The sequence below is a fragment of the Ptychodera flava genome, chromosome 14 (genome assembly GCF_041260155.1).
Source record: "Ptychodera flava strain L36383 chromosome 14, AS_Pfla_20210202, whole genome shotgun sequence".
NCBI classification, from domain to species: Eukaryota; Metazoa; Hemichordata; class Enteropneusta; family Ptychoderidae; genus Ptychodera; species Ptychodera flava.
In genome coordinates, this window is record NC_091941.1 from 24,295,728 (window position 1) to 24,367,816 (window position 72,089).

Here is a 72,089-nt window from a genome sequence, read left to right on the forward strand (position 1 = left end):
CGGTTTTCAGGTGTCTGCATTTCATACGCTATCGTACTGTCAAATGACCTCCTCCAGAAGCGATATTCACAAAATCTATTCCTATACATAAACTGTTACGGAAATTACCAAAATTGTTCAAGATAAGGCCGTGAGACGGAAATGTTAACATCAGAAAGCAGGACATAATAATGACAACTTTCTCCTAACGATGCAATCCACTATCGTCAGCAATGTCAATTTTTGGGGGCACATTTACATTATTTAGAGGAGGATTACTGCATGAACGGTCAATTTTGATCGGAGACCAGTATTCTTAAAATAAGATTACTTAAAATACTCGATCTCAAACTTACTTGGCGAAATTAAACGAAAATTTGGAGAGCTCCACCTACCTGAACCGTCACCCAGTCAGTCTGATGTTGCTCTGAAGCGCACGCCACGACCCCTTGGCAACGATGGAATTTGGCATAAGCATGCTTAGCAACAACGGAAAAATCGCATATCTGCGTCCGCACTGCATAGTCGGAACGCACCAAATCGAACTTCTCTACGTGGGGGGTATGGAACGAAAAAATTCAAATTTATATCGCCGCATTCTGCAATTGAAACCATGGATATTTTTCGCTTAGGGTCTGTCTACCTGTGTTCCGTGTGCCGTAAAAACTGAATACTATGAAAGATGTCTACGTAACCTTTAGGGCGGTACAGACTTTCGACACAAAATTGTCCATTTTGTGAAAAAATATGGTGAAAAACAAAGTCGTCGCGTGCGTTCCTACCCTCAAAATTACTCACACCGCCCTAAATTTTAGCGTTTTACTCCGTCATCTTGTCGTCCCCAAGTTAGATTTGGCCAGTGACCGATAGCGCAGATACTAAGCTTTGAGACTACGTATTCGGTTTTTTGTATTAAAGCCGTGAGACGGAAATGTTAACTTAAAATGTGCCCAAAACATCATCGACCATGACCTAGCGAGTAAATAAAGCCGCCCTCTACCGATGACCTTTGCCATCTCTGTCGTTTTTTTAGAATTTCATTTTTCATCATCATTGCCTTTTAGTTCAGAAATGATGCTTTGTTTCCATTTTGTAACTTGTTATAAATGATTTTTTCCTTTCTTTAACAAAGTAAGCCTACGTCTGATCATTGTAAAACAACCTAAATACTTTTTTAGGAAAAAGGTGTTTTGTTTTAAGGCACATTAGCTGTATTTTAGGATTATTTTTACATATGATTTACAATCAAAAGTAACTAAAGCCAAAGTTCTTCCCAAAATGTGATAAAAAAGTTTTAAATTTGGTGAAGAATGTACAATTTAGATTTGTAACAATACAATAATTTTTGGCTTCCAAATATGACAGGGAATACAAAAGCTATCTTTGAAAATCAGATAATATATTTTGGATTTGGTGAGCCATGCAAAGTGCATGTGTAGAAAAGATACAGCTAATGGGGCTTTACTGTATATTTCAGGTATTATTTGCTCTTATGTCTAAGCGCACATCCAGACATATATTGCCTTCAAAAATGATTGCAGGACTGCTGAGACGTTGGTTTAGTCATCTTGGTATTCATTTCAGATAGAATAAAATATTTCTGTGTCATGCATTTTGTAATTTATCTCAGGGTACTACACCCACACATTTTTTGAAACACATACATCACTTATTCCAAGCTTCCATATTGCCACAACTAAATAAAATTGCAGGACAGTCAGGAATATTGTTAATGTTAACATTTTATTGCAAAATTAAATTAAAAAAGCAAAACATTCTTTTGCACTTGCTGTGTCAGTTCTTTCACTGTATAGATGTGCCCCGATCTGCAAGTAGAAACAAATGTTATGACAATACTTTTAATGGGAAGTATAAATAACATTTTTAGGTATGTATCCAATTAAAAAAAATACACCTTGGGTCTTCTTAATGTAAATGCATATTAACGTGGTAAATTACATTAGTATCAACTGAATCAATTATTTTCTTGCTATACATGTAATATGATTATGTAAATGAGCATACCTTCCCCTAAATACCCTATTCACTTCATAGGTACTTGTTAGTTCTCCCTGCTATTTAGTGATTTCCTAATATATGATATTGTTCGTTATCTACTACTCTACTTTCTCTTTCTATTGTGTATCAATAATATACAACATCCCTGCATCTGTTTAAGTCACTTCTCATCCTACCTAGCAGTATTCCTGTATTCAAGGCCAAGATTTCTATATACACTATACTGTTAGACAGTCAGGTCATCTGCCTACTTAGTGGTTATCCTGCCGGGTGAATTAGACTTTTCTCAGCTAATATCTCTAAGCACAACACAGTCAGGTCTACTAAGGGACTGGTCAGTTTCTTCAGCCTGGGGGGGGGGCCGGTGGATTCATGGGGGGGTCACCCTGTTTTTGACTTTGGTGATAGGGGGGGTCACCATGTTTTTGAAATGCCCAATAGGGGGGGTCAGTGTGTTTTTGAATTTTGACACAGGCTCATCATTGCCTAAAATGCTAGTGTCAGCCACAAATTTCATCATTCAGTTGTATTTTCGGCGCTCCCTTCGGGCGCGTGTAACTTTAATAATCAGTCGTATGTTTCAGCCAGGGCTCGACATAAGCGCTAGCCCACTAGCCCGAGGCTAGTAAATTTTCAAGAGGACTAGTAAAAATGTCTTCGGAGGTAGTCCTGCGGACTAGTGCAATTTTCAAGTTCCGTAGCTGTCCAGGAAAGTTTATCGCTACAAAACTAATGGGACGCCGGGCCATGCCACTCATTCGATAAGAATGAACCACGCCTCGATCATTTCATATAAAAATAAACTAACTTTTACCCAAACAAATTGGACAGTGAAACAGTGAAGCAAACTTTATTGATCACCAACTTCAAATGAAACAGTGTACCTGCTACGGAGAATCAAATTGTACTGTACATGCCAGTAACATGGCCCCGGGAAACATGGCTCAATGTAACGCTGAGCATCAAACGGAATTGTCTGCACGTCGTGTATTTTGGTTTGCTTGAAGATCATCACTTCGCCTAAAAACATGAGCAACCCCACAAGTTCGTTCAAACACTGTATCCTTGCCTTTCAAAGAAGATTTTTCTCAAGATTCTTCAGGGGCATTCCCAAACAACACCTCCGATAGTTCGTAGCCAGCTTGACCCTGCTTTAGAATGCCTCCACATGCTGACCTCCATATATAGTCAAGACCCCCTAGCTTGATTGAAGCTGATCTTATAAAGAGCCATCTAGCTTGCCAAAACAGTGCTATGGCAAGTTGCTACTGCTTGTACAGGTGAGGGAATTCCTCACAGATAATAACTTGGTGCTAGCAACTTATTGTTTTGCCATTTTAGTGGAAAAGTGTAAATTATTGGGGCAATAACAGTGAAGTGAACCTTAAAACAGTAGTGAAAAAACAACGTATGAAATGGGTGTATCAGACTGTCGTATCCAATCACTTCTGGGAGTCATTGGTTATTTTTGTGCTAATCACATTGTGTTACCAGTAACTGGCAAAAGCTCATAAAAGACACAAGCAAATGAAATGGTAAAATGCAACATTTTTACTATTAAAAACAAAATTTTTCACAAACCATTATTACAAATGAGAGGTCCTCCCCACAAGCTGGTCAATTTTAAAATGTGATATATGTCAAAAATATGAAGGCACTCCACTGGAACATTTGTGAATGGCTGTATGAATTTCAGTTCTGGAGAAACAAATCTGTCCCCACCATGAACAAACATGTTCTTTGCAAATTAATGGCGCACTACCTGAGCTATGAAGGATTTTCCAACAAATTCATCCCTACCTCTGATTTTATTCTTGATGGCAATAGGCTATTTTCATGACCTCTCCTCCTACACAGGACATTTCATTCAGGTTATTTTTGTGGTTTATATATGATTCAAAGTTAAACATTTTGCAGTAAGCAAATGTGCTAGTCTTGCATGAAAGTTAGTTATTGGGTTTAAAAACCTTTGCGACAAAAAATATGAGAATAGTCATATACACCTCTTTACAACATGAGAGCAACATTTGGCTTTGCTTGAGCAGGACTAGTAGATTTCATTTAGGACTACTAAAAATGAGCTGCTACTAGTCCTTCGGGCTAGTGGATGATTTGACCTTGCGTCGAGCCCTGTCAGCACGCCCAACTTTAACATATCAAGCATACATATATCAGAGATATCTGTATTCAATATTTTTTCAGCGTTCCCTTCAAGCTCATTACTTTAATATATCAGACATTTTTCAGCACGCCCTTCAGGTGCATGACTTTAATATACAAGGCATATACATCAGAGATATCAGGATGTTTCATATTTTTCGGCGCGCCCTTCGGGCGCCAAACTTTAATAAATCAAAGATATATGTCAGAGATATCTTGATGTTTGCTATGTGAAAGTGTACCATTATGAAATCTGCAGTTCATATGTAAAGGATGACAAATTCCTGATACTTTTATGTTCTCTCAATGAGAATTCAGTATGAGAAAGCAACATGCACTAATATTTCACAATATATATTTGATACAGTGACTTATTTTAGAGATAGAAAAATGACAGATATCTTTCCTTCTCATTGATGCAATTATTTTCCTTTGTTTCTCGGGTTTTCTGTAGAAAGATGCTTTTTTAATAACAAAATAACAGTTAAAAAAGGCAGTTTTTGTCATTATTAGCTGTGCTTTTATGGTTTCAATGTTACAAGAAAAGGTCTTCTCAAACACTGTAAACATCAGATTTGGCTAAAAAAGCTCTCTATGGCTCAAACTTTAAGATTGACACTTTGAAATTCCTGTCTTAAAACTGATATGTCAACAATTTCATTAAAACATAGAATGACTATTTAAAATATATGTAAAATGTAAAATATAGTATATATATATATATATATATATATATAATATATATATATATATATATTATATATATATATATATATATATATATAATATATATATATATATATTTTACCTATGTCGCGCTCGGGGGGGGGGGTCACCCGTTTTCGAAATTTGGAATAGGGGGGGTCACCCTGTTTTCAAAATTTTGAATAGGGGGGGTCAGCCACTTTTTGACGTCGGCAAAAAATAATCCACCGGCCCCCCCAGGCCGAAGAAACTGACCAGTCCCTAACCTACCGATATTTAGTCATTAGATACATGTGTAACTGTCACTGCATAGATCACATAGAGCTCTCACATCATCAGCTGTTCCAACACCTTATCATTTACTCTGGTAGCTTGAGACTTAGGCTGCGTTCACAAATAACGATTTGGGGGGGGGGGGCTGGAGGAATCACGATAATAATCTTATTTTTTTCAGATCCCCCTCAACACCCTAAATAATTTTCAAATGTTCCCCTCTATATGATCACAATTTTTCAAATCCCCCAACTATCACAATCCCACATATTTGTAAAGGATGTGTATGCAGAAAAAATCACGTATTGCGGCGTTCCGCTCACAGGTGTTCAACACTACCTGCTATTAGCACTTTATAAAGTCATATTCCTGAGACAAGTTCTTAAATTGATTCATCTTAAAGGCATCAGTGAACTTTTTGGATTTGTCATCCAACTCTGGCAAGGTCAATTGTTGCTGCCGAAGAGCACACAAAATGACGATCATGAGAGAGTAGGCAAATTATGAATTCTGGCTCATTGCCATATTGTCAAAAACTGAGCACAGTCACCTACCAGAAATTTGTTTCAAAAGTACAAGACATATATGAATTAAGTGCTACTCAAAATTGACAATACTGTTGGCTAAAAAATTCCATCAAATAAATGTTTTAATCTCTGAAATTTTGGGTGTAATGATGGCAAATTTGGCTAAAAATAAATAATTCCATTTAGTCACATATTTTTTCATTAAGTCCTCACTGTTCAAAGTTTTACTTTTGTATTATTTTATGACAAGAATGTGAAAATATAGAAAATCAAGCATGGTGACCCCATCTTTTTTCTTTAATGTTTGATTATTCTCATATGCCACAATTCAAAAATTCGCGATAACTTTTCAAGTCTCCTGGTCTTCCATATGTTGCTCTCTGGCCTTTATGTTTCACTGTCATGATCGTCATTTGACCGAAACTCTTCTTCAACTACCGTGTACATCAGAGTCAGAGCTATCTCTGTACCAGTGACATTACAGTAGCAGAGCAGAATCTGATAGTGATACTTTGATAATTTTGACAATATTTTTGTTCTTTATACAACTGAGTTCCTGTTCTACACCCTATGGCATCTTGAACTGTCCAGTATTCAGCTTGCTATCACAGCCTGTGTATGTGTACCATGCATTTGTATCACTGACTGTCAGTCTGAACTCTAATTAAATTGTCACCAAATACATATTTATATATACAGGCTTTGTCGACAAACTGAATATTGTGTGTTTGAGCATGCTGTAGGGAGACAGCAAGAAACTGTAGTTGATATATTGCATAGAAATATCGCAAAAATCATCAACATTTGCAGCTTCTGCCCTGTATCACTAGGCTCATTTGGCTTTTTACGACAAATCACACATGTTTAGATATTTTCGAGATAAAAGTCATGAAATTTAACAAAAATGGGTCTAGCTTTTGTTAAATTATTACCAACATTACAACAATTCGATGACATAAAAATGGTATTCATTTTAATTGAATTACCTACAAAAACTTGAATTGGAAAATGTAAAACATAAAAGGGAACCAAAAAAATTTCAAGTCCCCCCTACAGGTAGAGCAAAAGTTTCAAGTCCCCCCTCTACTACCCCAAAATTTTCGAATCCCCCGAATTCCTCCAGCCCCCCTAACCGTTTTTTGTGAACGCAGCCTTACGAGTTTTATACATGTACATATTATTGACACAAGTATTTTTATCCTACACATAAACAGATGCTTTTATATTTTAGAATGCAGCTTTTAGCATATCAAACAGGGCCATCAGATCTGTGTAAAAATATTTTTTGATGAAAGGGAAGAAATGTTATTTCTCTACGCAGAATGTTGCAATGGAAACTAATGAAACTGTGAGATACGAAGGAAGATTTTCCGCTTATCCCAAAGAGATGTTCTGCAAAATAACAGTTCCGTTAAACCCTGCAATATTATTTTAGTTGCAATCGATTACCAGACATGTTGTACGGCCTCCTTGGTTGCTTTGTTTTCACTTCCGGTTCGTACATAGCTGAAAATAAATCGCTCTCAGAATGCCATCTGATCTTCCCCAAGTCCGATTTTGCTTCAGCACATTAAATGATGAGTAAGGATAATAAATTTACTAAAACTTCAGAAATTAAACCCATGAGACGGAAATGTTAACTTCTCAAACGACGGTATTAATTTCGCAAGTTTCTGCCAGATATGTCATAACCCATCCACATTGACATTGAACGTTTTTGCCGTATTTCCGAAAAAAATGTCAAATTTCTGGGGAAAAGCCATCAAACAACTGTCGGACCATCAATCTACTAGAACCAACGCACTTAAAACATATTTATCTAATTTAACGGTCAAAATTTAATGAAATTTGGAGACCTCAGCTTACCTGATGTGTCGCCCTGTCAGTCAGCTTCTACTCGGTGGCGCCCGTCGTCTCGCCTTAACGACGACAGAATCTGGAATAGACACGCCTAGCAACAACGGAAAAATCGCCTATGTGCGTCCGCACTGGTATGGCGTACGTAACGAAGGACGCATGTGGAGGTTGCCAGGAAATACAATTTTTACTGATGGCGCGCTGGCCGCTGATTGGCTAATGAGAGGGGGAAAATATTATGGTATAGCGTCTAGCGACGTCTCCAATTTTGGAGCTGACCCGGACTGATTTGATTGGGGACGGGGAGGGAGTTCATAGGAGCACTCTGGGGGCGATTTTTTTCGCATCTCAAAAGCATCTCAGAAAAATCTGAATGAAACTTGACATCCCTTGTAGAGATAACACACCTGAATGGAGTGACATTTCACAAACAATGTATCAAATTACAGTCACCTGTGTTCTAAAATTCCACTCTACGCCAACACACATGTGCGTACGTATGCCTGAGACGATGATCAAATCCTCATCGCATCATGTCAGAAAAACAGAAACGAGAAAACTTGCAACGAAGCAGCCATCGGGAAAACAGACGGCGCAGCTGTGATATTATCCTGGGATATCTTTACAATTTAATAAAGAAAATGAGAAAGTCGAGATTGCGATTATTACTACTATATAGTAAAAAGAATTCAGGTTGACCTATTTACGCCCGGATCTTTTTTTCACCCCGTTCTCCAAGCACAGATCGTAAAGAGAACCTGTTTTGTGGCCACACATTCTCTTCTCATTCAGGAACACGGTGGTACAGAAATATGTTGATGAAAATTCATTATTTTGATAAAAAATGCGATTTTTCAAAATCTCTCGCAAAATCCCGTGTACTCTCGCTTACCCTAACAATTGACGGTGCCCCCGCGCGAGAAATTATCATAAAGGCAAATATAAACAAACACAATCGCATTTAATGAGGTACATTTGGTATGTTTCTTGCGGATTATTCTGACATTCACCTGGTTTAATTTGTTTGCTTAAATTATCTCCGTGTTTGCGATTAATAATTATAAAATCCCGTCTCCGGTGGGGGGCTCGTGACCGACTTTTTGTTTGTAAGTGCGCCCGACCGCTATACGTGACCCCCGTCGCTTACCCCTATGTTCTAACGGAACAAATTCAGCACAAACGAAAACCGCTAATTTCAAGTATCTTTACGCGTATAATGTCTCCAAACATGTTAATTTACTCCAGCCATACCTTTGTTTACTCGTCCCGTCTTTAAAATTGTGAATGGGTTTGATTTAATGTGAATTAGCGGCATCAAACGAACACACCGGACAAGCCGCGGAATCGCACCCCCCGACGATGTTTCGCCTGTGCAGACAAACATGAACCTGTGACCGAAACGGTATACACTCGCGCTCGTAAAAGAGGCGTAGATTTAGATCAATAGATAGAAATATGATAGGAGCCATGAACTTTTAAAAATTATAACCTTTAACCAACATGAACTATTGAAAACTTCCAATTTTTAAACGATATTTCGATTTCGCGCGCGTCGCCCAGTCGCGGTCGCCCAGACGTACAATGAGGTCAACGAACTCCTACGTATTTTGCAAGCCGATGAAAGGCACGCCGTATTTCCTGGCCTGGGAAAACGTATATTTATGTGCATATCGCGCAAAGTGAGGAGTTCGTGAAAGGATGTTTGGATAATAATGTCAGAAAGATAAAGTTTTACAATGAGTAGGATGTAGTGTATTTCTTTTCAAGTATTGCTGTCAAATTGCCGTGATTAAACACATCCAGTCCGGCCGGGGCTGACACCGGGATGGAGTGGCGAAGGTCGATCATCACACGAAAGGACGTGAAAATGGTTCTTATGCGACGTAGTCCGTCCCTTGGTTTATTCTCAGTGCATGGAGCATAAGCTTATTATTTACGCGATTGGAAATGTGTGATTTACAAAATATCCCCAAAAAAGTAATGCGAGATAGTAGTAAGAAAACTTTACATCATGTACATGGTATGATCTATCAACGCCAACGCCGGTCTCTGGGGTAAATATTGTCGAGGGCGCGGGTGATCGTACTCAAACATCCCCCGGCTCTCGCTTTGTTCAAATATGACATTAAACTGGTCCAATAATCATTTTCATTCAAGGTAATACATTACCAGGTCCATGGGACATTTGAGATTTACAAATTTAAGTAGGGCCATCCTGAACCACTGTCAAAGTTGTGACTTGGCATCAATGAATGACTTTCCTTCAGGATGTCTATAAAATAAATCCAAACTATCATTGGATGATATTTTAAAAATAAAGCCCTCCCATATCCCTCGGGTTGATTGTCTTCTCTAAAACTTGCGCCATGATTGGCCCTTTCCGAATTTTGTCTCAATTTTATACCACGTGGGGGGGGGGGGGGGGGGAAGTTCATCAACAACAAGGTCTGTGAGTGGTTCACAAATTGCAAATTTCGTCTCACAAGATTGTCAATCAAACAGTGTGGCGTCCCATAACGTTTTGTCGCCGCACTCGTACTCCAGGGTGAAAAAGAATCACTTTGCGAGCAGACAACGAACATCTAACGCCGCACATCGAGTCAGAAAATCCTATCGAAAGTACTGAATCGTTTTTTTTTTACTCACCAATCCGAATTTATTCTACCTTCTTTTCTACACTGAACTAATTTTAATCAACTAACCACATTAGCCTACGGCGAAGTTATATTTTGGTTTTATCATACATTTTACACTTTACCAATTATCTGTGATGACAAAATGCAGAAAAAAATGAATATTCGATGCCTAAAGGTTTTATTACATTTTTCAATCTGCAGCATCAATGACTGATTGCCAGCTGAATCTGAGACTCAAACTCCAACAAAAATAGTTCTGGGTCAAAATTGGTAAATACTCATTAACATAAAGGAATGGCATAATGTTTTTGGTATTGCACTGCAGTGCAAATACCGGTAGTACGAGCGGGCTTCGATGCAAGTAAACTGTGGTACATATTGTAAAGTATTTTTTCGCTCAGACAAGTTTATAGACTGCGTCTGAGGTCATGACCTTTATCCAACCCAAGAGACGTACGAGGCACACTCAGCATGCATGCTCAGCAATAACTGGCAACAATTTCAAAAAAGTGATTTGGAGACGAATATGTGCTTGAAGACGTAGGTATTTAGTGAATATCACTTGGAATTTTGTGTCCTAATTGACCACATGCAAACTTAGAAGTAATGATATTAAGCTGAAATTTATAACCTAGTAGACAGAGCAGGACTCATTGAACAATCTTCAAAAATTAGCACAATCAAATGGAATACAAAAGAAATTCAAAGAAAAATTGAGTATAATGATACTAAACACTAGGACGTAATCTAAATTCGGTATTGAATTACTAACTATTCCAAGGCAAAGCACTTCAGCAATTTTGGATCTGACGCTTCGCTTCTCAATCGTTTTGGTAGCGCAGAAGCTCTTACGCAACATAATCGGGAACTATTTCACTCAGCAGGGTTTTGCGAAGCATCTTGTTCTATGTTCAAAAGCCTTTTACATGTACTAGTAGATGGCGTACCCTTCGTGCTTTTCAATGCACCAACAAATGCTATCAAGAATGTCAGATGCTGTTTCTTCGTATGGATGTGCAATGGCAGCCTACAAAACAGCCTTTAACATGTGAATGAAACAAAATACGTCAGGGTGCTTGCTGATCCATTTTAGCTCATATTTGGTTTTATATATAAATACCAAAAAGAGCTTATATGATGAGTCTGAGTGGCGTCTGTATGTCTGTATATTTGTGGGTATGTATGTGCGGATGTATGTCCGTCACACACAAAGGCTCCCATACCGCCAAAGCTACCGTCTCAGTATTTGGTGTACAGGTAGATGTAGGGGTTGAGATGTGAATTTGTTCAAATGAACACATCAGTGTCAAAAATGTGCAAATGAGGTAAGAAAAAGGGAAATACTGCAAGTGTGCAGGAGTGGTGGCAGTGAACTGAATCAGCCTACACATCTGAATAAGAGGATTTTGACCTTTAACCTATTTGTATGCAGGGTACCTATTATGTTTGGGAGTGGTAGCAGTAACTGAAACAGCTAATTGGTCATTTCCTGTCTTTGTTTATGAACTGTGACGTATTAACAGATCTGCTGAAACCATATGGATGTCTATTTTGTACATCCATGGTAGAAAGATTCTCTGCTATGCATGTTGCTAAAGTTGACCTTCAGTACCTAAAGTTTCAGACCTTATTTACTTTTGTCATTCTTAATTTTCTGGTTTAAATATTTCTTGTTGTTTTTCTGGTTGTACTGTGCAGAAATTATCATAACATCAACGTATAATTTTCCTACACTGAACAGATAGAAATAACACTATTGTTGATCTTTGGTATGTACCAATTCTGATCAAATTTGAGCGTCACCGTATAATTGCGGTATTTTTTCCTATTACGTGATCTTGCTATCTTCCAGTCTGTTACACATCGAAAACTGCGACTGGATGTTATTAAAAGTGGCGCATCGTTGGTCATCCCAATAAGTATTCCCCTCCTACAGACGAAAAATTGTTTGCCCCTTATTTTCCGAACAGAACTTTGACCTGTTCAAGAGCTCGCACATGAAGGCATTTGATGATATCAAGAAAGATATTTGCACACGAAACGAAAACAATTCAGTCAAATCTGACAGCCTGTCTCACCACTACATCTATGCCTGCATGTCATCTGCCTCTTATACGAGATATTTTCGGTGACATGTCCCAAACGGAGATAGCCACATTGAGTAGCGCAGGGGGCCTACTGTGCCCCTTCACGACAATATTCAGCGGTACCATACTTTGTTTTTGTTTATACAAAGAGTGCAAAACTATTAATGGTATTACTTCGAAAGGACTGAGTCAGTTTCTTAGCAGAAGTTTGAAAGGATCGCGGTGTTTTAGCATCGCACGGTAAATAACGACAAGGGACGATTTGAAATCCTGTCACCCTGTATTAATCAATCTCATCGACCATTTTTAGCTCACGTGATCACACACGTGAGCTACTGTCGCAGCGATGTCTGTCTGTGTGTCTGTCTGTCTGTGTGTCTGTGTGTCTGTGTGTCTGTCTGTCTGTCTGTCTGTGTGCTCGATATCTCAAAAACGGCTCATCAGATCAGAATCTTTATTGAAGAAAATCTGGTACATAGATTCAGTTTGCAAATGGCAAGAACTACTTAGTTTTTGGTGGTTTGCTTACTTTTTGCTCATTTGCATAATTAATGATTTTAGAAAAAACGGATATACATTGAGAACAAATGCTCACAATTTTATGAGTTTTGCTACAAATGTTGATCACATCAAGATATATCAGCTGTGAAAGTTATTAAGGAGTGACATGAAAGATAATTGCTAATTTGCATTTTTAATGAAATTTCCTAATTAGGGATTATATCTGAATTTACTCGATCAAAATTGACGAAACTTGATATGTATATTGAAGATATTATGATTTAACATTATAGAAAGTCATTAAGCATTTTTACTTCAACCAATTCCTAATTTGCATAATTAATTAATTAATTTTCCTAATTAGCAAGGGATATTTATCTGTATTGACTAGACCAAAGTTGACGAAACTTGCTTTGTACATTAAAGATACTATGATATGACGTTATTGAAAGTCATTTAACATTTTTACTTCAGCCAATTCCTAATTTTTAATGAACTTCCTAATTAAGGATATATACTTGGATTTACTTGATCAAAGTTGGCAAAACTTGTTATGTATATCGATGATTATGTCACAGGTTATAACAATATTGAAAGTCATTTCGCATTTTCATGTCGGCTAATTTATATTTTGCATATCTAATGAGCTTTCACAGTTTGGCACATATAGCTTGAAGGACTTGACCAAAGGCAATTACACTTGCTATATAAAGTAGTGATACAATGACAGCAGTCAAAGAAATTAATTATTTTTATTTCAGCTAATTGCATATTTGAATACTTAATGACCGTTAGAGTTAATCTGTGGTGAATATTGTTCATTATGTTGATCGTTACACTTTCAATGAAGTTGCAAGCATGTGGCAAAGGTTCAAATTTATACATGACTGCAATATTTTAATGAAACACGTGAGCATTTTCAGTTTATATCTGGTCAAGGGAGCTTTCAAGGTGAAAATTAAACATGTATTGGGCAGTTCTGCTCACAGATGCTCGACAGTTAAATTGATTCATGTTTAAACGCAGTGGACTTTTTGGATTTATCAGTCCAAGTCGATTTGAGTCAATCCAACTCTGGCCAGGTCAATGGCACCTGTTGACGAGGACACAAAATGACGACCAGGAGAGAGTATGCAACTTGTGAATTCCTGTCTACATTTTGCCAAATTGTGAAAAACTGATCACAGTGACCTACCAAAAACATTTTTTCAAAAGAACAAGACATATATGACTTAAATGTTGCTCGAAATTGACAATAGGGCCTACTGGAAGATTAAATATTCCATCAAATAAACTTTATGATCTCTGAAATTTTGGGTGTAATAATGGCAAATTTGGTAAAAAAATTGTTCCATCTAGTCGCACATTTTTTCATGTAATTTAAAGTCTTTACTATTCAAAGTTTTACTTTCGTGTTATTTTACGAAAATTAAGCATGGTGACCTCATCTTTTTTCTTTAATAATTTATTATTCTCCTTGTCCTACTCCCCACGGCATGTTTAGGCCTAATTGTCCTGTATTCAGCTTGCCAACACAGCCAGTGTATATGTACCATGCATTTGTGTCATTGACAAATACATGACTTTGAGTCTGGACTGAATATTTACATACACAGGCTTTGTCGACAAACTGAATATTGTGTATTTCAGCATGCTGTAGGGAGACAGTAAGAAAATGTATTTGATATATTGCATAGAAATGTTGAAAAAATTATGAATACGTGCATCATCTTCCCCGTTATTAGGCCCACATGTTTGTTTTTTACAAAAAAAACCCTATTTTTAGATTTTTTCAAAACAAGAGTAATGAAATGTGACAAAATTGTTCAATATTTTGTTTAATTACTAACATTAGAACAATGGGATGACATTAAAATGTTATTCATTTGACACTGAATTACCTACCAAACCTTGGAATCGGAAAAAGCAAAAAGTAAAAGGGAACCAAAAAATTTTCAGGTCCTCCCTATAGGTAGAGCAAAAATTTCAAGTCCCCCCTCTACTACACCCAAAATTTTCGAATATCCCCTGAATTCCTACAGCCCCCTCACGGTTTTTGTGAAAGCAGCCTTTGCGCTCTTCGTTTCCGCATTGAGGGCGCGCATCCAAAGTGATGATGAAACATTGGAGGCCGAAGCGATGATTGACCGATAGTAGTCGTCTTTCCACATTGGTTTGTGGGCGTTACAGGTGAGCAAATCAATGTGTAAGAGATTGGCACGCGTTAGGGTGCTTTAAATCTATCACGTTATCATTAAATACGCTGCAATGAAGAGATAAAGTAACTCATTAGGGCACATATGCAGGCAGGTCCAAAGTTGTCAACTTTTCAGCCTCGTGTCCGACTGGGCGTCGGACAGCATCTGTACTCACGAGCTTGAGTAGCTTAGTGTCGGCAAAGCAATGGTCCACTGACCTTCGTTCCCAACATCTCGTGAGGTCACCATAGCCTGGTTTCTGACGGCACACAGAGACCGACTCGTAGTGACTACAAAGGCATATCTTTATCTTGTTCTGCGAACATGCAGGTCTGTCTCGGTTTTACCATGGACGTACAAAATAAATTATTAAAGTCCATGGTTTATACCTCAATGGGATAACAACACTGAGAACAGATCTCTGTCATGGAATAGCACATGTAGATTATATGGAGATAAAAAGAGGCCTCAGTGATATAATTAGCTTTAGGTCCATAGCTGTGGTGTTTTCGGACGGGATTTCTGCCTTTTACGGGCTGGTATTGACTTGAACGTTTTTGACCCCGCCAGGGTCAAAAACGTTCAAGTCAAAACCAGCGCGTATTAAAGAATCCCGTCCGAAAACACCACACAGCTATAGACCGACAGCTATGATATAATGTACACAGTGTACCACCTTTCTGCATGAGGGGGTGAGCAATCATGTAAAATATGACCCTTCACCTGATGCCCCCTCAAATGCTGTTATCCTCCCCTTTTCCAAATTGTAAACCACGACCTCTCCTAAGTTTTAAGCATGGTCCTAAGTATGTAAATGACCTTGATAAATCTACTGACTTTGCATGCATGTAAAGATAACCAGACTGATTACTAGACAGATGTTCATTTGCTTTTTGTCAACGAAACATTTTACCATACTTTGCACTTGTCAACAGGCTGATCTTTTCCTACACCGTCGCAGTAAGTTATATAGCATGTCAATCATCAGACAGTGATATAAAAAATGTTCTCTGCCTCAACCTCAATGTCAATATATTTCCGTACAGTATTGGAAATGAAGCAGTAATGTACCACTTCACAGGTGCAGCCAAAGGAAACTTTTGCAGTGAATGGAAATGCATGCAGCTTTTTCAGAATAAGTTCAGCAACGCTTTGCCTGCTAGCCTCAAACTGATCTCCATCTATAGATCGAGACCGGAACCCTCCTAGCCTATGCAATGTGCCATATTGAGTAACCTTTCATCAAAACAACTACTTGCCAACAAACAATGTTAACATGTTCACTCAGGGAACCTGTGAATTTTAAAGTTTACACTCCATGTTTGTAACAATGTTGTTTGATGTGAAAGGTGTAATACAGAACATATCATCATTGTAGCGTATGTAACATTTTTTTTTCAATTCATCAGAACCCATAGTTCCAGTGACAACAATTAAGTTGCACTCCTCCACAAGTGGGCTGAACCTCCCCTATCAATCTGACATTCTCAAAAATACAAAGATGGCAAGTGAGAAGATAGCGTACAAAATTGCTGACATCAACCTGGCTGGATCTGGTCGGACGGCAATCACGCTGACAGAAGGTGAAATGCCGGGCTTGATGAATCTCAGAAGGAAGTACGCGGCCAGCAAGCCGCTGCTGGGAGCAAGAATCGCTGGCTGTCTGCACGTCACCAAGGAAACAGCTGTACTGGTGGAAACTCTGTTGGAACTTGGAGCCAAGGTTTGTTTGTTTGTTTTTTTCAAAGACTCTGTCTGCAGATTGATTCAGTCCTGTAAAGAAAGTGTTGATTTTGTCTTTTGGACAAAATCACAGCTGGAAAATACCGATGGCAGATTTCAGGACACTCTACATGTATGCCTGCAACAGCTTGGGTCTGATCAGAACCTGGAACAGACCCTTAGAAACGATAACCTCTGTTGCAGGGTCTGAAAACTGTAATTGGACAGATTTCAGAGTTGTATCAACTGAACTGAATCAGGTATGAGTGTTGCTGGACTGTCTCTGTCTTAAAATTTTCATCCACAATAGGTCCAGTGGTGTGGCAGTAACAATTTCTCAACTCAGGACAACGTCGCGGCTGCTCTCGTTAAAACTGGCATCGCCGTCTATGCATGGAAGGGAGAGACGGACGAGGAGTTTGTGTGGTGCATGGAACAGACGCTTGTCTTCCCTGACGGTCAGCCACTGAATATGATAATGGACGATGGTGGGAATCTGTCAAAGCTGGTACACACTAAACACACACAGCACTTGTCAGGTATGTGTCTGAAGTATGTCCGAGGTGTAGCATTGACTGTGCTCATCTTTAACACTGACACCCCTATTTTTTGTGTAGTGGTCAAGCCCTTTCCATGGAGAACAATAGGATTGCAACATAAAAGAGTAAAAACGAGTTTGATATATAAGACTTAAATAACGCGGTCATGATGTCCAAAAGGACCACTATCTTGTTAGTTAAATTCTTTGGCCAATTGCAGTCAGTTAAAATTGTGTAATTTAAGGGTGGTGTTTCACCTAACCAACAATCTCTTCCAAAAGCAACATTTCTTATCAAAGATGAAATTCAAACCCCCTCATACTATGCATTTTCAAAACCTCATACTTCATGTTTTCAAAAAGCAGAGAATCTTAATTTTAGTATGGTAGCAATAGTTTACTCAATGAATGGGATGTGTATTTAAGGTAGAAAACCTCATTTTGGTATAACCGATAAAAATTAATTTTAAGTCAAAAACTTGATACTACTTTATGAAATTTTATACCTCATTTTAAACTATGTGTAGAAAATGTGTAGAAAAAACGACAATTTTGTTTTGCATTTTCTATTCTCATTCTTAATGCATTTTTAGAAAAGGCAAGACTGTACGATTGCTGTTGTGTATGAACCATGAGTGTGTGAAATGTGTGCTCTTTCATATTTTCACGATATAGACACAACTGCATACAGACACACCTAAGACACGTACACACATACACACACACACACACACACACACACACACACACACACACACATATATATATATATATATATATATATATATATATATATATATATATATATATATATATATATATATATATATACATATATATTATATTTATTATACATCTACCATCGAGAACAATAGGATTTAGCGTGCGCTAAAAAAGCCGTACGGAATGCCCGTTCCGTAACACATACGGTTTCAAGGTGCCCCATCCCCTGCGGCTGTATCTGCGCGTCCAGTGTTGAACGGTTTCAAGGGACCCTTTGGATAAATGCCAGAACATGTCTCGTGCACGCTCTGTACATACGTAAGTGTGTAGTGCACACACTCCAAAATTCGCAGAAGCGCGTCCGAGATTGCGTTCCACAATGGCGCGATAAAATCGGAAGAAAAACTGTTGACATTGCACGAAAATGGTCACGTCACTACTCTGACAATTTGATGCCCCAGCCGGTAATATAAGATGTATAATAATAAGGTTATCACGAAAATACCGCAAAGGATGCACGAGGACATTGGTGCGGCGTATCGCCCGACGCGAAGCTGAGGGTGATGCGTGGCGCCTATATATAATATATATATATATATATATATATATATATTTATATATATATATTTATATATATATATATATATATCCTCCATTTTAACTCTTCTATGAAATTTTTGAATTTTGTAGGTTTGATTGGAATTTCAGAGGAGACTGCAAGTGGTGAGTTGGTCATTAAGAACTTGATGACCAGTGGCAAATTAAGGACTCCCGTCATCAGTGTTAACTCATCAGTCATCAAGGGAAAATTTGAGAATCTGTACGGTTGCAGAGAGTCTGTGGTAGATGCTGTTAGGAGGGCCACGGATATCATGCTGGCTGGTAAAGTGAGTGTATTTGCCAGAGAACTACTCTCACAAGAACAGGAACTTTTCATACTTATACGTGTCACATCGTAGCAGTCAGTCCCTGCACCGAAGGAGAAATTATCATAGTCGGTTTTTGTTGTTTATTTTTTCCCATGGATTTGTAGCCCTAATGACAATGAAAGTGGTGAAGTTCCTGTGTTTGTTTCCACAACGTATGCTTTGTGATAAATTTCTTATGTCATTTCTTATTTCTTAATTCTTATGCAGCCCAGTTTTATGCTCTAGTTGAGAACTAAATACTATCATCAGATAGGGCACTTAATAGGTCACCTTGAAACAACTTCCATTTCAGAGTTGGTTGTCACTCAAGTGTATGTGACTAAATTTCATTGTGTTTAGAATTAAATATTCTTACTGGACGCCACAACTCATTCTTCCAATCTACGCCAAGCATAAAGTGTGATTGCATTGCAGTCATCGCACAGATCACGCGAGTCAATAACCCACAATTGTAGTTTGCTACAGGATATAAGACCATGTATGTAATATTGAGATTTCTATGTTCTTGACCTTCAAGGTGGTCGTTGTAGTTGGTTTTGGGGATGCGGGCAAGGGATGTGCTGCTGCCTTTGATCACTTTGGATCCCGTGTTATCATCTGTGAGGTCGACCCAATCAACGCCATGCAAGCATCCATGGAAGGTGAGGTGTCTATACTCACCTAGTTGTCAATTGTTGTTGTGTTGTCCATTGTTGTTGTCTGTTGTTTTCCATCCATCCTTGCTGTATTGTCCATCATTGTTGTGCTGTCCTTTAAGTTTTCCATCGTTTTCGTACTGTTCATGTCATGCCACTTTGGGAAACAGGAGAGCCCTGTTGTCAGGTTGTCCCTTGCCAGTGTATGGGCATACTGTATTTGTAATAATATTTTCAGTCACATGTGGCTTGAACCGTCATGCAATTTTGAAAACTGGGGTGACGGGGCTATAACTTTAATGAATACCAAACATTGATTATGCGCACCCTCATGTTAACTGTTTTTTCAGGTTATGAAGTTACAACCATGGCGGACGCTTGCCAACGGGGACGAATATTCGTCACGGCCACCGGCGGCAAGAACGTGATCACGTCGGAACACTTCCTGCAGATGAAGGAGGACGCCATAGTGTGTAATATGGGTCACTTTGATAATGAAATTGACTGGCGTTGGTTGGAGGCCAATGCAAAAGCCGATCCCATCAAGACAGGGGTGAGTTACTTGACCGACTACCGTCACACATTTCATGCAACAAGTCATGATGAATGCATGCACAAATATGTTCAAAGGCCTCATTTTCAATCTTCTGTGCTGTGTATACATGTTCATGCTTGAGAATACTTTTTTATTGTTCTCTGCTGTAACATGGTCACTCCACAGAGTGATGATTGCTGAAATCTTCGCTGACTGCATCGTTTGATAAACTTTCAATTAAAATTGGAGGGTAATATCTGAGTCTTGTTACAATGTACATTATGTATCCACTTTGACAGTGGTGTGAATCTTGGATTCAACATTTGAGTTTGGTTTATGTCCCACGACTACAGCTCTAATCTCAGGCAGACGCTTTTGCAAATTTCAAGGTTAGAAATACAGGCATTGGTACACAGGTTTGTGCACTGTATTCACTACTGCTGTTGCCTAATGTATGATAGGTTGCTGAAAGGGTGCAAGGGTTTGTGTTTGTAAGTTTATTGATAAAGTCAGCACAGAATGAGTTGTCTAAACTCATTGGTGCTCATGCATGTTTTCTGTTTAAGGTCGTATGTGCCTCGAAAGTGAAAATGAGACTTAAACTTTTGCTCAAATTTTCCTCAAGCAAACTTTCAACCATTCTCTTTCAAAATCAAGAATACAAATCAGGGGTCATCGTGCAAAGTTTGGTGCTAGAGAAACAAATTTCCTTACATTAACTGATGTATCCCTGTGTTAACTCTTTGAGAAAAAAATTGAATTTTCGATTTTCACAAAAATAAGATGTTGAGACTTTTATTTACTCAAATACCTTCAGAATGAGCCCCCGCAAGTTGTAGATCAGAAAATAACTGTATTATTTTAAGAGTCTGAATATCTCTGTCCCCGAGGTGCATTCTACCTCAATACTTAACATGGAAAGTTTGTGGGAAGATATACCTGTCTATTAAATCGGCAACTTTTTTGGAAACAAGACTTTTACCTTTGTGCATTCCTATAATTCCATTTTAAACATTGTGGTGAATATGCAAAAAAAAAATCATTGGTAATAATGACAGTATTACAATATTTCACTCTCTCAATCAGATGATACCATGATTTGATCCAAATGTCATTTAACAGAAATTTTATATCTCTGTTCGCAAAGGTAATGAGATATACCCTAGCCAGTGGACGCCATATATTGCTACTAGGGGCTGGGTCCCCTGTCAACTTGGTTTGTGCCAGTGGGTGTCCCAGCTTCGTCATGTCCAATGTGTTCTCAACTCAAGTGTTGGCTCAAATAGAGCTCTACACAAAGAAGGATCAGTACTCTGTCGGCCTGCACTCGCTTCCCAAAAAGGTAAGCACTTCAGCACACCACCAGCTGTGTTTTAGAAAACACTGTTGCAGCAAGAATTTTAAACCAAGGCACACTATGTCCCACTAACGTTTATTTTTGGGGACATTTTGCACTTTTGGGGACAACATGCGTCAGTTTTCAATATAAAGTAGTTTCAAGCTACTGGGACCGCGGCACTATGCTTTAATTTCAGGCTATTGTAACTAACAGTATACTGTATCTGCCTCCTATCAGAGCTCAGTCAGACCATGGACCTAATTTTTTTAGGTCCATGGTTGGACTACAAGCAAGGGCAGTGTTTTAGTTACTTTTAATCACAGCTTCGAAAGTACGTAAATATAAGCCTCAAAATAATCCTGCAATACAAAGGCCATGATCATCAGTAACAGATCTTACTTGCAGACTACACCCATTGAACAGAGTCGACTCATTAGTGCACCCGAGGTGACCCGCAGTGCGCGAGAATGCGGGACAATGGGTTCCGTTTTGGGGACATCGTCGCAAGGGCGCGTCCTGGCTGCAACACTGGGAAAATAGTATTACAAAATTGGCCGCTGGATAATGCCAACACTTTCATTTTCTCCCTGAAGTGTGATTTTTGATCTCTTACAAACCTCTGCAGCACATTGAAAACTCTTCTTAAAGCCACCCTCAGTAGAATATATGACTAAACAAATCCTCTAAGGAAATACCATCCATATCAGTGATATTTGAAACTCTCCTTTGACCTCAAATGTTGACCCCTCACCCACAGATGGAGAAGACCGTGAAAATGGTGCTGTATTGACTTACGTCTTCGGATAAACGTGCAGCAATCTCATGAGTAGACATCTCTAGCTGCTCTCACTAACTTGTAATCTCAGTCTGGAGGGGTGTGAGATTCCATACAACATGCATATCACACATTGTCAACAGTATTTGATTTTATGGTCTAATGACATAGAAAATGATTGCCTTATACATCCTTTAAAAAATTTGTCTATTTTTCTTTTGTATAATGGACAGCTCGACGAGGAAGTAGCCGCCAGCCATCTCGATAAGCTCGGTATCAAGTTAACGAAGTTGACTGAGGAGCAGTCCTCATACCTGGGTATACCACAAGATGGACCGTTTAAGCCTGACCACTACAGATACTAAAAGGTCACTTCAGTCAGTTATACGATACATGCATATCATGAACTGAGATATTCTCAATCATGGATGATGTGTACAACTATGATGAGTGTCGCCTGTGATTCTCATGGCTGTATGGTATTCCGCAATCAGTAATTTTTAGAAATTCTTACATCTTGCATACACCATAATTTATGGATCTGATAACAGAGCAGAAGGATTTTGAATTATCTAATGTTTTTCATGTATGCAGGATGTGTGAGTAATCCTTTAGGTATCAGATAATCCCAAGGATGAGCATCAAGATAATTAATGTAGCCGTACGGTTTGGCTGTCCTGAATGCGTTTTCATATACTAAAAGTATATTCTATATTGAATCTGCTTGACTGCAGACTGCATGAGCACATATCGATCCAGGTTAATTATCATTGGGGTCCCCAGACCTCAGACAACAGTGGCTTCATCACACTGATCAGCGCTGCATCTGTGCCCCAAGGGCTTTCATTCATTTGATTGCGTACACACTGTTGTTAGAGGTTTGATTGAAGTCCAGCCTCATGAGATAGTTTGTTAATTGAATACTTTTTAATGCAGGTGAATTAACCTTCTCACCCCAAATTTCATGTGCATGGGTCCACACTCATGAGTTAGGAGAATGGATTGTACAGGTGAAACCATTGTTGTGAAAGGTAGAACCCAGGAAATGGACAAGGTAGCAAACATAAACCTTGAATCACAGTCACTTGTGGCTCGATACACGGCGATGGCTGCTGTGGTATGCATTAGAAATATATATTTCTGATGCGTACCACAGTGGCCATCGCCATGTATCGAGCCACAAGTGACTGTGCCTTGAATGATCCATGCAAAGTCAATTTTACACATGCCATTTTTGCCTTCTAAAGCAAGCCAAGATGAGAATTAATGTCTATTCTGTTGCATTTTGGCAATACATCATGACAGGTATGTTGCAAACTAGAGACATAAAGATCTGTCATATGAGGAGGCTTAAATTGCCTGGGAGGCTTGCACTCTTTTTTTTTTGAAAAAGATAAATTTATTTCAACATAGTCACAAATAAAACAAATCTACATAACTGTGAATGCGTTAAAATTACAATGCGTCTTGTGTGAAAAAAACAAATAATTAGCTGTTTGATAAATTGATTACAAAGATCATCATATGAATGCATTCAGGATGCATTCTTCTTCTTCCAGTCTTACAAGGCTTGAAAACTTTGTGATAAAATCCTCAGTTTTGTTCATCATCTTATAAATGAAATACAATGTATTCATCCATGAGGAGAGATTAAATTTCAATTGCATGACATAGGATTGAAGGGAAACTTTAATCCCATCAAGAGTAACCGAATTACGAATATTCCAAACTGTATATTTTACAAAGGAAGTAATACAGTAAATAATGTCAGATGTTGCATTATTATCATTTTCGATTCCTGCAATTGCTAATCTTTTGATATTGATGTTATTATCAAAGTTGTGGTTTCTGACAAAGAAAGAAATACATTTCATATAGGCTTGCACTCTTGGCTTCATCTATATGTATAGCGCCCTCACACAACGGATCTTCTAGTCTCAACTGGTGTGTTTTATGTCACAATCAACAATAGTGCATAACTTATTACTCTCAGGAATGCTTTTACTTCATGCTACGGTCATGAAGTTTTCAGGTCTATGAAAAGAAAATCATTTTGTTATGGACATTACATTTAAAATGACTAACTATCAAAAGATAGGAAAAATAAGGTTATTACTTACATGTACTTTACAAACACAATTTCGTCAGCATCACATTTCCAAGTTTTCAAGTCAAAGTATCAAGTAGGATTTCAGGTCACATTATTAAAAAGGAAAGAGCACTTTATGACAAAGGCGGATGATTTCTACACTACTAAGTAGTGGAATTATATATGTTTGATCTTATCAAAATGCAATAAAGCGATATTGGTGACACAATTGTGACTCAGTATGTTAATTTCTCCTGTTGAATGAAATTTCACAATGACAGAAAAAGTCTGCCAAAAGAAAATTTCTGGTTAGCCATGTAATATTAGGATGAATTCCCACTGGTCACCGTTAGAGATTCTGCATCATCAATGCACAAGGAAAGACCAGGCACAGAAATGCAAAGGAAAGGAGACCAGATGCTTCTATTCAGAGTCACTGAAATGATCTCTGATGGCCAAGGTTGAAAAAGTGGACTCTGGTGGTACGTGTTATTGCAATGACTGGCCTGAGAATTGTGTTAAGGTGCAATGAATTTTGAGCCGAGACTTCTCTTTCTTGTTCAAGAAATTTCAGTGGTATAATGAGCTACATTTGAAAAGGGAACTTTATACGTCACCATGACTCGTAAGGTGCTAGCAATTTACAGTCTTCCAGCAGATCTGAACAAAAATGTGGCATACAGCAATAGGTGTATTCCAAACTAGATAGATCCAGTAATTGACCCTGATGCTAAATAAGTGACTGTTCACTGTTAGAAAAAAACATTTTTTGAAATTTTGCCAAAAACAAACAATTGCACAATCTGTCAGTTTCAAGTAGGGGAAATTTATGTGACTTGCACTTTGACTGTTGTGAGGTGGGGGCACAATAAAATTTTCTCTACACTTTAAAATGTGTTATGTGAAAAGCAGTAAATATCCGTATCTATCTATCAAGGCATAAAACACTGATTCTATTGAGCCAAATATGTTTGTTCAGTACATGCAATAGTATTGGATCGAGTGTGTTCATATATATATTACCACCAGTGCAGTCTATAGATACTCTCACAATTCCAAAAGATGCCATATATAAATTGTCACTTTGTGGAGCAGAAATAAAGCCCTGATTCATGGAAAACAAGAGTATATGTGCATGTGTTGTAGTCATTTTCATTTTTAGCTCATATTTGGTTTTGTATATAAATACCAAAAAGAGCTTATATGATGAGTCTGTGGCGTCTGTATGTCTGTATGTTTGTGGGTATGTATGTGCGGATGTATGTCCGTCACACACAAAGGCTCCCATACCGCCAAAGCTACAATCTCAGTATTTGGTGTACAGGTAGATGCAGGGGTTGGGATGTGAATTTGTTCAAATGAACATGTCAGTGTCAAAAATGTGCAAATGAGGTAAGAAAAAGGGAAATCCTGCAAATGTGCAGGAGTGATGGCATGCCAGTGACTGAAACAGGCTTGAGTCATTTCCTGTCATTGTTTATGAACTGTTACATATTAACAGACTGCAGCTGCTCAAACCATAGACAGTAGAGGGAGGGGGGAGACTGTGTATGCTCAAACTAAGAGGGGCTAGCTGTAGTGCTGTGCATGTTGCTAAAGTTGACATCCAGTACCTAAAGTTTCAGACCTTATTTACTTTTGTCATTCCTTTTTTCTGGTTGAAATATTTCTTGTTTTTTTTTCTGGTTGTACTGTGCAGAAATCATTGTCATAACATTAACGTAAAATTTTCCTGCACTCAACAGATAGAAACAATATTTATTGTTGATCTTTGGTAACCATACTTGATAATGAAATACATGGTCTACAAAGTGTTTCCTTGAGCACAAAAGTCTGAAGACTCAACACTTAATAGGTAGTTTCAGTATTTCTCCTTTCAGTGCACGCACACAAACACACACACACACCAAATCATAACATATAACTTGTGCTTTTTTGTGCAGCAGGATGACCAACACATTGGATGTCATTGCTCCTATGAATTTTCATGAATACAAGATTGACAACATCATCTGTACATCAAAACTCATCACGATAGATACTTCCTTAATTGTATATTTTATTGCTTGTAACAGACAACATGTTAACTTCTACAGGGTAAATGTATTACATCACTCATGAGTGAAGTTTTTCGAGTCAGTTTGTAAATTTCTTGTGAGGGTATATGGATAGATTACTTACGTCATAAATTCTTGAAAACAGTAAACACTATTTCTAATGTGGGATGCTAACAAGTAAATTCTAACATTTGAAAATGACACAAGCAGATTGCAGTGTACAACTAATAGGCTACGGTAGAATGCGCCTCAGGGAAAGACATTCAGACAGTCAATCTTTTAAAATATTGGTCTTCCACTTGTTGGGGATAATGTTAAAGATCATTGAGTAACTTAAGTTTTTACAGGCTCAATTTTTGAAGATTGAAAATTTTATTTTTCCCCATAGGGTTAACACAGAGATGGCGGCCATCTTGAATTTCAAGTGTTGGTAAATATCGGGTAATTTGTTTCTCTATAACCAAATTTTGCATGGTGATCTTGATTTTGAAAAGGAATGATTTAAAGTGTGCATGTATTTGGGAAAATTTAAGCAAAAGTTTAAGTCTTTCAAGTTCGAGGCATGAACTACCTACAGGCAAAAAAAAAAAGCCATATGACAAGTTAGTACATAATGGAACCTACATGTCTTTCATATATTAAAATACACAGCTGAAAATGTACAGTGCATTTAACATTCCAAAAAAAACAAAACAAAATAAAAGACTGATAACAGTTAAATAACAATGTTCCAGGGCATACTCTATATCTCTGGAACATCTAGAAGTGATCCTTAGCTACTGTACCCTGACTCTTTCAAGTACAAACATTCCTGTTGAAGAAAATTTGGTTTTGTGATTGATGGTCTGACGGAATCAGCTGACCGCAATGGGAATGTGCCCAACTTAATAGGTTACTATTTTTGTAAAACTACAGAAGCCACTCTGGTTTGATCTCTTCGAAATGGAGCAATGAACTCAAGAGATCTTTTGCACTTTGAAAGCCTCTTTTAAATAGATAAAGTTGAGTCTAAAACAATGGTCTTGTTCTTCATTTTAAAATATGTTCAGCTTAAAAAGTAGTGTTGTGGAATACAAGGACCCTGGTCAAAATAAACATTGCTTGGCTCTCTGTACTCCTGAGCAAAAAGACACAAGTTGTACTTAAACTGGAACTTTCCCTATAAAAGTCAGATTATCATAAATCTCTGTAAATGTAAAGAAGCTACCCTACTGATCGGACGTGTCATGTTTGGTCCCAGAATCCCATTCCAATAATCCCATTGTCGATGAATCTTGTGTTGATGTCTGTGAACATATAGCGACTAAACTTGAGTCAAACATAAACTGAAAAAATGATCCATGTTTTTGTTGAAGAATGCATTGTGTTTCAAAATGTGTTCCAGGTAAAACCATTTGACCCCTCTTTGCATATTTCATGAAAGTGCCCATCATGATTATCCAAATTTATCACACGGTCAAGCAATGCTATGAGAATTCAAACACTCCAGCCCAGTGTATGCAAATGGCCCCATTGTGTGCCCACGGTCCTGTAATTTCCTGCTTAAGTGACCAAAATAGTGCTCATTGCAAATTTATGATGAAGGATTATGCACCATGGGAGATTTCAGATTTAAATTCAAACTTTTGACAAGACCTGAATGCAAAATGATGCAATGTTCAGTTTAACTTATGACTAGAATGTATAGTGACCCGATATGAGGTTGCAGTCTAACCTATTGAACTGTGGACATGCCAAAAAAAGGTATGATATTACATCAAATACTGATCAGACACATATGCAAATGTAATATGTCAGAAAACCTGAGTAAGACCCAGATGAGGTTTGCAATTTTTCTCAGTATCTCTCACATGGATTATGCATACACTTATGAAGAGATGAATGAAACAAGTCGTTTATGGTCAACAGAGTTGTGGGTCAATTCTATTGTTACTTTTTTAGTTCAGGGAAAGATTGTTTTGTTTTCGCAGATTATGAAGAGTTTATGACAAGTTCTATTACCACCAAGTAGATCTTTCCTTCAATCTGTTCTTTACTTAGTTGTATAAATTGGTACACAGTGACTTTCCTCAGTGGTATCATGAACCTAGCCCACCCAGAGAAAGAATTTCAACATGTCAATCTGCCAAGGCTGATACTGTTATCAGAAATCGGTTATCCAACTGTTTGGATTGGCTGATGACACACAAAAAATAACAAATTAATGCTGACGTGTCATGATACAGACAGGTGTGTTTGTGTAAAGCTGTCACACCCTGGCAAGTGTGTCTGATTAAAGTAAAGTACACGCTTTGCACCCCTAACCCTGTCAAGCTTGACATGTGCCATTAAAGGAACCACATTGGAAACGGCACTCAGTACATGCTAACATGGTAATCACAGTGCAAACATTTGCTATCTGTGAGAAATCACTTAAAAACAGAATACTCTTTGCACCATTGCATAATATTGGCGTATCTTTCCCTGGCATGTCAAAAAAAACTGGGTTAGACAGAGAGAGATAACTGTGACCATGAACAGTGATATGACTGAGTGATATACACTTGTTATTTGATGGAAAAAGTTAAACTTGACAAACAAGCATTAAAAATAACCAAATTCAAATACTGTAACATTCTATCAGTATGTACTGTACTTTGAGGTTAATGTACATACAAAAATAATTGTACAATAAACAGAAGTGTCAGAGGTCACAGGTACTCTGTATGAATTACACCCATGCCAGTCAAATGTAAGTTGTCATTTCAAAACTGATTAAAGCATAAAAATTTGTAAATTACAAGAAACACATAACAAAAAATGTATCCACTGACAAAAAACACACTCACATGTGAATAACTCTCTTTACTATTGTACCACTGACAGCTCCCTGACATATGATATGATAGCCCCTGCCAGCCAGCTCACACCCAGTAGCTACAAAATCCTAATGAACTGAATTCTTTGAGGCTGGTAATAGGGAATTGATATGCTCATAACAACACATACAGAGTATTAAGCTATCATATATATGTGGCAGCGGCCTCACATGTCATGAAAATTGTGTCAGCTAAAAATAACATAATTGAACAAATAAGCTGGTTGCCAGCAAAACCAGGTTGAGCTACAGAAAATGATATCGCATTACTATCCAAAATGCCACTGAAAACCCTGACTGAATTCCCTGCACCAACTTTGTCGCCCCTCTATTTTCTACGAACTTACAAGTATTTCATTTGCTTGAGTTCTTACTTTAAAATTTACCCTGAAAATCTTACCTATCTATTTTTCAGCTACTCAAAAATATTATTAGACAATCTTGCCCTGCCATTTTTTGCTCTAGTTTTCAATGAAAACTGTAGATACATGTACCAACTCTAATTGGATAGTATTCCTAAAGCGTTTTACAGCAATAGAAGAATGATTGACTAAAATCAGTTGCTAAATGCAGTTTGTGACAGATACAAATCACATTATCACTCAAAGACAGATATTGCTGAGCACAAACAAGCATAGATTCAATCACATGGCTATAATATAAATACAAATACATTTTCATATAATAATATAAGAATTTGGTCAAATACTTTTCATGAACTTTATGACTTTGAACAGATATATTTTACATAGATATTAGTAATCTCTGTACTTTGGGCTTTACAGTTGTCCGGTTGCTAGCTTTCTACTTTCTATAAAATTTGCAGGCTATGAAGAGGCCCCTCCTTTGAAGGTTTCTGAAAGCTACAGGAATTTTCTTTAGACAATACCTGGTTGTAATGATTCTGACTGATGTAAATATCAAAAATATACAATACACAGGTTGATAAGAAAGCTTTGCTACAATGACAGGCAACAATAATACGTAATCAATATCCTATAATAATTATGTAATATTTATATACATATCATCAATATCTAGGAAAACAATTAGATACAGAATTCAGTTTGTCTCTTTGATCTAAATTTGTCCCGCACAAAATTTTTTTCAGAAAACTTTTTACCATTGTTGTGAAATTGAGTTGGTCCACTCGCTCCAACTGAACACTTAACAAGTATCAAATGTTGCTGCTATTCAAATGAATTTTAGAAAAATAACTGAATAAATTGAATGCAATGTATCTGACACTGATATCAAACATAATAACACAACTTCAACTTAAATATCATTACATCACAGGCACACACGCTCATATTTTGTACAATGAACATAACATAAGAGTCATGTAAGTCAATGTAACACTTTTCATTGGCTACTTTTCACGATAATAGTGAAATACACCTTCCACATCAATGAAAATATTCTTAACATGACCATGACAACGTATTTCTGTCTGCAAACAGACAGTGATGACAACTGTCTGAGAGCACAGGTTTCTAACATCAGTTCAATGATTTCAGAGTCATTTTTTAAAAATACATTTTTTTTTGAAATATATATCTATAGTTCATATATTATATGGCAGCTGGACCCTTGCAATGCCACAAACTGATGGACATGTCTTTTGGAGTTGCATTTTACAAGATCTGTTGTCAATATTCAAGTATGGCTTTTTGAAATGTACAACTGGATAAAAAGTTCTTAGAAGGGTTTCTTGGCACATGTGGAGATCTTGTCAGCCACACTGGATAGCAGTGCCAGTGGAAGTCAGATTACATCTTATGTTTGAAATACACTGAGTGTTTATTTCAGTCAATTGTGGTATTTCTTTTGTATTAAGCACCATGTTCTTTCTATTGACACTTGAAGGTCACAGCATTGGTGATCCAAAGAGTTACAAGCATATAAACATTAACACTTCTTCATTGTCATTATCATCATTGTTGTCATCCCAGATGGCAATCACCAGCCAAGGAGAAAATAGTCACAAGAAATGAACACTCCAAAGTCACTGTTGCTTTATTTTGATGCCTGTATTCTCTTGACAACTTGTTCCACAAGCTCCTCTAAAGTTTAATTGCAGTTTATACATTGTAAGGCAGTCCACACTGTCTATAGAAATTTTTCCTTGGATCACTACTGACGTTGGTTTTCCACGGTGAATGCCAATCAGATGGAAACAAGAGCAGGGAATACCAGAGAGAAGTTGAGCCCGCTGAATATTCCTATAATGAGGAAGAGTGCCATCATGGCTCCAGCTGTTGCAGAGTACTCCGGATCAACCAACCTGTTGACCACAGAGAAATTGTACTGTTACGGTTTTGTTACGGGTCACATACATGTAGTTCACATTTTGAAAACCAGCCTCTATGTATTGGAATGAGTACATTTCTTTTCATAATACGATCTTGAAAAATCTTGCAATTTACACAAAAGGGGGAAATATAAATTGGCAAAGTTTTCCTTAACAGTATTGCACACTTTCTGATATTAAAGATTTACATTGTACCAGTAGATACTTGACCCTTTATACTGGTTAGCAGAACGTAATTGTTTTATATCTATGGAAAATTTATTATGAGACTAAGCATTTATTAGCATCTCTCTATAGAGCTTTAATGTTGATACATCAACATTTTTAGGTGACACCTTTAGTCATTGCAGAACACTGTACATGTTCAATCTTTTCAAAGGAGATTTTGAGAAGCCTATAATACTTGGGTAGATTTTTATTCCCTTGATAGGAGTAAGCTTCCTTAACATTACTTAATATTCCTGGAATAGTACCTTAGTTTGCATGTTGTGCACACTGTGTATTGTTTGGGCAGAGGGCTAATGCTTAGTATTTCAACATACTTCATGGAGGAGAGAAAGAAAATGGGATTTGTGTACAAAAAGGATTAAAATATTATAAAAAAGTTACGGCTATTGTCCTTTAAGCATATTTCAAGGTTCTGTACCACTTGACTTCTACACTGATACAAAATAGACACAACAATGCCCGTGGACTGCGACCTTGTCCTTTTTATGATTATTTTTATGATCCTCAGGTCTGTGTCAGTAGACAAACATTACAGGTTGGAGTGGCACGTTTTGTTTCTTAAGCACAACTTACATTTCAAATGATCGGCAAAAGTTCATGATGTGTTTCATTCAATTTGGTAAAATCAACTTATTTATCCAAACCGAGGAAAAACTTACTTTGGTGCAGCCATCATGGGCAGACTTTTCAGGTAGCCAGAAGACAATGAAAAGGCCATGACCAGGATGACGTAGACGATGTCGTTATTTATAAGTACTGGTAAGGTCCTTGCATAGGGCCTGTAGTTGCTAAAGAGGAAGATTGGGAAGAAGATGAGGCGACTTGTAGTCGCTATCCAAAGATACCTTGACCTTGGCTGGAACGAAAAAGATAAAACAACATTACTAAAGAGGTTACTAACTCATCACAGAGGAGAAAGATCACATTGCTTAAAATGGTACTGGTTTTTTTTTCTTTCGATGGAATTTGTACACAGGTGATTGTGATGCACATGTAGTGGCAGTTAATAGGGTAATATCCGTGCAAAATATCAGTGTGTTAACATATGTTGGTTCCATCGATTTTTCTCTGGCAATCTCTTATAAGGTTCCATTCCCATAAAGTGACATGTTGAAGGTTTGGGACTTGAACGATAAATAACGGAGTGCTTGAAATCACATCAGGGTTAAACAAACTAAACTGAGGGTCATGAACATGACCCAGGTCAAATGTGACAACAATAGATCAGCACTGAACTTCTGCACAATGACTGAACAAATCTGAATGAGGTTGACTCTTTGAAAGCCCTCGCAGATGAAAAATGTGCCCTGTCCATTGACGACACATTACGCATACATGCGCAAGAGTTACCTTCCTAAAGTGCATCAAATTCAACAGACAGCAACACTGTTAACATCTGGTTATTTTCTTTTATTTGGTATGAATTTGCAAAGAGGACGAATGAAATAATTTGACTTACCCACTGAAACCACACAGGAAATATGCTACCAACAAAGTCACACATATTAAAGAGCAGGAAACAGGTCAGGGGAGTGAAATATTTAACTGAAAATGAAAAATACAAATGAAAATTAATGCAACATGAATTTGGTGAGACATTTCTTTTTTCATGTGTCTTGGCTGCTTGATATATTAAGGTAGAATTCACCTCGGGGACAGATGGTCACACTCTCAAATTTTTACGATGCTCTTCTGATCTGCCATTTGTTTGGGCTCATTGTGAACTCTTTGGTGTAAATAAAATTTATACCCTCTTATTTTTGAGAGAATCAAAACAATTCTTTCCCATACAGTGAACACAGCCTAAGGGATGGTGACAATTTTGAATTTCAAATATTGATAATTTTAAGGTAGTTTGTTTCTCTAGTACCTAAATTTGCACGGTCAACCCCAATATTTGTTTTTGATTTTGAATAAGAATGTTTAAAAGTTTCCTCAACAAAATTTTGAGCAAAAGTTCTAGTATTTCACTTCTGAGGCACATACTACCTAAATGCAGACTTGTGTCTGCCTGCAGTGGCAATTCCATATAACAACACTGATCATAAGTTTCAAGTATCCATTTTGTGTTTCAATGGTATAAAAAGAATGTTCGCACAATTCACTTCGGGACATGAGAAGCATGCAGGTGCAGAAATGGCACTGCCAGATAGGTTGAAAGCCTGTTCTGTCTGTGTCCGGGGTAAAATACATCACTGAAGTGTTACATCACAATGCTGTTTGAGGGTTTAACTCACAAGATGCCACTTACATTTGAATTCTGATACCTCCCCACTTGGCTCTACCTGGACCAATACAGCTGGGAAAATTGCCAACGTGACAAAGAAAACCATCCAGATATTGAACAGCTGCCACTTGATCTGGTGGAATCAAAATAAACCCAAACTGTGAAAAATGCTGCAAAATGGATCATCCTTTAATATATTACCATGCCCTGCCCGTTGCATTTTGATTGGTCGAGCTGAACCACGTGACTGACCACAAATACACAGTTATGGTTTGTTTACATGCCCATGAATATGAATAATAAGATTAACAACTCAAAGTATCCTAACTTTACAGCTGAAACGTAAATTATAATCAATCACACAATAAAATGGAACACTTGTAGGTCAAGTTGAGATACTTTTCTCAGAAACATCCCCGGATTTGCCATTTTTTACAGCGCGCGTGATAGTGCGTCGCGTATTGTTCAGTTTCTGGGGCCCAGTTGTCGTTCGCGCTCCTGAAATTTTCGGAAATTTTGACGGTTTTCTTGGGTTCGCTGATAATATAATGGAAATAACAGACTCTGCTCTGACCACTAACGTTTATTTGTGGGCGCAGGCTCGACGAAAGCCAAATTAACGGGCTCGGCAAGCCTCGCCTGTTAATTTTTGGCTTTCCTCTCGCCCTTGCCCACAAATAAACGTTAATGGTCAGCGCGTCACCCGTTATTCCTTTAATATTTAGTGTCTGGCAGAGTATATGATCTTGCTCTCTCCTTTGCATGCCACATTAACAAATAGTCTTCTGAAAGATATCCTGGAGCATAGTTGTTACAAAGGCACACTTCATAATAATTTCACAGAGACACATCCATCAGAGTGGAAATGCAAAGTCAAACTATATTATATGGCATAGTGCCAAACTCTACCTTCCAAAAGATCTTCAGGAAAGGGGGTGCTGCCGGGACCCGACGTTTGGGTGGTCCCTCTCCTTTCTTGTCATCTGGTTCGTCTTCATCTTCGTGTGACTGGTGCAAGTAAAACTTGACATACGGCTGGAAAATGCAAGTAATACACAACAATGAGTAACAGCCTTCCCTATTTCTTTAGGTTCATTCTCAGTAGCCATGGTTGAGCAAAGATGACAGAGGACTGAGGTCTGCTTAGACAAATGCTACTTGCTATTCAACTGGTATAAGGTTCAAGGGCAAGTCTATCAGCATGATAGAGCATGCAGACCCAGGACTGGGTAGACCAGACTGCAGGACTGCCAGACTTATGTTGATACTGCAGCTAGTGACTGTGAAATACTGAATGCATATACATAAGAAAACGGCAGAATTCATACCCAGTGTTACAGATACATGTACAAGCCAGAGTGTTTTTGAACAACTCTGCTATATGCCCCACTGACAGCAAAGTTATTTGCTGGCAAATGATGTGCAAAGTGTTTGCTGTAAGCACCAGTTACGCACAATGAGCTGTTCACATAATTATACTATCCAAGTATTGATTACATGATGGGGTGATTTCTATTTCTACGTACCTATTATCTGTTTCCTGTTTGTTTCTTTTCCTTCCTTGAGTGAAATAGTAGTACCAGTATTTTAAAAGTGAAATAGTATTGTTTATGCTCAATTTTTACCTCTGATGGCATTTGAAAAGTGATTTCTTAAGGAATTCCCAGACAAATAGAAAGGGGTTTGTTTGAAACTCACCAGTTTGTTCATTAAAACAAATGTTGCATAGCATATGATCAGGACAGCTAAGGCACAGGAAAAGTATCCAATGGCAGCCGCCTTGAGAGATGATGCAACTGAAAAATATAGAATAAGATTACTGCACATAAAGTCTAAATACTATGAGTGCTGCAGATAAACAGTGACATCACTTGAGATCGTGGACTTGTGAAAAGACTAAGTAGCACATCATGATGAGTTGTGAAAAGATAGAGGGTATGTGAGGATTATATTCAGGTAGGAGAAAAACAGTGTGTCTGCACTTACCTGTGATAGACAGGATTGACACCAGTGACACAAATGTTCCCCCAAGTCCCTGTAAAAACATCAAGGTAATGTAAGACTACATGTTGTAAATACACACTGAGATGTCATGGGATTTTTGTCACAAGTTTCTGAAATCAATCAATTATGTATATTTAACACATCAAATACTGAGGTGATTAGATCTCAAGTTTTGGCAGAGGATGTACATCCAGACATACAGATGATGGCACTGAAGCTGACTGATCCCCATAGCTCCCAATGCTATTATGACTAATGGGAGCTAAGAAAAGGTAGCGGTACACAAAAGTTTCCAGTATAATTCTTCTGGAAATAATTGAGTTGGGTATTGAGTATTACTTTGTCCAGGAGGCGCATCATTACCATGTACGTATCTATGAGAAATCTCTTTCAGAAATGAGACCCAGTGACAACAATGGTGAACATCATCTTTGTTGATACAGGACTTGGAAAATCATTGTGCCTGACAAAACAATGGCCAGCTGAAGTTGGTGCATTATAGCTTTAGAAAAGCAGAATGAATGTTGGATTCTTGATTAACAGATCCTGATGGCGAACAGAAGTCATATCATAGATGGAGAAAATGCTGATGTTATGCATCACACGAACAGTATCAACAAAGCCTTGTTCAGAAAGATAGGATCCTTCCAGAATGAAATGTAGCAGGCTGTTGGGGGCAAGTTTTTCACTTGTATCTAGGGTTTCACTGTTCACGAATCAGAAGATGGAATTCAAGCAGTCATCATAATTCTGCATGACACACTTTGACTACAACAGTCAGAAATCAAGTGTGATTGGTGTGATCACATCAGAAAGCAACAAATCTTATTGCAAATGCTCTTTTCTGCAAATAACCATCATGCCAGGCATATGGCAAACAGCGACGATTAAGTCACTGTGTGTAATGATCCAGTTAATTTATTACACACACATTAATCTCTGTCTTACTTCAGAACAAAACTACATTGTATGTCATTAAAAGATAATGTATCAGTTATATATGAGCTATTGTACCCTAAATCCATTGCTTGGGTGCTCTCTCAAAAACTGCACGAACAATGCATAACAGCTTTATAAATTGTACACTGGATGGCATTTTAACCTTCTATCAGAAAGCAGACACACGTATAGAGGTTGATAAATTGCATTATTACCTGGCCAGCAAGTACACCCTGTGTATATTTCACTGGCAGCCTTCCAGCAAAGCCAAACAAGCTTGACTGATAGACCGCTGAAGCACCTGTTATCAAATGTGAAAAGAAAAACAAATTCCATATTTCATAATGCATGTTTTACGATATTTACAAAAGAGAGCCCTCTATGCAAATTTAGGCTTGTGCCAGTGTCTGATATTTTGTGGGAAACTCCACATCAGGTTGGGTTGAGATAATTGGAAGGAAATTGGTCACCTCAGTGAGTGTTATTATGCTACAAGACACGTAATGTCCAGCGGAATTCAAGAGTTACAATGTCAATATTTTACACGTGATGAAACTGAAACTGATGCCTTTACTTCATCAGGAAACTGATGCAAGGAAATTACACTGCTTACAGTGTCCATTCATTCAAATTTTCTTACAATTTAAGGACTGCCCAGGATATTTTTGGCAATTTTCAGTATGTTAACCTCATATATGTTGCCTTGAAAAGATTCAGTTTAACTCAGTGACAATATTTAAAATACGTCCAATCTGCTGACATGGTATTTCAACTGTCACTATATGTGTGTGTGTGTGTATGCGGCTGCAGAGTCCATAACTTAACATAAGCTAGCTGCCACTGATGCTGCTTTTTGGTCAATGCTATTCGACCCCGGATTTGGACGTATGTTTATTTCTCGCGTCAGTTTTTTACTGAGCCCAACAGTAAAAGCTCCCGATGTAATTATGAATACACACACGTAACATCATTAGCATAATGGGGAAGAGTGCAGAGTACAAATTTGCATGAAAAACATACCATTAAATGCCACCACGGTTCCCATTGTTACTCCGTAAAAAATGCCCGGCCCTGTCATTGAGAGAAATAAATGAATTGAGTAAGTTAATACTAAAACCATATCATTACTCATCTCAAACTTGGTAGGCTGTGAGTTAACAATGATTTGAAGTGAGCTTTTTATGCAAAATCTGTTCATGCATAAGTTTCCCATTTGAGAAAGTGTTTCATAACAGTTTATTGAAATATAATAACAGGAAACAAATATAAGTTACTACATCATTAACTCGATCTGCACTGCTGGAAGAGTCCAACTGTATGCACCACTGAGAGGTGGGGGGGGGGGGGGGGGCTGTAGGGAGTGTTGCCAGTAGGAGAAAATAGGCCCCTGGTTATCGACTATCAACGATTGGAAATCGGTGTTTATTTGGTAATCTTCAGACACTGTTGTCTGGGTTACGTCATAGACACTCCAGAGTCTGTGGTTGTATAGATTGACCTTGAAATGATGCAACACATCAAGATGGGACCATCTCACTGATATCAAAAAGACTGTGCTTATTGAGTGTAATGAGTCACAGAACAATGAAATGGAAGGGACAACGTCAACTTTGTGGTTAAGGGTCTCAGTTGTCACCTATTTTTCTTATTTTCTGCTTGCACTTTCTTTAAAAAACATATAAGTTTCTGGTGAAACATGTCCATGTACTATTATATAATGAGATTAAATTTCTTCACAGCACTTCAAGAAACTGCAGCTGAATGCTCAATATAGGCTTGATGAGCAAGTCTACACTTCAGTAGAGATGACGGGCCTTTTTCCATAACTTTACTAGACTATCATTCTCGGTGAGTCATGTAACAATGTTGATGTCGATGGATCATCAGAAAGATGGAAGGGATCATTACTGAACAATCAAATCACAAGTCCCATTGAACAATCCATTTTTCTTTCTCAGAGACCTCAGTAAAATTACCTAATCATGGTACATTCTGCAAATCTGAGTCAATATATGTATGATGACAGCCGGGAGAGTGAAAATACATTATTTGTGTTTCGAGTGTTTGACGTAAATTATGGCCATACAATACTTACATGATGATGAGTCTATGATGGCAAGCCCGACAGTAAGGGCAAACAGTAAAATCATCAACAGAATACTGTAGCCTATTCTTGACTTGGTCATGGTCCTGTAATTTAAATAATCAATTGCATTTCAAAAATTTCAAAATTCCCATAAAATAAAATATCCACAGAGTAAATAGTTGCTGTGATGCAAATAGTTTGCTGACATTTGATCTTATTCACTTCACCTGAACAAATATTGTTGGATTTGTTGTTCAATTTGGTTAATGTGTAGACAAAAATACAGAAGGAAATATTTTTTTTCACTAAAATGAGACAAATGATTGTAAACATCATAAAAACCATTGGCCATCATGACTCAACTTTACTATGTATTCAGCCTTGCAATTTCTTTTGTTTTCACAACAAGGGCCACACAATCATCTAACACAATAGCATCTGACTGGAAAACTTTGCAGTAAAATTGTATACTGTATTCCACAGCTACAATTGTACATGACACTCAAGTGCTCCAATAAAGCAATAACAAGTCATCGTTGATGACCCAGTCCCCGCTTGCTAATGGGTACTTTGATTACAGGTTCTGTGATAAAAATACTTTGATACAGATGGCACTCAATGGCCAAGAATGAGTTCCATGGTGATGAAAAACATAAAACCAATGTAGGCCACTATCCTAAAGGTCATTAAATGAGTCAACTGGGAATTAGTTGACAGGATGTTGCAAAACATTTTTTCATTCTATCCTAACACTAATAGATAACCGGTACCATATTTCATAAAGTTTAATGTAATATTTACAACACTATTAGATCAACATCTGTATCAAGTTTCATCAAATTTGACGTTGTATTTGTGGATATATCACTCTAATTAGGAAAGTTCATTACATATGCAATTACAAATTAATTAAAATGACACTGATAAATGTCTTTTCACTGTTAAAGCAATGTGAGCTTAACATCTGTACAAAGTTTCATGAAATTTGATGCAGTATTTCTGACATATCAACCTAATTATGAAACTTCAATAATTGACATGATACTGCTACATGATGTGAAACAACTGACGAGCATGTACCGTGAAATAGGTCAATGTCCTTGTACCAACTTTGAACGATACTGGTGGAAATACCGGTATGTCTGAGTTATGGCTCAGTACATGAGAAAATCGTAACAAATTTGCCGCCACGCAGCGATATTTGATCTTACTGTTTAAAAAATCAACACGTATATGTATTACATAAGTCAATGTCCAGGTACAAACTAATAAAATCAGTTGAGACTTGCTAGAGTTATGGCTCTCGACATGAAAAAAACCATAACAAAATTGCTACCATGTGGCCATATCAGACCATATCGAGAAACAAATCAATGTACTTATGTATACTATAAGTCAATGTCCTTGTACCAACTTTGAATAAATTTGCTTGATACATGTCTGAGTTATTGTTCAGGACATGGAAAGTTGTAAAAAAATGGCCACAAGGCGGCCATATTGGATCGTATCACAAAACAATTCAATGTGCATAAGTATAACATAGGTCAATGTCCTTGTACCAACTTTGAATAAAATCAGTTGAGATATGCCTGAATTATGGCTTTGTACACGAAAAAATCATAACAAAATGGCCGCCTGGCGGCCATATTGGATCATATCACAAAACAAATCCACACGCATATATATGACATTGGTCAATGTCCTTGTACCAACTTTGAATAAAATCTGTTGAAACATGTCTGAGTTATGGCGCTGTACATGAAAAAATCGTAATAAAATGGCCGCCTGGTGGCCATATTGGATCGTATCACAAAACAAATCGACATGCATATATATGACATAGGTCAATGTCCTTGTACCAAGTTTGAATAAAATCGGTTGAGATATGCCTGAGTTATGGCACTGTACATGAAAAAATCGAAAAAAATGGCCGCCTGGCGGCCATATTGGATCGTATCACAAAACAAATCGATGTGCATATGTATGACATTGGTCATTGTCCTTGTACCAACTTTGAATAAAATCGGTTGAAACATGCCTGAGTTATGGCTCTGTACATGAAAAAATCGTAATAAAATGGCCGCCTGGCGGCCATATTGGATCATATCACAAAACAAATTGACATGCATATCTATGACATTGGTCAATGTCCTTGTACCAACTTTGAATAAAATCGGTTGAAACATGTCTGAGTTATGGCTCCGTACATGAAAAAATTGTAATAAAATGGCCGCCTGGCGGCCATATTGGATCGTATTGCAAAATAAATCGATGTGCATCTGTAGGTCATAGTGCTATGCCTTTGTGCCAAGTTTGAACAAAATTGGTTTGGCAGTGTCTGAGAAACTGTTGATGACGGACGGACGGACGGACGGACGGACGGACGGACGGACGGACACACGGACGGGACCCAATCTATAAGTCCCCGCCGGACTTCGTCCGCGGGGACTAAAAAACACTGTCCTGGTAACATAAACAATGCAGGCACACACGTACACATGCCACGAGATGACCCAGGGGTCACTTACCTGTGCTGAATAAAGAGAGTCACTGTCACGAAACAAAGAGTGGGTACAAAAGCCGCAATGCCAAGGTAGCTGAGAAACTTGTCCTTGTACTCTGCGCTGTCGCTGACATTGCCAAACTTGTGTTCTGTGAAGTACTGTGAGGTTAACCACAAACAAACAAATATGGATGACGTTTAGTCCCACACGTAGACCTCAAACAAAATTTAATGTAACACTAAAACAAGCAAAGGTTACATTGACAGAAGCTACTGGGTGATTGCAAATTTGACAAACATAAAAATCTACCAACTCACAATTCAGACAGCACTTGAAAACCTGGAAGACTTACATGTACATGTATTATTTTGACCACCAGTCTGACTATACATGTACGATGCCTGCATTATTATTTGCCATAATTTATTTACATACCATTCTTTTCATAATGTGGACTTTGAAATATGTTGAGTCATCACAAATTATGATAAAAATTGTGTTTTCTTGTACGATTCCTTGACTGAGATCTACAGGTGGAATGTGTGGGTGTTTGAGAGTTCTTTGACGAAATGAGGAAACCAAGAACTTTGCCTAACTGCATACATGTACCTGTTCCAGCATTTTGTGATTTCATCATGTGAAACTGGATTTATGTATGCAGATACGAAACCTTGTCATACAAATGTAACATGGCTGATAGATTATGGGGCAGTAACAGTAATGATAATAGTAGTATGTATATCCCCGGGGAAAACAATTTAACTGTCTTTTTAGAGGATGATTATCCACTGAACTGGCGTTTACAGGTGATTACTCTGCGATGACCTCATGGACTGAAACATTTACAGGCTGTCAATAACTGATCTAATCAACAACAACAAGGTCACACATTCACACGTCATCACAGCATCACACGCGTATCATTCACCCTGCTGTCAGTCTGTCATGCGCTCCATGGGTGGATGGTTGAAGTCTGTAAATCTGGGTGATTTAAAACAGTATCAGACGGCGACTTACCGCTTCTGCTGTTATGAACATATTCCATGGTAACAGTGTTCCCAGGCCGTGTAGGGCAAATATCCAGTACACAAGTTTCCACCTGTTGGGTAGAACACACGAAATGTCACGTGACTAAACAGCAATGACAGATACAGCTATAACTGATGAAACGATGACATATAAAAGTTACAGAGATTAAATTTATGAAAAGTTCAATTTTCAAGTCTACATTTTGTACTTGCTAGTAGGACTTACATGTATTTCTTTATTTTTCTCAGTCATGACTGAAAAAAAAATCCTGGGCTCTGCAGTTTGCTATACTATTACAGTGGAACATATTCAGAATGGAAAATGGGAAACAGCACGTCAACCTTGACTTGACAATGATAAATTTGTAAGCTCATTTTGAGGCTCTTGGACTGAGTAAATTAAATTTTCATGGTCTTATATTGTGAAAATCGAAAATTTAATATCTTCCCACTAAGTTAACATTGGGATGTCAGCCATTTTGAATTTTGAACCATCGGTAAATTTAAGATAATATTTTTCTCTGGTACCAAAATTTGTACTGAAACCCCTGATTTTTATTCTTAAATTTGAAGGAATATTGTTGAAAGTTTCTTCAAGGAAACGTAGAGCAAAATTTTATAACGTCTTTCACTTTTGACACGCATGCTACCTTAAAAAGGGAACTTAAAGTGTATAAATGTACAGCATTGAAATCATACAGTCAACAGATGGCATTGTAGTAATAGAAATATTAATGTGGATTATTGAAAGAGGAGATGTACACACATGTTCTGTGCTATTGTGCTCTGCTGGCCTTGAGTGCATTCACTCATTTTAAACTACAGCCAAGCTAGCTGGCAGCTGTAATCTTGTCAAACACAGATGTGTCTAAACACTTTTGTGTTTATCAATCTGCCTTTCACTTGTTCAAAACATTTATACCAATTCACAACTTGTGGTCAGATAGCTTAATAGAGCTATGCATGGACTTGCATATAGCTAATACAGAGATACATGTACAGAGTACAACCACCTGCATTATATTGGTAGTCTATGTATATTATATAATCACAATCTTTGATTTTAACGGTTCTTTACGATTTCTGGTTCCATCATGCACAATGTCAATGTACCTTTGCTCTTGTTCATTACATGAGCAAATGGTGGACAAAATTTTATGATCTTCAGGATTCACTGTTTGCTCTGATTTTGAATGCATATAAAACATAGTCGTCAAAAGCAAATACTGGTTTAACACATATTATCCCCAATCTCTGTCCATTTACTGTCGTGTGAAATATGCTGTAATGGCTTCCACTGCATGCAAATATTCAGCTACAGTTTGGGAACTGTTACCTAACAGTTTGAACAACTATCACCTGTGTCAGTTTGAAATGAAAGCTTCATTTATGCATACACACATTCAAAATAACATACATGATAATGGCAGTGTTGCCTGTGACTGAGGCAAATGATACATCTAGCAGAGAATCTGAATTTCTCAAATTTTCAAAATTTTCAAAAGAGAAAATGAATTAGGTGTGTGTATAAGTGTACTGACTGACTGTATTCAGGTAAGAGCATATTAATTGCCATAAGGGCCTGTGAATCATCCAATTCAAAAAGTATTTTTTTCCCTTCTGTTTGTACATTAAAAAAGCAAGATTTAGACTTGAGAAAAAAAAGATAGTTACATATTGCAAATGACACTGAAAGGCTTCAGGGTCTCAACTGATATTTTTCTGCTTCTGAATACTGTGACTTTGTTGTTGTACTGAAGCTTTGTAAAGCTGCAGGCAAAATTTGGTGCATTTATAGACCTGCTGTCATGCTATGGTATGAATACAATTCTGAGGTGAATATAGGTACCCATTGACAGTGAGTTAAGTGATGTTACAAATACATTGTAAAATTGTATTAAATTAATTTCTCATATGCGTTTTTTGATCAGCACTGAGAAACCAGGTCAGTTTACATTGTATTTTAAATACGACAATTCTGAGTTTCATAGCTTTAGTTTTCACCTAAATACCCTGGATATGAATAAAAATATGTTCATATGGCATATGAGAGCTAAAATTATCACCAACCAGTGTTTGTGTTAGTGAAACATATTTCACAAAACCCACTATAGGTTAATAATAGGTATTCAATTACACTGGAAGAATTATAAATGTGGTGACGAAAATATCCCTCGCAAACACTCCCAAATATAAGGTATTTCACAAGGGGCATTGCAATGTTTAGGTGTTCAACTACACAAAACAGTTAACTGCCAAAGATGTGCCATGCAAATTATTTTCACATGACGCATAAAAATTAAGTTATGATATTCATAATAGTTAGTGTAGTTTTTGCCTTACTATAGCTAGAGTGCGCATAAAAAGTCATGAGTCTATTTAAATCACAGGTGCTTTGCTGCCATCACTTCTTCAATTTGAAAATCTCATGATCCAGTAGAACGTACATCGACAATCATGGATTCTGTACTTTGTACTTAATGTGTCATTCCATCATTTGACATTCAAATTTCCATCATATCAATCAATGCATGATATGAGCCTATCTCAGTCAATTCTGATAAAACTACTTAATTGGGGCATTGTTAAAAGATACTCGCCAGACATGAGGCACCACCGTGATACAGAGTTTTCTATCACAATGCATCACCTTAAAACAGCTGTCATAGGGACAGACAGTTTCCAAGTATCTTATCGGTGAATCAGGGTAACCATTATTTAAGTATTTCAGTGGAGTGCTGTTGGTAGCCAGCCACCTGACAAGTACCACGATGCACCATGCTTGCCAGTAGTCCATTGTCGCAGGTCCATATCAAGGACAGTGTAAGAGGCCTATTGTAAAATGGAGCTATTTACACAACGAAAACTATAAAATACCTCCTTGAACCCCTGACATATTCATGTAACATTATTGACAACTCATATTTCATTGTTTCATGTCCAAATACAAGAGTTTAAGCACAGTCCCATGTTTTAAACACATTTCCCCGCAAATATAGCTGTCAAGCTGCCACATACCAAGTCAGTGAAAAATCATATGTTACAGTGTCAATGTTTTGAGGGGCCTTCAAATGTTCAAGTCTGTTCTAAAATGTACCATATGAGACATGCTGTTGCCTCACTGCTTGACCTTATGGTGACTGATGAACCTGGCATGATGAGGGTTAAAATAATACAACTGTACGATCGCGATGAATATAGGTTTAAAGTCACCTTTTCGATAAACAAGGAAAGTACAGATCTAGGGTTGTGGGTTCAGATAATTTTAGCCTTGAACTCTGATGAACTTGTATTTTCACTGTGCAAAGCATTTGATCGAACGAACTCCATAAATCTGGCTATGTCTGACTTGCCAGTACACAATATCCATAAAATAGCTGTCCAAATTTTGATTACTATTTATCGATTGGAGGTATATATAATTGGATGACACCCCTACAATCCTTACAGCAGCTGTCTAATAGCATTTCAGTTGCCTTTCAGTTCAGTGTATTGTAACATATGTTGTCCTTTGAGTAACAGATTTGCCTGCACAGCTCTTGCTAATTTTCTCTATACATTTCTCTCAACACATGCTATATGTTATGTGACTGCAATTATAAAGTTTTTCTTATGATATCATAAAGTCTTCAATTTAAGCATTCTCCAGTGTTTGTGTCACGATTAATCCTGAACACTTGAGCGATTGCTGTTAAATATTAGACTGTTTTATTTTTGAACTCGACATTTTGTGTTAATAAAAAGTCAGACTGTGTAATATACAACCTGAATACAAATTTAGCAAATTATGCATGATTGAGGTCACTTTTCAGTAAGACTGTCTTTGAACTGGTGCAGATTCCTTGGCACTATTGGTTAATCATTCCTCTCTTTACAGACGACAATTTCTGTCTGCATTTACTCAGCTAGCTGTCTCATTCCATAACATGCCCTGTTGTTATCTTGACATTGAATGCAACATTATAATGATTTTGAGTATATGTACGAATAATTAATAACTTGACAATGAACACTATGGCTGCCTTTGCCATAATTTGGTGTGAGACTATGACTGTGAAATGAAAGGAATATTTCGACATTCTTCCAGTTTTGTTATGACCACAGCAATATATCACAAACAATTTAACACCTGAAAACCTACAGATAGCCAACCTAAGTCATTAAGTGGGGGCAATTACGAATTTAAAGGCACTGTTCGCAATCCCTGGGATCACCTTTGTTCTAGTCTGTAAGAGGATTATGGAGGTGTGATAGCCTTTTGTTTTCCATTGAAATTTAATCTGGTGGGTAAATTTTCTGATGAGACAATCTGGTGCCAATGCAGGCCTTTAAACTTAAAAAATAATGGTAAAAGTATGTATAGGAGATCAAAATCGTACAAGTGAGAAACTTTTTACTATATGGGTATGTGTAAAATTTTATGACAAATACCATTGATGGCATGTTGATCTGTTCTTCAGGATTATGTTAATTCTATTCTGTGCTCTTCAGTAAATATTTAAAGTTTCACGGTTGTCATCTATTTAAATTTTGGAACCGTTGATTGAAACATATTGTGACTTGTGCAACTGTAGCAAGGTTGGCTGATTGCAGTCTTTGGCAGCACAGTCAGTCGCTCCATGGGTACCGGGTGAGGGGCCCCCATTACGGACCTCCACAAAGCCCATGGCAGGCTGTCTGAGTATTTCGATACACAGCAAATGAAACCCGCGGTACCTACCTCCCTCTATGTTACTTTCCAGTACGACTAACAAGGGCCATGGAGGTTCCTACCTCCATGCAAGGGCCAAGCGCAGCAGCCATGGTATTAAAGCTCGGATCTTTGCTCAGTCGATACTGTACACGAAATCAAACGTGTTTCACGGCGGCCATGGGAACCGTCGTACAGGAGGCCCAATCATCTGCACATTTTCAGGAGGAAACTGTAAATTAAATTAAAATTAACATTTCACCACTTCCCCCTCAGCTTCAATTTGCTTGGGACCGGGGAAGTGACCCGGGTCTACTAAACGACACTGTCATGACCGAGACAACAGCTGAGGAGCAGTGGGGTGGGGTGGACAAAGCCGCTCAGTCCATTTAAATTTGAAATCTGCACAGGTATATGAGTATCAGTATATAGTAAAAGCGACTCACTTGTCAACTGGACCAGTTGTTGACTGGGTGTCTTCCGGAGATTTGATAAGCACACTGACTTCTGTAACTTCATTTGACTCGTCCTTTTCTGGCATTGTCGGTAAATGTCCGTTTGAATGCGGGTGGTGCGGCACAGAACCGTTCGGAACTGAGCCGTTAGGAGTTGTTGTCGGCAGCGTCGTCGTCGGTGGAAACGCTCGGTCGAGTTCAGATCCAATGTCTTGCAGCTCAAACATTTCCTCCGCCGCCAGCGGAGCCAGTTTCGAGTTGTCGGGCTTTGTGTCACCATGATAGTCATATCCATTCCCTTGCCTCTTCACGACCATTTTACAAACTCTGTATTCATGAAAAACTCTGTTAATTGTAGCCGAAGAGAGAAAATGTAATCATTTTGCATACGAATAGTTAACCAATGCCGAACGGACGTACGGTACATTTTTTGTATGTCTTCTCCTTCGATAGCGGCGAAACAAAATGAACCTTATTAAATTATTTTTGAATTAACATGCAACACATACCTGTAGTACTAAATTAGTGGAAGACTTCCGTACTACATTGGCACGTTTTGACAGTAATATTGCGAAAGAGGGATTTCGGTTCCACGGCGGCCTTCGTGCGAATCAGCTGGAGCAAACAATGGCAATATTCATAGTATGTGGGTGAACAAACAAGTAGACGAAGCCATTGAGGTGAAAGGGGTGAGAAGGGTGTTGTTTACGCATACACGTGAGCCAGTAGGGTCGACCTGCTGCGTGCTGGGTCGGGGGGGGGGGGGGGGGGGGGGGGGGGGGGGGGGGTGCGGCTGCAAGTCACACTCTTGAGTGCGAATGTGAGCGAGTAAAAAAGTGCCGAGCGGTTTGAAACCTGAGTTATGACTGTCTTGTACATGTAAACCTTCTCATAACGACAACGTTGAAAGTTCAAAAAACATAAAACAGGAAAACATGGGCAACAAATATTTCGATTTCTCTCCGACCAAGAAGACACAACAATAACGTATATTTGTAAAAAAAAATTATAAATATATATACAGCAACGATGCGTAGTGCATTTTGTAAGCACAGCGTGGGCGTCCGTAGCAACTCTCAAAATTCTAAGTTCCATGCATCGGGAGTGGTCGACATTTTGAATTCATCCTTTGTTTTACGAGAAATCACCTGTTACTAGTCTGAAGTTTCATCGACGAAACATATTTTCAATTCTTTCTTACATCAGTAGGGAAATATGTGCAAACAAACCGTCCATTACTTTATGAAGTCCTAAATAAACACTAGTACTAGTAGCAAATATTATATATATTGAAAGGAGGCAGACTACAACCAAGGAAACACTCGAGTTTGGTTTGGCGTTTATCGTCTGCATGAGATTTCTGCTGGAGTGTTACTAAATCTGCGCGCGCAGCTTCTGCTGTTTTAGACCGTGACCGTGACATAAGTTGATGGAGGTGCCACAGCATGTCAAGGTTCATCCAAGGGGCCATATGGCATTATTAGACATAACAAAAGTGGTAATAGTATGTTATTAATAAATTTATGATATGAATATATTTGATACAAATGAATATCTCTGTCGTTACTGTATAGGCCTACTTGCAAAAATACCCAACTGCACTTGAATCCTGAATGATCAGTATTCATGCCAAATTCTCGCAGTTGAAGTAGGCCCTACAGACCCTCAGAAATAAAGTCAATATAGTCACAGCTGTAGCATTGCACAGTTACGATGCGCGGTCACTGTCTCGGCAGTCTTTTTAAAACTTAAAGTGCTACAACTGCGTGAATTTGGCACGAATACTGTTCATCGTACAGGGTTCCAGTACGATTGGGTACTTTTGTAAGTCTACAGTAAAGATAGAAATATTACATTCAACAATATTCACAACCATAAATTAACAATTGTTTACACTTTATCTATAACTAATAATGCATTATGGTCCCGTGAGTTAACCGTCAGGTAGTCTCAGATCTAGTCCTTCCTTGTTTTGGACTCAAAGTTACAGCAGTTAAAAGTTTGAAACAGGAATCTTCCACATACACACAGCAGAAGCCCCCCCCCCCTTCTGCCTGTGTGAATTTCCCCGATCCCAACGTGATTGTCATGTGACTTGAGTCATATGACTTGTAAGCTTACTACTTCCACATGAACACTCGCTTATAGTAAGATTTCCTTTGTCTCTTGGATAATAGAGTTAGAAACGAGGCCATGAAGCTAACAAACAGAGTCTGGGAACAACCTTTATAAATCCAAGTTGCAAGCCAAAATGACAGCGTTCCATAGAGCATGGCATATGGGTCAAATGATTTCATTGGCGGGGGTGTAGCTATTTGTAGGGGGGGGTTTTAAATATCAGAGAAAAACGCTCAATTTTGCTAATTTTGCCGTAAGTTGCTATTCCTTGACACGCAGAAAAATCTTATGCGGGATCGTAAGGTTTGAAATAGGTCAATTGCTAGAGTTTTACCGGAAACATGCATTGATTTTTCTTGGTCTATTATTATAACTTTTTTGGCGTAAAAAATCAGCCATCAGGTATCACTTTCCCTTTCTAAATGCTGTCAACTTTTCACACGAGCAGCCCATAAAACACATTAAAAATAAAAACTGTTTACTTTGTTAGTCAGATCTAGGGCCGGATACATCTGTTGTGTCGTTAATTGTCTAACGGTCAACTCGATATTTTTTATCAATGTATTCCCGCCTATTGTTTGGCATACCCAGGGTACATCTGGTGTTGGCCTGTGTGTCCACATAGCAAGTCTGGATCTCAAGACTACCAACCGGCCTCACTCATGAAGCAACGAAATGAAAGGAAATTCTGCCGAGCTTGCACTTTTCGACAACACAATGCACATCCTGTTTTAGACCCTATCACGCGCCTCGCGTTATGGACTAGTTTCGATGAGAAGAGGAAATAAACAAATGTACGATCGTTTATTTGATTTTAAATATGTCTACGAAGATGGGGAACTAACCATTAAAAAGTTGCTTTCGCGGTCTGTTGCCTTCAACGAAGACAAGCTTTTATTTCTACATGTTCTATGAGTTACTGTGGGGGCACGGAGTGCTGCTTCTTTAGACATAGAACAATAGTCTACTTCGAAAGAATAGTCTTTATTGTTCATAACGCTAAAACGCCTACGTTCTGTAGTAGAGAACGGACCGCAGGATTTTCATGAAGGGATGGTGGCATTCTGACACTTCGTTACTCTCAAATATATCACATAGTACATGTTCCACTCAATTTTTCTGTATTTCAATACCTTTTTGTATTTCACGGTTAGAATTGTGTGGTACACCTGCAGAACAGATTTTCTCGTCCGCTATGGGTTTTTTATGTTGCAGTTCAAACTCATTTTCAGAATCATTCTATAGGGTGAGCGTAGGATTCTATAGGATGCACAATCAGAATCTGAAAAGACAGACATTAGTCTCTTTAAATTTTGGTACGCTTCAGTGGTCAAAAGTTGTCCTGATTCTTCAGAACCGTTTCCGTGTGGAGCAGTATCAAGTTGCACCTGTTCAACAGTTGTTTTTCAGTATATTGTGTCTAGCATTAGTAAGTATCTACCACTATTTAGGGTTTTGAACAGATAAAACCAACCTCTAGATTTTAAAATCGGGTGCCAGATTGAAAATGTCGGTCACATACTACATGTCGGGGCAACGTGTCGAGTACTCTTGTCATCGCCGAACATGACGAGTGGTTGGTAGTTTAAACCCGAAGGTTTCGTCAATTTGCAAGATTCCATAAAATACCGAAGCAAGACAGAGATGCTAATCGATCATCTCCTTCACTTTCTTTTATTTTTGAAGAGCATTTCTCCGATGAGAAATGTTTCCTCTCACTGTCTTTTGGAATTTCTTATTGAGTGACGCAACATGTAAGGTGTATGAAACAGTTTTGATCGGTTGAATTGAAAATCCTCACCAGGTATACTCTCTTTATGTATTATGCAATATGTATTAAATATGATTTTTGAGTATGCCAATAAATCTATAATAAGTTGGCGATAAAGAGTTGAAAACCACTTACGAACCATCTTATTTTTTGTTTTGCGATTTTTAATTTTTTTTTTTGGTTTCCTCCGCATGCTTCAGTAACAATTCATGTAGATGCTCAGAGAAGCCGAAATAGAAACGACAGAGCGCACAAGTACCAATGTGAGTCAAGTAAATGTACTGCGCAACTCACAATAAGGAATATTGGCACAGTGACTTTTAAGTATGTGTGACAGTAAAAGGCATATTGCCCTCGTTATATGCCAACCCTTTCATTGATGTAATGAGTTCAGAACTCACCCTTGAAGCGAGTGATGAAGTCAGATTGGCCTCGTTATTGTTTGTCGAACTGGAATCGAATTTGGACACTTGTCTCTAAAAGACAAGATGATGACCTAGAAAACAGGGTCATAAGGTGATGAAATGTTTCGCAATACCAGGAACTCTTCTCTGCAACTCGAGTGGAAGATGACAATCAGCACGTCAGTTTCGAGGTTCGACGTCCTTACGCGCCCCGTAATCTCGCTAAATTATCGAGATGTCAATCAGAATTTCTTGATAGCTAACCATTTGCAGATACTGTCAAATTGCCCAAATAGGTGCAATTAGTTGCCCAGGTGTGGCGTTGATATATTACCCCATCATCAACACTTGATAGATAAATTTTGCTATGCCTTCAAGCACGGTCCTTGACTGTGGTTCCAGCAAACACCAAACTTCCTTGGACGTTCAGCCTTTTCATCCTCATCAAACAAATTATAGGTAAACTGCCCCCTCCCTCCCCGAGGAACGCAAATCGCGCTTAAATGACCAGATTTTTACCACATGTTACCAGTTTAACGCGTGATGCATTTCCCCTAAAATATCTTAGCGATTGGAAAAATCTACACCAGGGGGTATTCACTGTGGGATGGTCCTAGGTACTTGATGGTCATCGCCATTTGGGGAACATGTAGAAGCCAACAATCATTCAATTCAGCTACGTCAATCAACATGGCATGGTGATAGGCTTTGATAAACCCTGATCTCATCTTTACGAACGTTTAAAGTTGGACGTTTGACACCCGTCAGTCACAACCGCTAACGACCCATTGCAGACATAATTTATTAGAGGTTACCACATCGCGAGCTGACTAAACAGCCAAAGCCATTATTCATGTCTTTTTCTGTCGATCTACGTGTTAAGCTGCACATCGATTTCAATTGGTTGAAAAAGTAGCCCGCAGATTGTCACGTTACTACCGTGGATTGGGCAAGCTTGCACCATTTACTTGCTCAGTCGGCCTCTCCACAATGCGAATGCGCTCTTTTCTCATCAATTACTTATATGAATATTCTTTTCAAGTAAATGTTTAGCTGTTTCTGTACAGAGTATATTTCATATTCAACTAGCTATAGGCCTTAATCCTTCGATAATCTACTGTAAATCCACCGAGTCTTGAATTTGACACCTGCCCTGACTAACTTCGTGTATACCATCAACAAAGTTTCGAACAGCATTCGAATAAAGCTATACCGTTATCTGCAGATCTGAATGGCTCTGATCCAATCCCGGATGGTGCAGTTCTCACCACGCACAAGGAACTTTAAACTCTATGTGTACATATATTTTCTAATAAATGCATTGTTCATAGTGTGTTATACTAACATGACATCTTATTGGTACGATGTCGAGTGGAGTGTAATTGGAATTACAAAGGGCATAATAAATACTATAGGTGTCTTATGATATCACAGGCTCTCCGCACCCTTGTTTTGTACATATATTCCTGTGTTTTTTTTAAAAACACGCAATGAATTGTTACAAACCCTGACATTGACAGCTATGGACATGTCTGGTGATCAGTACGTCATAAAATGACTTCATTGCAGGTTAAATATCGACACAAATTTCCTGGACAGGTAGTGCGTGTTTTATGACAACCTAGGCCACTATACAAAAGAAAATCATGATTTTTTTAACACACGTACACGAAAAGTTGGGCGATAACCTATATTTATCCCTGGGAAATTGCAGACTTGCAAAATTCGTTCAACCTGATAATTTATGTGCTAAAAAATATCGGTTGGCACACATTCGGCGCCACAACGGCTACGAAGATGCGTCACCGTGTACGCGACTGACGTGAGGGAGATAGACAAAATACGACAGATGTTTAGCACGTCAACAAAACTGCCATAAGACAGTGTTCGGTTTTGCTATTCCAGCTGTTGGCGGGCTGTGACGCTCCAGCCTACATTTTTTTAGTATCAACACAAGTACGTCACAGTTCCATCATACATGTGGATAAATATATGTTTGCCCGAATCATGACGGACCAGAGAAGTGCTCCCGTGTGGTCGTCTTTCAAAAACTTTGACAACTATTTTCCGAAACAAGCTTAAGGTAGTATGTGCCTCAAAAAAAAGACTTGCTCAAATTTTCCTCGAGGAAACTTTCAACCGTTCACTTTCAAAATCAAGCAAAAAAATCAGGGGTCACCGTACAAATTTTGGTACAAGAGAAACAAATTACCCCAGATTTACCGACACATGTATTTGAAATTCAAAATGGCCGCCATCTCTATGTTAACACTATGGAGAAAAATAAAATTTTCGATTTACAAAAAACTAAGACGGTGAAAGTTTCTCTTATTCAAAGGGCTTCAACTTATGAGCTCCCACAAGTGGTAGATCAGAAAAGAACTGGAAAAGTTTGAGAGTCCAAATAGCTGTCCCCGAGGCGCATTCTACATTGAGAAGTATATACCGGTACTTCTTCGATATGTTGGACACTCCCACCTATGTTAATATGTTACACATGATTCATACACGCTCAGTGATTTTATAGAGTTCTGCTAAGCAGGAAGGAAGCTCAACCCAGATGAAATACAAACATGGAATTATTGATATCAAGATTTCATAATTATGATATTACTTTTTAATAATTACGAAAATAATATATTTCTTAGACTTATTACTCCCAGTTTGCCTGTGGTCTTGAGTAAAGGAATGACGTTTTGAAAATGTTGTCAGAACGATGTGTATCCTGATAAAGTAAATGATGCAGCATGTGCAAAACAGAGTATAACCCTTCATGATTATGTCGGTCGGTAACAAACATCCCGTTACGTTTATTTGACTCACATGAGCTAAATCGTGATCTAATGAAAAGTTCAGATAATGGGAACTTGTAAAACAGAGGTTGTGTCACAATATCGAACTTAAACACACACACACACTCTCTCTCCTTACCCAAGAAAACAAAAAACCTCCCTCCCTCCCTCCCTCCCTCCCTCTCTCTCTCTCTCTCTCTCTCTCTCTCCCTCTCTCTCTCCCCCTTACCCAAGAAAAAGTGTTCAGAACCGCTTACAATATAGACACATAGACAAATGCCTACAACATTCGTTCGACATTTTATTACTGCATCGATCACCAATAAAACCGACGAAGTCAAAGACGGACAAGTTTGTAGACAACTGATAACATTACTTAGAGCATTGCATTTCTGGCAAAGGAATAGTTTTCGAGTGTGTGTGTATAATTACAAGTAAAGTAATACATTTACGTGAAACTAACGAGAATGATACAAATTTTACTTGAATTTTTGCAGTGCCGCCCTGATTTTTTTTGTCTTTGTAGACAACATACTTAAAATTTATGACTTATTTGTGTACAAATGAACAAACATATCAAAATCGATGTTCATCAACCCCTCCCCCCCCAAAAAAAAAATATGATAGGGCACTTGGTACATGTCTGCAACATTGATTTGTATTCCACGTACGATCGCATGCGGGCGCTCTACCGAATCATTTACTTTCATCCCATGCCGGCTTCTGGTCTCACCTTAGAGTCATGACTATAAGGTATCAGAGGTATTCAGCAAAGGGCGCTTTATGCGCGAAGATTCTTCAGAAATAAACAGGATAGCAAACCTATCCCACTACCTGTCGCAACAAGGTACGGATGCTGTCGAGCTACCGGAATCTGTCACATTTTTAAACATCTAACTTCTTAAAACTACCGACGAGGCCCATGTTGGGATCGGCGCCCTGGGAAGTACCACCCAGGGTGTTTTCCTTTTTCGGCGGTCCGAAGGTTTCGTTGTTGAAGACAAACTTGTCCTCGAACTCTAACAGCTTCTCCATCCACTCTCTGCAACGCGTGTCCAGCTGTGACGACGTCCCGCCACAGTCGGTCGGCAATACCGCGGACGGAATGTGCTTGTGCAGCGTGCCGTACTCGTCGCCATGGAGATGCATCTGTGAGAAGAGAAATGGTGAAGTGAGCTGAAGGTCTTGATGTTTGTATATGAGTATTAAAGTCGGCAGATTTATCAAGGTCAGGTACCTGTTTCAAACTCTAAAATTCGGAGAAGGGGAGGGTCATATATATAAGTTTGGTAAAAGAGTTGGGTGGCATTTTTACATGAGGGACTAACCAGACTTCTTTGGCCCCACCCCGTCATAGTATCTGAAAGCTCCCTTAGTATAATTATAGCCTTTTTTTAAAAAGTCGAAGCACACTTTTATATTTTGCTTAGGTGTGCATTCTCGCGATTTGGAGATTATTCCAGCTCACTCGACCAAGTGTCGGTTACCCAGACTGCATTTCGCTAGCTCTCATCTGGGCGACAGGATGAGAGCCCCTAAGTGCAGTTTGGGTAACCGTGCACTACGCTCCACCATGCTTCTTAATGCCACCCACTACTGTTGCCACAAAGAGACGGGTGGCTTAACATCATGATTGTACAGACCCATGGGCAATATGCTCGTAGTTTCAAGGCGTCCAGTAACCACAGAGCTACTATAAAGTAAAGTACTTTACCTTTGGGAAAGTTTTTAGGACCTGTTTACAAACGGATGGCAAATAAAGGAAACAAAATTGATAGATCAAGGATTGTATTATACAATCACCATGAAAATTAACAAGAAAAGCTGATTACAGCACAGCTACGGTAAGCAAGACTGCACTTTCATATTGAAGAGCAATGGGATGGGGCTTGAAAAACTTACAAAGTATAGTTAGTGAACGTTGATGCTATACCATATAAAAATAAAAGGCATGAATACCATGTCAGGCAGCAACAAGACATGCCACTAAAAGGACAGGGGAGTCGCCCCCTGCAATATTTGATTTGTTACCAGCGTTCATATCAGAGAAATAATCTATTCGCAGTGTCTTTCCGATGTTTAATACCGACAGCTGGTGAATTGTTTCTGCCGAGACAACTTGTAGGAGTAAAACAAATCTAACTTTAAATGGAAAGTGAGTTTCGTTTTTGCAACTTTACATCGTGAAAACGCAAATGCTCCCCTGTTATTTTCACTTACTCGCTGGCGCATCTTCTCGCTCATGAGAGGCCTCCACAGTGCCATGCCAGCTTCAAAGATGGTAGGAGTGTTTATGAAGTGGAAGCCCTTGATCCGCATCGGCATTGCATTCTGCATGAGGAAAAAACCAAAAACCCAACTGTTGAGGGCGCACCTTCGATTAACGTAACATGGGCACAATAACCAAGAAATAACAGGGTAATGTCATTAAAAATGCCAAGGAGCGATACAAGAATCCCAAAGTCAGATACGCATGGATGCACTATACTTTCAGGTCATGCATCGTGCACGACAAGCCTTTTGTAGAGCGAGAGCACGAGCCTCTCTTTTTATCTGGATTTTGATAAAGGGGCTTTTTTTTCAGAAATGCATCTTCTTCTGTTCGGAGAAGGCCTCGTCTCACAATGTTTTAATGACTCCATTACCTGTAAAATTGACGTGTTCATTCTGGCAAAGTAGGGCCCTATGTGCACTGCTTGCTTCATGCTATAGTCGATGAAGTCGCCGATGAAAACGACGCCGTTGATTTGGGTCTCCTCCTCTTCCAGCAACCGTTCAACGGTGATGACAGTCGCCTTCATGCTGTCAACTGCCGGGCACACGTCAGGGTTCCATTTGCCTGTCGCAGCGCAAAAGTAAAAGGAAACCATCGTAAAAAAGTAAAAGACGTTGTATAAATGTGCTTGAACCGTGGAGGAAAACAACCACTGAAGGTCAAATTCAACGTCATGTTCGGTCATCTCCAAATCATCAGCCATGGTGCAAACATCCTTGATTTGCCAAATATGGACAATATGCAAATTTGCAGTGACCGAGTGAGTTTCATAAGTTTCCAGAGTTGGCAAAGGGGACCCCAGAGACAAATTTTCAGACTTGCAAAATGGCAGCCCTCCACTTGAGTTTTTGAAACAAGAAAGGGATAATGGTTGTAACGTTTGATAGTACACCATTACATCTGTTCCAGGACACGAGTATATTTCTTATTTCTACTGTGTGCAATGTGCGAGGCTATTTCTCATGGATTAGGTGAAGTCTTGTCTGCATATCCGTCGAAGTTCAGTTGTTAACAAGCGCAGAAATCTGGTTACAGGCGGCTGTAACCAGGTGAAAGCTGAAAGGGCTTCGACTTTATTGTGGAGTAGAACGGGAAACTTTTGTTTCACACACAGAACATTTCCCGGAAACACGTAATAAAATGCGTTAGCGCTGATGGAGTCGCGCGTACTTCGGTTTAAAATTTTATAGAACTACCGTCTTGTGACTATTGTCATGTTGTATGTTGAATGCCGCCAAAACTTTGCCTCGGATTGATATTCGGAAGACAGGGTATTGCATGCAAGCTTCTGTCCAGATTGCAAATACCTGTGCAAAAATAACGCTACAGCCAAAACCTGTGGTTTGACGTGCATATAGTAACTTTTAAGGTAGTAAGCACCTCGAAATTGAAAGACTTAAACTTTTGCACAAACTTTCCGTGAGGTAATGTTAAACCGTTCCTTTTCAAAATAAAAATAAAATGTGGGTTCATCGTGAAAAATTTGGTACTAGAGAAACAAATTACCAAAACTTAATTCAAAATGGCCGCCATTTATACGTACTGTGTGAACTCCTTGTGGAGTAAAATTTTTCGATGTTCGCAAAATAAGTCTGTGAAAACTTTATTAGCTTTAAAGCTTTAGAATTAGCCCCATAGGTTGTAGATCAAAAATGTATTTACAGTTTAAGAGTCCGAATATCTGTCCCCGAGGTGCATTCTACCACAATTCACACAAATTTCCTGTCAATGCTTATTGGAGACAGTTTTAGCGAGATCTTCGGATCTGTGCCTCGTCGGGTTCGTTTGCGATGGCGTCTGAAGTTGGCGGAAAAGCTGATCCAACCTGACATAAGTGATTTGTTTCCCTTTTTGTGAACTTGTTTTTCCGGCCATCAAATCGAATCGCGGCGAATCCATCTGGGGAAGAGGCTTTTTGTGAACGGCTTACGTAAGAGCGATCATTTATTGATCATCTCACCTTCACTGCTGTCGGTGACGTCTTTGTTATCTTCGACTGTCCTACCAAATTATGGAACTTTCCCACGATTGGGTTGTACATCTGATGTAAAATACGTGAATAATTTGACGTAATCACGAGAAATGTGTTCGACAACGCTGCTAGTTGGTGGACAAATTAATATGTTTTGTCGGTGTGAAACGCATTTGGTGCTCAAAGAAAGGCAAATCTGATCAAAGCTTGGATTATGCACAGTCGCTCTATCCATAGAGGGACCGTGTGGATTATGGAATGTTTGTGGACAGTTTAGAGTCGAGTGCATGCGAATATCATGGTATTACTCATAGAAAGTGCAGGGTGTACTGTTGTGCTATTCAACCAGTCTACGGGACCCCCCCCAAAAAAATCCCTTATGCAATCACTGTGCTTGCTTACCTGGTCTGAATATAAGGATCCGCCGGCCTTCACTGTCCCTATCAGGTAACGCCACATCCATGCCCATGTCCCATACATGCTGGATCTTCGACGGTCGCAGTTCGTCGAAAACCTCACGGTATTCCCTGCGTACTTCGTAGTACCGACACAGCTGTTGAAACGCCCTCTTCACGTCGAATTTCTTGGCCCTCAGAAACCTCAGCAGGAACGCATCGTCTCTTCGGAACTTGATGTCCGCTCGGGTGTTGGTCAGGGCCCGCAGGGTCTGGATGTACCCCGATCGGGTGGCTGGGTCCTCGTTCAGCTCCCTCTTGGCTATGTCTTGCAGCTCTTCGCTGAGGGTGCATACGTACGGCGTGTCGCTCTCTTTGAACGGCATTCTTCCACGGAATTGCTGGCTTCACGCAAACGGTTGATTGTTTCGTAAAGAGGGATGACACGCACCAGGGTTCTGATTCACGGCGCCAGCTGGCACGACACTTTCCCGTATGTTAAACAAAAAAACATGTGACGTAACTCAGATGGCCATGGTTTATTCATTCTCTCCACCGTGCAAAATATCTGAAACGCAGGTAGGCGCGACATATTTCCTAAATGTTTGTTTCCCCACGATCGTCACCTCACTTGCTCACACAATCCGTTCCCATCTACTCACATGTTTTCGAAAAAAAGAAGTGCGTATACAGAATAAATACTCGTTTACACGAGAAAAAGTACCCATTCTTGACGAGTTATTACCGCTCCGCAAATACCTGTCTTCATGGGGGGGGGGGGGGGGTACTCCTGATATTTTCATACAGGTGTGCCGCTCAAGTTGTAAACATCTATCCATGTGTATTTCAAAAAAATGCCCCTATCGTTAGGGATTTGCTCACTTGACAAAGCTGAGGAATCCCCAAAGTTCTGTTACATGTGAAGGTTTTCCTAAAGCTTGGATTTGCTGTGTTATCGACCCATGCTGAGGGCAGGGTTTTTTTATGCAAAATCGACCCATGTTTATTTCTTGAAAAAGTAACCGATTCAGGCGGCACTTTACCCGTACATCTTTCTATTCAGGTACACCCCGGGAGATAGATATGTTGCCGTTGTTTCTCTGCTATCTCACTTTCATATATATATATATATATATATATATATATATATATATATATATATATATATATATATATATATATATATATATATATATATATATATAAAATATATATAGATATATAACCGGGAGGACACATTGTATACATTTTGTGTATATATATATATATATATATATATATATATATATATATATATATATATATATATATATATATATATATATATAAAATATAGATATATATAACCGGGAGGGCACATTGTATACATTTGTGTATTATATATATATATATATATATATATATCTATATATTGATAATTATATATATATATATATATATATATATATATATATATATATATATATATATATATATATATATATATATATCTATATATACAATATTCTCTATACAGCGATGCAGAAACATTCTCTACTTGTGCTATATGAAGTCAGGGGTGTGCATTACAGATTATTATATCAAACTATTATATTGATGGCGCAAATACTGCTATCTGATTAGTCTAGACGTGAATATTCGCAATATACTAGAAGTACGGTTGGAACAGGCACGAGCTGTCTGAGCTAGAGAAAAATTCCCTTTTGACGTTTCATGCCAGAATTTCAATTCAGTATTATGACATAGCAATGAACCACCTAAGCAACGGGTATACCGCTGGATTTTGACCAGTTCACATCATATATGTACTAGCTATTGCTCGTACACATATGTCGGAACTGGTCAAAATCTCGTGGTATTACGTATCTGGGTGTGGTTTATTGCTCAACTGTAGAGGGTCATTTGAATAGGGTTTTCACAACGTGGACCGTTCCTAGCGTGAAAGAAACGTTACTGCCGGAAAAAAAGCCTATATCTTTATAGATTGAATTTGTCAGTAACTGTAATGAATAAAGCGCGAATAGGTTGACGGCATTATATTTTGAGCTTTCCAAGTACTACAGGAAGTTAGACCGTGGACCGCGTTGATGCAGAGAACAAAAACGAAAGTGCAGACGAATAGCACCGAAAGTCGCAATAAAGAAACCAATAACGGCGACTGACAACAGTTGAACCCTATTGCAAAGTGCCACAGAGACACACAACCTCAAATCTGGGTACTGGTAAAATCAGATGTTGAAATGGTGACGTTTTCTCAGCTGGTTTTCTACCCGAAGTTCTTTCTATCTTCTATGCGCGACCAACATCCAGCGAGAACAACACCGCGTGCGAACGTCGCCGTCGCTCCTTAAGTTCAACCAGACTGCACAACGCATGAAAGAAGAGAGAAAATACATGATGATGCTCATGCATACCGGAAAATAGTAGGGTCGATCTTCGCGTGTTTTTTCTTATCTTTGTCGGGGAAAATTTGTACTTTATTTTGGCAGGGGCGTCAGGGACGAATTGTTTTCGTGACATCGATTGCATAACCATCCACATTCTGCGGCACACTGCTTTCCTTTATCCTAATCTGCTTCTTAAAGTTCCATTAGCTGTATCTTCTTGCGATTTTCCGTTAGTTTTGATTGAAATGATCACTGGCTCATGTTGAATAGCCTGTCAAATAACAGAGAATCGCATATCATTCGGAAACATACGTGCCCTACAACTAAATAACATGTGATTTTACAAGGAAAATTTCAATTTTTGTCCGGACAGAAATACAAACTCTGTTGACACGCGGATTGCAACGTAGGCATTCTTCTGCACCTGCGCGAGCCATTTACAGCAATTTCAAAATAAATATTCATTACTTATGCCAAGCACTTACGTCGTAGTCCATTGTCCGAGCACGTTGCGTAGCCAGATGTCTGGCAATCCACGACGCAATGTTGTTTTGATCCCGAAATAAACGTGAACTTGTACATCTGGCGTGATCGCGGCGTCACCATATCTGCGTTCTCCCCAGCACGCTGAGCATGCCAGACGTCAACAAACGAGCTCGGAAGGGCAACACGTTTGAACAAAAATTAGCTGTTTTATGTGGCTATAACATCACTAATCATGTTTGTTTCTTCGTAAAACAACATTTTGCAACAAATATGAGCCTCCAACATTGAATTTTCCGAGGTAAAAAATGGTCAAAAGTTACAAATAATGGCCCTTTAAGTCAAAGGTAGAGATCGTTTTCTTTCTCTTTTCTTTGACCTCGGTATTCGGCGTCTTTCGGCAGAGGATGATCTTTGTCACAATATGTGAAAGGCAAAACGATGGAGAGAAGGTAGACGACAGAGCATATCTCTAGATTTTTATTGTAATCTGATTGACGTTAAAGGGAGTGGATTGGCCGTCTGCGGATGTGCACATGGGACCCGTACAATGGGTCTGTTGCTAGGCAAACCTATCCCATCATCCCTTGTGCACATCCAAAACGTTAAAATGGCGGCCGAAACAGCTTCATATAAACGAAAGGGACGCAACCAAAGTTTATTTGACATAGTCTTGCAGTTGTTAGGAAGCCACAAAACTGGCTAACTATTAACATGCATTAAATGCTGAATTTGTTTTTTTGTTTCAAATCTGCTCGCCATTGATAGCCAATTTCTTGGAGGAGGCAGTGTTTATCAACAAGAAAGCCGCGCAGCCGCAGACGGGACGACCCCTCCCTTTAAACCTTGCTACATGATTCACGAACACAGTACTCTTCCTGAGAACTTTTCATCAACATGCACCATTGCCCCCATTTTTGCGGTGAATTGAGGCAAATAGCAAATAAACAGCGCCACCTAACCACTGTAAACAATCCTGAAACACGATAGAGATGTGAAAACCCAGCACTTAAGTGTGCTATTTCTGAAGACGAAGAGAACTTGCATCAAACGGATCAAAACGCTAAAGAGCGCACGGTGCACTGTTGGAGTGCCAACCACGTGGAGCATGACGTTGAAATTCACCAGCGAGTGACAGAATGCCGTTATTAAAAAGCCCCAACTCCCGTATAAAAGCGCGAGAACCTACGAGAGTGGTCATAATGGTGGGATATTCAAACGTACTCGGTACGCTCTGGACGTCGTCAATAAAAACCGTTAATTTAGAAATCTACCGATTAATTTTTTTCTTGGAAATTGAGGGATATGTGTATAAGTATTTGGAGCACAATATGCTTGGTTTCTGACGAAATTAAATTTGAAATGACGTCTGGAACCAGGAAAAGGATAAAATATTTGCCGGTAATATCGCCGGTATAACGTTCGATGTTCAGTTTGAATCTGCATGATTGACATGATATGCAAATTGCAAATGAGTCATTAGCGATACGTTGTTTACTTTTTACGTACGTAGCGTTGATTGTTCAAAAACACCAAATACTCGGAGCGTACCGAAAGATACAAACGCACACACACTGTGTATAATAAATACATGCAAACACATTTGATTCGGTAGTTCTCTTTTTGGAAAATTTGTTGGTCCTGAAAAGGACCGTTTTCATTTACGTTGGCCTACCTGAGCCGTACATTTTACAGACAGGAAGGCCTATACTGTCATTTTATGCCCGACATAAAGTACGTCTGGTATGTTCGGGTTGAGACCACGGACAAGTTACTTAGTACCAGCACAAATTCTGGCATAATCTCTCACTTTGTCTACACTGTCTGTATATCTTCTGTCTTCTTTTCAAATTTCAAGTTTTACCCTCGAGTCAACGTACTGTTGAAAGCGCAATCATCGCAATGCGATATGCGTAACTATCGCTTACGCTTAGTTGTTTCCAAAAGTGATATACGTTTTCTTTCCCGATCTAAAGCCGTGCATGCCTATGTAACACAAAACAAGTAGCCTCCGGAATCCAATGTGCTGACAAAACCGGATTTTTTGACGCCTGCTATCGCCTTCGGCATATTCGGTCGTCACTGCTGGGTCATTTATGCTGATCAGACGTCGAGTTGACAAACGTCGCGCCGGCGGCAGCTGAGGTCACGGTACCAATCGATCAGTCCCATAAGTTGCACTCAAATGTCCATGCTCGATCCCCATCACAGCTAGCTCCAATTCATTCCTGGCAAAGAAAATTCCCGAAGCTACCTCTAGTGCTCATCAGTGACCGCTATCTTCATAAAGCCAGTTGACATAGTGTGATTAGCAGTCTGACTCTGACTACCACGCGTTTGTAATGAACTAGTATCGCGACTGCGTGGAGAGTGAAGAAGTGCAAGTGCACTCGATTTTGGCGGGATCGCGTTCAAAGTAGCGAAATACTAGAACTCACCATTTTATAGGGAGGGATGACATTGAAATGAATACTCCGAGAGATCATGCGATCACTTTATTCTGATTTTATTTTAGGTGATTAAATATGAACAGGTTTGATTTCTAAAATAAGTATTTTTCAGAAGCTTTTTGAAATAATCATAAGACAACAAATCGACACCACGTTTCATTTCGGTCACCATAAAACTTGTAATCGAAGCCGGGGGAATAGTCGTCGGTACCCTCCCATCCGCGACAGCGCCGAGTTCATGAGACAACGAAATTTTGAAAAGGAAACTACAACTACCATCAAAGAACTGTGGAAAACACACGTTTTATAATGGAGACACAGCCCTGCCTCGCTAAACTAAGGTCGAATAAGGAAAGGATTGTTTGTAAGACAAAAGCTCTACAAAATTTGGTAGACGACTCGGCCGTTGAGCATTGTGGTAAATGTCCAACGTCGTCCATTGAAATAACCACACTCGATAAATTTGGACATCTAGTAGGCGAATTTGCTGTTCTTTCAGAACTGTTTTGATTTTTTCCCGTTCTTTCCTGAAATGCGGCATTTCTAGGACGGCGTTTGGACAAAACGGTGCTTCATTTATATCAAGGCAAATACGACTCTGCAATCAAGACTCCCTGCAAGACCGAGGAAAACTCCGATAATAGATCCCGTGGCAGAAAAACTACGGGTTGGATTTCTGCATCGTTTACCCGTATACAAAGATGCGGATAGCTATTGCCACTGCCATGATATGCATTATGTTGAATCATTCAAAAACGCGCAGAATACAATGACAAACGCTTCGTTTTCGGACGAGAAACATATAAATACCATGACGCATGAGATCTAAGGAGTGTCGATCGATCGATCGCCTGGCAACGTCATCACGGTTTGTACAAATCCGAGGCGACGCCGCGCCGAACCTCTGCTCCAGTAAGACTTCGAAAAAGTCTATGTTCAAGACAAACCTATGGGGGAAATGAGTGGATGTATCGTATGGAAAGTAAACCGTAAAATTGGGTGAAAATAGTATACGTAAAGTCACCGTGCAGTCGATGTTTACATTATGTGGCGTGCACGTTCTATTTTTGGAGGTGTTCAACCAGCTGTTTTAATTTGCTACTTTTTGTTCACAAAGATACCATATTAGTTATGTTTGCTCCGCCCATTTTTATCGATTTTTCTCGGTAGGGCCCTACCGAGAGTTACCGGTTTAAAGAGAAAGGCCAGAGGAAAATCTAGAATCGTGACCATGTAACATACCCTCGTATTCGTATTCGTGATCTTATTCAGGTTGATGATACTTTTAAATGTAAATTAAGGGTAATATAGGGCTTTTCATATTTTATGCTCGTTGTATCTAATCCAAAAATTTAGAGAAAGGAGAACATGGATACGGAAAACAGCTGAACACGAACATTGAGCAAAGTGATCGTTTAAAATAGACTTAGAGCACTGTTTTTGTTTTGTTTTTGTTTTTTCGCGCCGTTGATTGTATTTCGTTACGACTCCATGTTATGGCATTTCTTGTGTCTACAATCTTCCATTTCACGTCACTGTCAGATGCTATTTAGAGAGCAATGTAACCGACATAAACTGTACTCGTATACGGCTATTTTTCCAAAACACGCCACTTACTTTCTGATAGCCGAGAAACTGTGACTGTAAAACAAGAAGTCATGGTCATTAAGACTACTCAAAGTATTGAAATGCACAATCGCATTTTTATTTCAATTTATTTCATATATGTAATAATTGAGTAATAAACGACACGAATTACAGTTCCTTAAATGCGTTGATACGTTGTAAGATATGCATTGTACAAGTGAACATACAAGTAATACAGAGATGCGGAATATGGGGTGAAAACACCGCCAAAATTATTTTTAAATCTTTATTCAAACTTATGTCATCATTATTATGCCAGCCAATTGTAAACAACAACAGTCGTGTTACCAAATAAGTTCATAATGATGTCAAGATAATGTTGTAATAATGTCGTAATCATAAACGCATCATAATGGCCAAATAATGAATAATATTGACCAAATCACAAAATAATGGCAGTATAGTGATGAGATAAGTTTGAATAAAGATTTCAAAATAATTTTGGCTGTATTCTCACTCCATAGTGGTAAATATAATTATGCCATTTCAAGTAAATTTGGAGCGTTGAATGAATGTTAAGTCTGCGCGAATTTTATCCGACGCGGCAGAAAGACAATTTCAAATATGCAAATAAATGTGTAACTGAGTACTGATTAGGCGTGCAAAAATACATCAGAAAGATATCGATTTTGTCATTACCATAATCCCTAGTCTGGATAACAAGCGATTGTCTACATGAGATACTGTCATCAGATACATCGGGTACATTTTGAAACGAGTCTAGCTAATAGCGCGCCACATCCTGCGTTACTTTCGTTTGAATATTCGCTTACATACGACGTCACCGATGACACATGTCATAACCATCTCGTTACCGACGATCTCTCTCGTGATACGATGATGGACCTCTCGCTGTTCCACCTCGTCGAATGCCAGCTTCCCGTCTTCCCACGTTGCCACCATCTTCCTCATCTCGCCGGTGGGCGACATGTCTTCGAAGGGCTCTCCGATTTTGAATTTCTGCACCACGGTCTTCAGGGGCACCATCATCTTGATCTCGAAGTCGTCTCCGTCCTGCGTGACCTCACACGTCGGGGTCAGCACGCTGGCGGCTTTCCTCATGACGGTGCCGACGCCCATACCCTTCATGTACTCTTCGAAATTTTCGCTCCTCGCCAGAACCCAGGTACCGCCGAAGCCAGCCATCTTAAGCTTCCTCTTGGGACACAGTGGGCTGTGGAAATGATATAGTGTGCATAATGTGAGGATAAATATTGGATGAGAAATGTAAATGTAACAGGTATATACACTTTACGGGAGGAATTACATCGTGAAATATCAAAAATCGGTCTGGTCTGTAACTCACAGGTAATCTATGATACAGATGTCACCTACAAGGCACGATTCAGACAAACTGCGATAAAACCTCGCACAGGAGTATCTCAGACACCGTCTAACGCGTAGGTGTGTGGCCGTAATACAAGCACGGAGCAGAATTACAAGGTCGTGTCGTCTTCCAGGAGTTCTGATTATGTGACTGCCGATCGGATGATTTAACAGGCTTTTTAAGGTCAAACCATGGAATGTGATATTCAGTTACCCAATCGCAAGCTTTATTATAGAACGATACTTTTATGTTCATTTCCCTCGGGGTTAATTCGATTTTTTGACATCCAGTATACAATTGAAAGGGAATCCATTTTAAAAATAAATCATTAATTTTTCTCACAGTCACCGTGGCCTAAATGTACTGAGAGTGCAATGAACGTTGATCCTTTAATATGTGCGGTACATGATTGTGTAAGCTTAGTTAATCGTTCGACTTAAGTCTGGTGTATCTCAAGTGTCTGCTTTCGGTCATTGAACTACCAGCTCTAAGGCAGCTAAAATTCTGTCTTATAATGTAAATTTAGGTTGGTTGTAAGTCGTTTCATGATGTTACTTCATACAGCAACAGTTCATCCCATGAATCCAAAATTGGCCGATATCCACTCTTGCGCATAGCAACGTGGAATTGCAACTATTCCATGTGTGTGTGTGTGTGTGTGTGTGTGTGTGTGTGTGTGAGAGAGAGAGAGAGAGAGAGAGAGAGAGAGAGAGAGAGAGAGAGAGAGAGAGAGAGAGAGAGAGAGAGATTATTCAGTTTCTGCAGCAGTGGATATACATGCAGATATGAACTGATAAGCGCTTTATATCAGTTCTAAAATCACCTGTCATAGAAATGGAGACGAAGTTGAATACGCATGATTGCGGAATAAGGCAATTTAAGAAATGATCATACATCAGAAGCAATGGTGTGGAACAAAAACTGTAGATTAGAGTATGACATGATCATTGTCGTTTTGTACTCGTGGGGATGTGTCGTAATATTGTCATTAATGGACGGAAAAGTGAGTTAATCTATCCACAGTCACCATGGAAATGACTTATGACCATTACAGTGGGGCTCCTCGGCTCTTCTGTGCAGTAGTTGGTAGACATCTAGATCTCATGAATATTTGTCTTTTCGAGCATCTTTCTAATTATTAAGTGTTGTCTTTACTTGATTTAATAAAATGGTGTCACTTATCTCAGAGTAATAGGTCAACAACGAGACGATGTGAGCAGCCACACATTGTGTTGTCGCAGACCAAGGGAGTTGCATTCAAATGCGTGACGATAGAAGCGGAAAAAGTTATCATATTAATGGGAAATAGTAAAGATTGATAAGCTGTAATAAGGACAGCATTAACAAGGACAGCACATCGAAGACATATAACAGCAACAGATACAATGATGAGTTCATGATGATGACTGTGGTGCGCGTTGTGGTTGTGATGATGGTGGTGATGATGATGATGATGATGATGAAGTAATGACGTTGACGATATTGTTCGCTATTGTTATCCTCATTGTCATCATTATTGATGATGATGATGATAATGATGATGATGACGACGATGATGATGCTGATGATGATGATGGTGATGAAGTAATGACGTTATGGAGAAACATGATTACTTTTTATTTCTTGTTAGTTAATAATATAGACTGATGTAATATTGGAGAGGCAAACGCAGGAATGCAAACGATCCAATTTTGGGGGTGGACCATTTGATATCCTGGGGGGGGGGTCTGGAAGATTTAAAAAAATGTGCAACATTTTACTCCGCACACAGGACTGTACATTTGTTGTGGGAAAAAAGTATACAAATGAGGAGTGCGAGAAAAAAAAAGTTACCAGTAATTAGAGAGTGAAAAAAATTTGAACAGTGGATCAGGTACAAAAAATGCAACCTCTGAAATCTTCCAGACCCCCCTGGATATCAAATGGTCCACCCCCCTAGAGATATACTCCAAACTGTTCAATTTAATGTTGCATTCATTCAAAGAGACCGTTGTCTTGAAAGTTAATGCCTTTCGAAGAAATGAGAAAAAAATATAACTACATACATCGAAGTGTCGGTTTTAAGCGTCGTCCGTTATAGTCAACTTACCAAGTTTTTTAATCGAATACTGTTACAGAGAACTGGATAGCGACGTTGCTCTTAGTAATGGCCTTCTTCAAAATTAAGAGCTCAATATACTGCTACAGCTCTGTAACATCGTTTCATAATAAAAGTTGTAAATTTCGACCAAAGACAGAACATGCCAAAATGTCATAATTTCGAGGCGGTGGTCGCTGACAGCTCAACATTAACAGGACAATGATTTATCACTATCACCAACATCATTCAGTAATTGAAATAAGATCCAGCCACGCAATAGGTTTGATCATAGGAAGTTGTGACGAGCGATCTAGCCCAGGGACTCAAAAGTGAGACCCGAACGACAAATTACTGCGGGACAGGTCGAGGCTTCGAATTTATCGTTGACAAGACATGCAGTTTGGGACATGCATCTCCCTTGTACGGGTGCATGATACAATTCCAAATGATATTTGCGATACAACCCTCGATTGTAGGAGACCTAACAGGATGTTTTTGGCATGCGTGCGGGGAGAAATGGTTCAGCCACAACATGACAGTACACGCGTATATTAACATTGTGACTTAAAGGCGTAAAATGATGTTTCAAAATGGTCGACTGGGTTGGAGTACAACTCGGGGGAAATACTCAAGCTATGAACCCTTTAGCATTCTCTACTGTTCTTCATTTTGCGTGTGGTCTTTCTGAAATTTGTGTATTTGTACCATAGCCTTAAAGCAAAGAATGGTGGTAGTTCAAACATTCATAACAATTTATTTGTCATGAAATTATGGATATATATATTTATTCATTTGAATTTTTGGCTGAATATCCCAATTTTTTATCATTTTTTTCACGAGCGAGCATATAAATAAAGAAAAGAAAGGAGGGTTTAATAGCAGATAAAACGGTCGGTACTTGTACTATACGCTTGTGTGCATTGACTCTGTTGATTTACCAGAATATATGAGGTTTGCTCGCATCTGTAATTATCTGACGCTCGCCGGCCCGGAAAAGCAAACAATGTTCATTAAACAGAAGTTGATTAACTCGCTGAAATTAACTGACCATAACGGATGCTTTCTCACGATAATTAATCATTTAGAAAATAGCTAGAGTAGTAGGAGTCTGGATGATGTCTCCGTCGCGATTGCTAAAAGGCGAGCGGCGTGCATGCGCGGTGGAATGATAATCACTGAGCAGTCACAAGCGCTCGGAGTTTTCAGCGAAAAATCGCATTGGGGATCATGGATATCACACATTAAACAAGAGCACGGACCCTGATAGCCCGTGAGGGCGGTAATCATGGCGATTTGGTTCTATTAATTGTAAACAAAACCCCAATGGCCAAAAATATATTTTATTTTATTTTATTTTATTTTATTTTATTTTATTTTATTTCTGACAAAAGTCAGGGGTCATTGGCGCGGCAGATTTTCATCCATTTAAACCACTTTCCAAGTTAAAATTTACAATTATTCAAAAGCAAACCAAACAAATAGAACATGACATACACAGTGTAAGCACGGAACAAAACAAAACAAAACAAAAAAGGCAGTAAGTCTGCCACTTAATGAAAGTAACAGATGCAAATTGGACATCGTCAAGACTGTCAACAAACTATATTGTAACAGTTGAGCAAATTAAAAGCAACAGCGATGGTGCGGTGACCTGGGAACTTGGGAGCGAGTTCCACTAAAGAATCTGTCCTGCTGAAGAATGAATACTTCAGTAGATCTATTCTAGCTCTCGGTATTTGTAAACAGAGGTCATGATTATGTAGAGCAGTTGTTGTAACAGGTGAAAATGTATAGTGCTGACGAAATGGAATATTATTCTACATAATTTTATAAATAGATAACAGATCTATAATACATATTACCTATGATGTGGGATGGAATCCATTTTAATTGGTTTAATGGAGTGGTGTACAGTCAATGTCTTTCGTACTGCACGTTTAACGAGGCCAGGTCAGCCAAGTGGCCTTCAGTGAGTGATATCTCGTTATAACGATCTTGCCATGATAACAAAATTTACTAAGTAAACGTCTGATGAAACCCTATGAAGATTTTTACCATTTATGTAATTAGTTTGATATTACTTGGTTCTGTAAACGTTTACGCGTGAGACATAAAACTGCACTTAGAATTATTAGAATTTAACAACCATCGGTTAGACCAACTGATCAGCGTGTTAAGATCAGTTTCTAGAGGGGTGCAATCGCTTGCATTAGCAGATGATACAATCATCGGCATATAACTTAATCGAAAAGTTAATATTCTGGGCTATGTCGTTTATGTAAGATAAAATTAATATTGGACCTGTTATAGTGCCTCTTGGCACATCTGACAACACATCTACCAATACAGACGACGCGCCATTGGTGATAACT

The 72,089-nt window shown here is 38.7% G+C and overlaps 4 protein-coding genes across 7 annotated transcripts; 1 reads left to right on the forward strand and 3 right to left on the reverse strand.

The window, feature by feature from the left end:
- The first annotated feature begins 14,844 nt into the window (after positions 1 to 14,844).
- LOC139149864 (adenosylhomocysteinase-like) lies at positions 14,845 to 24,456 on the forward strand. Of its 2 annotated transcripts, none has more exons than XM_070721864.1 (9): positions 14,845 to 14,934; positions 16,352 to 16,665; positions 16,975 to 17,203; positions 18,616 to 18,812; positions 19,372 to 19,495; positions 19,840 to 20,042; positions 21,172 to 21,366; positions 22,372 to 23,504; positions 24,017 to 24,456. In XM_070721864.1, exons 2-8 carry the CDS (start codon positions 16,444 to 16,446, stop codon positions 22,501 to 22,503), a joined length of 1,302 nt encoding a protein of 433 aa, XP_070577965.1. In that variant the 5' UTR covers positions 14,845 to 14,934; positions 16,352 to 16,443; the 3' UTR covers positions 22,504 to 23,504; positions 24,017 to 24,456. The 2 variants fall into 2 exon arrangements, with proteins under 2 accessions (XP_070577965.1, XP_070577966.1); XM_070721865.1 differs by having other exon boundaries at positions 14,874 to 14,934; positions 16,361 to 16,665.
- Positions 24,457 to 26,269: 1,813 nt separating this feature from the next.
- Positions 26,270 to 48,262, reverse strand: LOC139149863 (equilibrative nucleoside transporter 1-like). 3 transcript variants are annotated; one of them, XM_070721862.1, is made up of 16 exons: positions 48,126 to 48,262; positions 47,608 to 47,943; positions 42,461 to 42,542; positions 41,468 to 41,601; positions 38,949 to 39,043; positions 37,874 to 37,924; positions 37,069 to 37,154; positions 35,897 to 35,945; positions 35,609 to 35,706; positions 34,820 to 34,945; positions 33,935 to 34,043; positions 33,143 to 33,228; positions 32,343 to 32,539; positions 28,826 to 31,428; positions 27,836 to 27,958; positions 26,270 to 27,431 (listed from the first exon to the last, which is right to left on the reverse strand). In XM_070721862.1, the coding sequence occupies exons 2-14, from the start codon at positions 47,931 to 47,933 to the stop codon at positions 31,311 to 31,313; spliced, it is 1,557 nt and encodes a 518-aa protein (XP_070577963.1). In that variant the 5' UTR covers positions 47,934 to 47,943; positions 48,126 to 48,262; the 3' UTR covers positions 26,270 to 27,431; positions 27,836 to 27,958; positions 28,826 to 31,310. The 3 variants fall into 3 exon arrangements, with proteins under 3 accessions (XP_070577963.1, XP_070577964.1, XP_070577962.1); XM_070721863.1 differs by having other exon boundaries at positions 28,915 to 31,428; positions 48,126 to 48,258; XM_070721861.1 differs by having other exon boundaries at positions 27,836 to 31,428; positions 48,126 to 48,258.
- Positions 48,263 to 54,984: 6,722 nt separating this feature from the next.
- LOC139149865 (alpha-tocopherol transfer protein-like) lies at positions 54,985 to 59,845 on the reverse strand. Its single transcript, XM_070721866.1, has 4 exons — positions 59,351 to 59,845; positions 57,347 to 57,540; positions 56,922 to 57,032; positions 54,985 to 55,850 (listed from the first exon to the last, which is right to left on the reverse strand). Exons 1-4 carry the CDS (start codon positions 59,727 to 59,729, stop codon positions 55,587 to 55,589), a joined length of 948 nt encoding a protein of 315 aa, XP_070577967.1. The 5' UTR covers positions 59,730 to 59,845; the 3' UTR covers positions 54,985 to 55,586.
- Positions 59,846 to 66,343: 6,498 nt separating this feature from the next.
- On the reverse strand, positions 66,344 to 67,803 carry LOC139150681 (sodium/calcium exchanger regulatory protein 1-like). The gene is made up of 2 exons (XM_070723108.1): positions 67,617 to 67,803; positions 66,344 to 67,484 (listed from the first exon to the last, which is right to left on the reverse strand). The coding sequence occupies exon 2, from the start codon at positions 67,454 to 67,456 to the stop codon at positions 67,058 to 67,060; it is 399 nt and encodes a 132-aa protein (XP_070579209.1). The 5' UTR covers positions 67,457 to 67,484; positions 67,617 to 67,803; the 3' UTR covers positions 66,344 to 67,057.
- Between the last annotated feature and the right edge of the window lie 4,286 nt (positions 67,804 to 72,089).

Excerpts from the sequence above, each read along its gene's own strand:
- LOC139150681 (XM_070723108.1), bottom strand. The coding sequence starts at position 67,456 with ATGGCTGGCTTCGGCGGTACCTGGGTTCTGGCGAGGAGCGAAAATTTC.
- LOC139149863 (XM_070721862.1), bottom strand. The coding sequence starts at position 47,933 with ATGGTCGTGAAGAGGCAAGGGAATGGATATGACTATCATGGTGACACA. Across the intron at positions 37,925-38,948 it reads CATCATAGACTCATCATCAT|GGCCGGGCATTTTTTACGGA; the intron begins GTAAGTATTGTA and ends TCTCAATGACAG. Across the intron at positions 34,044-34,819 it reads TCCTGAAGATCTTTTGGAAG|ATCAAGTGGCAGCTGTTCAA; the intron begins GTAGAGTTTGGC and ends TGATTCCACCAG.
- LOC139149865 (XM_070721866.1), bottom strand. The coding sequence starts at position 59,729 with ATGCCGTTCAAAGAGAGCGACACGCCGTACGTATGCACCCTCAGCGAA. Across the intron at positions 57,033-57,346 it reads TGAACACGTCAATTTTACAG|AATGCAATGCCGATGCGGAT; the intron begins GTAATGGAGTCA and ends TTCCTCATGCAG. Across the intron at positions 55,851-56,921 it reads GCGAGAAGATGCGCCAGCGA|ATGCATCTCCATGGCGACGA; the intron begins GTAAGTGAAAAT and ends CTCTTCTCACAG.
- LOC139149864 (XM_070721864.1), top strand. The coding sequence starts at position 16,444 with ATGGCAAGTGAGAAGATAGCGTACAAAATTGCTGACATCAACCTGGCT. Across the intron at positions 20,043-21,171 it reads CCGATCCCATCAAGACAGGG|GTAATGAGATATACCCTAGC; the intron begins GTGAGTTACTTG and ends CTGTTCGCAAAG. Across the intron at positions 21,367-22,371 it reads TGCACTCGCTTCCCAAAAAG|CTCGACGAGGAAGTAGCCGC; the intron begins GTAAGCACTTCA and ends TATAATGGACAG.